Below are 72089 nucleotides of genomic sequence, written 5' to 3' on the forward strand. Positions count from 1 at the left end.
GCACCCTTTGCAAACAAAAATCCTTCTTTTTCTTCTATGTGCCTTCGGACTTTATGTTTTGAACTGTAGTTTCACTTTCCATATTCGGTATTCATTCTAATGTAAGCTCCACGTGGCAAATATCACGTGATGCAGGAATGTAGTATCTTGGAGTTAGACTATTTCTTTCTATTCGGGCGGGGACTCCAAGCAGACAACATGCATTTATATAACGGCACTGTAGATTTTCTTATTAAATAAAGAAAGTTCCCGGTCCGGTACATGAATAGATTGGTTAGAAAGCAAGATTTTAATTTTAATTAGATTGGAAAGCCTTATTTGGGGGTTGAAATTGGAGAGCACCAAAAAAAGAAAGGGGGGGGGGGGGGGTGTTCCACAGGGAATATTTTTATCTTATGAACTCAACATTCGAAAGTTTTTTTTTTTATTTAATTAAAAGAGAGAAAAACAAATGTAAGACAAATTGTGAATGATCTTTCTTCCTTTATCACGTGAGGGAATCTCGCATATATCTGGTTTACCGTCAAACTGAGCACATGTCTTTTGGTTATTTCTGTCACTAGGTGGCTGTCTCATTGACGTTTACCCCATATTTTTTCATTGAAGCACAGTGCACACGTATATGTTTTAGAACATGAAGTTAAGGTTAAAACTTTCATGTCATCAATAATAAAGTGGAAAAAAAGCAAAAAAAGAGACCCAAAGAACTAAATAGAAAAAGACGAAATGATCTGATTTTCAAAAATGACCTGTTTGGTCGCTCGTAATCGATTGTCTACAAACATAGTTCCTGTCATTTGTAATGAATGTAAACTTTAATATCTGTGGGTTTTTTTTCATATAAAATTTTATGTTTAAAATTATTAGTTATGTTATTTCTTTTATAGTGGATTTTTTTTAAGATATTTTTTATTATGCTTTAGAACATTAGGGCATTGTGGGACTATGTGTCAAAGGTGTATGATTGAGGGGCAACTCGTTCTATAAAAGCCGTGACTGGTCGCATGTGTCTTGTGACATCATTTCATGTCTAAGCAGTCCCAAATAAGTACATTTTTGAGTATACGCCAAGACGAGCATCATATTTTCAACTTTTGTTTCATTTTGTAGACTGTGTACCTCAAATTTTTTAACTGAAAAAAAAAAAATGTCTTCATCGGGAACTCTCCAGCTGAAACCTACACTCTTCAGTTTAGCAGGGACAATACTCTGTTTTTTTAATTTTGTCATTTTTGCGCATGGGATCGTTAAAGACACTGTCAGTGGTTCAAAGTATTGCCTGTCAAAGACATGTCTACTAAGTTAGCGAATGCTGCATTCGAATAGGGACTGTTCTATTCATTCTCAGAAATTTTGCAATCTTTTGACATAGAAATTACCCTTTTCTGTTTAAAATAGATATTCTACATTATAAGGTGTCGACATTAAGTTAGTAATGGAACTTGAATAACTTTTAAAAGTTTAATTTGTATTAAGCCTTTAACAAAAGGTTGCCACATATGTAATATGATGGACACACCAACCTTTAAAGACAGGTCCCTTTAATGTTGCCTTATCCTCGGAAATCTTAACTATCTGCTCAATACTTATTGCTTTCCCCTAAAATAGCTGACAAATATTTAAAATAGTTCTGCTTTAAAATTCATCTATTCTCCTAGTTATTCAAAATTATAAGAGGTTAAGCTTTTTCATGTCCAACGGCACATATAACAGTGTTATCCGGATTCACCATTATACGATGCGGGAAAATTGCTATTGTCAAATTCAATTTAAAAAAAATAGATTCGTGTTTAAAAAAACTACGAGATGTGTTTAAAACGTCTAAGATATACAATGATTGATGTATTCATTGTTGGTCTTTAACGCCACTTTTATCATTATTTTCTATTTCATGGTGACCAGCTTTTTTTGTGTGTAGAAAGCTGGGACGCCCGGAGAGAACCACTGACCTTCGGCAAGGAAACTGTCAATCCTAGTCAATTAAGATTGGAGTCGAACCAAGCTACCACGTGTAGGGTTCGAACTCTGAGATAAGCAATGAAGCAGTAATTTTCACTAATGAAAGAAACTTGTTTCTCACTTTATCCAGTTTTCGTTTGATATATAGTTTTATTTTCTATTATTCAAGTTGAAGAAGCCAAGACGTTTTAAAACGAATTGAAGAAAAAAAGGTAGCCAAGTGCATAGTTCTTTCAAACATATTCTTTTATCGCTGAGATGCTGTCTCGTCATGCCAAGAAATTGCCTCCGTTGAAATTTTGCAAACATCCCATAGAGCAAATTACATGGATGATTAATATTGACCATTTGGTATATGGCCGTGTTCTAAGCGACACGTACTTGCAGGTCATAAATTAATTTGTTGAATGAAATCAAATCTTTAACTACTAATAGGTGCCGTAAGAGGTCCACCGGAATTTTTAGCGAGGATTTCTTGGCATGTAACAGATAGAAAACTCAGGATTACAATTTATAGAACAGACAAGTGGCAGTGGCAAATATTTCGTGTATATTATGAACACAGAGAAGATTACCCCGGCACCCTTTGCAAAAAAAAATCCTTCTTTTTCTTCTATGTGCCTTCGGACTTTATGTTTTGAACTGTAGTTTCACTTTCCATATTCGGTATTCATTCTAATGTAAGCTCCACGTGGCAAAAATCACGTGATGCAGGAATGTAGTATCTTGGAGTTAGACTATTTCTTTCTTTTCGGGCGGGGACTCCAAGCAGACAACATGCATTTATATAACGGCACTGTAGATTTTCTTATTAAATAAAGAAAGTTCCCGGTCCGGTACATGAATAGATTGGTTAGAAAGCAAGATTTTAATTTTAATTAGATTGGAAAGCCTTATTTGGGGGTTGAAATTGGAGAGCACCAAAAAAAGAAAAGGGGGGGGGGGGGGGGGGGTTCCACAGGGAATATTTTTATCTTATGAACGCAACATTCGAAAGTTTTTTTTTTATTTAATTAAAAGAGAGAAAAACAAATGTAAGACAAATTGTGAATGATCTTTCTTCCTTTATCACGTGAGGGAATCTCGCATATATCTGGTTTACCGTCAAACCGAGCACATGTCTTTTGGTTATTTCTGTCACTAGGTGGCTGTCTCATTGACGTTTTTACCCCATATTTTTTCATTGAAGCACAATGCACACGTATATGTTTTAGAACATGAAGTTAAGGTTTAAACTTTCATGTTATGAATAATAAAGTGAAAAAAAAAGGAAAAAAGAGACCCAAAGAACTAAATAGAAAAAGACGAAATGATCTGATTTTCAAAAATGACCTGTTTGGTCGCTCGTAATCGATTGTCTACAAATATAGTTCCTGTCATTTGTAATGAATGTAAACTTTAATATCTGTGGGTTTTTTTTCATATAAAATTTTATGTTTAAAATTATTAGTTATGTTATATCTTTTATAGTGGATTTTAAGATATTTTTTATTATGCTTTAGAACATTAGGGCATTGTGGGACTATGTGTCAAAGGTGTATGATTGAGGGGCAACTCGTTCTATAAAAGCCGTGACTGGTCGCATGTGTCTTGTGACATCATTTCATGTCTAAGCAGTCCCAAATAAGTACATTTTTGAGTATACGCCAAGACGAGCATCATATTTTCAACTTTTGTTTCATTTTGTAGACTGTGTACCTCAAATTTTTTAACTGAAAAAAAAAATGTCTTCATCGGGAACTCTCCAGCTGAAACCTACACTCTTCAGTTTAGCAGGGACAATACTCTGTTTTTTTAATTTTGTCATTTTTGCGCATGGGATCGTTAAAGACACTGTCAGTGGTTCAAAGTATTGCTTGTCAAAGACATGTCTACTAAGTTAGCGAATGCGCATGGGATCGTTAAAGACACTGTCAGTGGTTCAAAGTATTGCTTGTCAAAGACATGTCTACTAAGTTAGCGAATGCTGCATTCGAATAGGGACTGTTCTATTCATTCTCAGAAATTTTGCAATCTTTTGACATAGAAATTACCTTTTTCTGTTTAAAATAGATATTCTACATTATAAGGTGTCGATATTAAGTTAGTAATGGAACTTGGATAACTTTTAAAAGTTTAATTTGTTTTAAGCCTTAAACAAAAGGTTGCCACATATGTAAAATGATGGACACACCAACCTTTAAAGACAGGTCCCTTTAATGTTGCCTTATCCTCGGAAATCTTAACTATCTGCTCAATACTTATTGCTTTCCCCTAAAATAGCTGACAAATATTTAAAATAGTTCTGCTTTAAAATTCATCTATTCTCCTACTTATTCAAAATTATAAGAGGTTAAGCTTTTTCATGTCCAACGGCACATATTACAGTGTTATCCGGATTCACCATTATACGATGCGGGAAAATTGCTATTGTCAAATTCAATTTAAAAAAAATAGATTCGTGTTTAAAAAAACTACGAGATGTGTTTGAAACGTCTAAGATATACAATGATTGATGTATTCATTGTTGGTCTTTAACGCCACTTTTATCATTATTTTCTATTTCATGGTGACCAGCTTTTTTTGTGTGTAGAAAGCTGGGACGCCCGGAGAGAACCACTGACCTTCGGCAAGGAAACTGTCAATCCTAGTCAATTAAGATTGGAGTCGAACCAAGCTACCACGTGTAGGGTTCGAACTCTGAGATAAGCAATGAAGCAGTAATTTTCACTAATGAAAGAAACTTGTTTTTCACTTTATCCAGTTTTCGTTTGATATATAGTTTTATTTTCTATTATTCAAGTTGAAGAAGCCAAGACGTTTTAAAAACGAATTGAAGAAAAAAAGGTAGCCAAGTGCATAGTTCTTTCAAACATATTCTTTTATCGCTGAGATGCTGTCTCGTCATGCCAAGAAATTGCCTCCGTTGAAATTTTGCAAAGATCCCAAACAGCAAATTAGATGGATGATTAATATTGACCATTTGGTATATGGCCGTGTTCTAAGCGACACGTACTTGCAGGTCATAAATTAATTTGTTGAATGAAATCAAATCTTTAACTACTAATAGGTGCCGTAGGAGGTCCATCGGAATTTTTAGCGAGGATTTCTTGGCATGTAACAGATAGAAAACTCAGGATTACAATTTATAGAACAGACAAGGGGCAGTGGCAAATATTTCGTGTATATTATGAACATAGAGAAGATTACCCCGGCACCCTTTTCAAAAACAAATCCTTCTTTTTCTTCTATGTGCCTTCGGACTTTATGTTTTGAACTGTAGTTTCACTTTCCATATTCGGTATTCATTCTAATGTAAGCTCCACGTGGCAAAAATCACGTGATGCAGGAATGTAGTATCTTGGAGTTAGACTATTTCTTTCTTTTCGGGCGGGGACTCCAAGCAGACAACATGCATTTATATAACGGCACTGTAGATTTTCTTATTAAATAAAAAAGTTCCCGGTCCGGTACATGAATAGATTGGTTAGAAAGCAAGATTTTAATTTTAATTAGATTGGAAAGCCTTATTTGGGGGTTGAAATTGGAGAGCACCAAAAAAAGAAAAGGGGGGGGGGGGGGGGGGGGGGGGGTTTCCACAGGGAATATTTTTATCTTATGAACTCAACATTCGAAAGGTTTTTTTTTATTTAATTAAAAGAGAGAAAAACAAATGTAAGACAAATTGTGAATGATCTTTCTGCCTTTATCACGTGAGGGAATCTCGCATATATCTGGTTTACCGTCAAACCGAGCACATGTCTTTTGGTTATTTCTGTCACTAGGTGGCTGTCTCATTGACGTTTACCCCATATTTTTTCATTGAAGCACAATGCACACGTATATGTTTTAGAACATGAAGTTAAGGTTAAAACTTTCATGTCATGAATAATCAAGTGAAAAAAAAGGAAAAAAGAGACCCAAAGAACTAAATAGAAAAAGTCGAAATGATCTGATTTTCAAAAATGACCTGTTTGGTCGCTCGTAATCGATTGTCTACAAATATAGTTCCTGTCATTTGTAATGAATGTAAACTTTAATATCTGTGGGTTTTTTTTCATATAAAATTTTATGTTTAAAATTATTAGTTATGTTATATCTTTATAGTGGATTTTAAGATATTTTTTATTATGCTTTAGAACATTAGGGCATTGTGGGACTATGTGTCAAAGGTGTATGATTGAGGGGCAACTCGTTCTATAAAAGCCGTGACTGGTCGCATGTGTCTTGTGACATCATTTCATGTCTAAGCAGTCCCAAATAAGTACATTTTTGAGTATACGCCAAGACGAGCATCATATTTTCAACTTTTGTTTCATTTTGTAGACTGTGTACCTCAAATTTTTTAACTGAAAAAAAAAATGTCTTCATCGGGAACTCTCCAGCTGAAACCTACACTCTTCAGTTTAGCAGGGACAATACTCTGTTTTTTTAATTTTGTCATTTTTGCGCATGGGATCGTTAAAGACACTGTCAGTGGTTCAAAGTATTGCTTGTCAAAGACATGTCTACTAAGTTAGCGAATGCTGCATTCGAATAGGGACTGTTCTATTCATTCTCAGAAATTTTGCAATCTTTTGACATAGAAATTACCCTTTTCTGTTTAAAATAGATATTCTACATTATAAGATGTCGACATTAAGTTAGTAATGGAACTTGGATAACTTTTAAAAGTTTAATTTGTTTTAAGCCTTAAACAAAAGGTTGCCACATATGTAAAATGATGGACACACCAACCTTTAAAGACAGGTCCCTTTAATGTTGCCTTATCCTCGGAAATCTTAACTATCTGCTCAATACTTATTGCTTTCCCCTAAAATAGCTGACAAATATTTAAAATAGTTCTGCTTTAAAATTCATCTATTCTCCTACTTATTCAAAATTATAAGAGGTTAAGCTTTTTCATGTCCAACGGCACATATTACAGTGTTATCCGGATTCACCATTATACGATGCGGGAAAACTGCTATTGTCAAATTCAATTTAAAAAAAATAGATTCGTGTTTAAAAAAACTACGAGATGTGTTTGAAACGTCTAAGATATACAATGATTGATGTATTCATTGTTGGTCTTTAACGCCACTTTTATCATTATTTTTCTATTTCATGGTGACCAGCTTTTTTTGTGTGTAGAAAGCTGGGACGCCCGGAGAGAACCACTGACCTTCGGCAAGGAAACTGTCAATCCTAGTCAATTAAGATTGGAGTCGAACCAAGCTACCACGTGTAGGGTTCGAACTCTGAGATAAGCAATGAAGCAGTAATTTTCACTAATGAAAGAAACTTGTTTCTCACTTTATCTAGTTTTCGTTTGATATATAGTTTTATTTTCTATTATTCAAGTTGAAGAAGCCAAGACTTTTTAAAAAAGAATTGAAGAAAAAAAGGTAGCCAAGTGCATAGTTCTTTCAAACATATTCTTTTATCGCTGAGATGCTGTCTCGTCATGCCAAGAAATTGCCTCCGTTGAAATTTTGCAAACATCCCAAACAGCAAATTACATGGATGATTAATAATGACCATTTGCTATATGGCCGTGTTCTAAGCGACACGTACTTGCAGGTCATAAATTAATTTGTTGAATGAAATCAAATCTTTAACTACTAATAGGTGCCGTAGGAGGTCCACCGGAATTTTTAGCGAGGATTTCTTGGCATGAATAATTATATCTGTGACTGTATCTGGCGATTTGGTGCCACGATATCTCAGTAGCATGAGTTCGAATCCCGGCAGTGAAAAACAAAAAATTTGCTTCCGCAAATTAACAGATCTAACAATGTTGGCCTGTTATTTAGACGAATTATATAATATAACAGAATATTTCTTCCATTCAGGGAATAAAGGAACTTTTGTTTCAACTGTCAACGTATATTTGATGCCTAACACACATTCCCCTGGAAACCTTGTTATAAACCAAGACCTACCGCTAGTGACCCTCGTGGGTTGTCAATGTCTGCCATGCTTTAGGTGAAAAGTTTTTTCTTAACATCACACCATTGAACTATACTAAACTGTAGTAGTATATCTTGCTGAAGAACATCAAAACAATTAATACTTATTATAATAATAATAACGTTGGCCTCAGTGAATATCAGTTTTTCAAACGTCAATAAAACCACACATTTACCTCATCAAAAGACAGTAACTGTTTTATTCCATGTTCCGAGAGAGAGAAATATGTAATCAATTACAGTTTTTTTACCAAAACCAAATTGTACGTCAAACATTTTACCGTTATTATACACGTAAAAGCACGCGACGTTTTGCACCGTGAATATACTTTTTCAGCAGGTGAACATGCTTTTGTTATTCAAAATCCATATAGAAAACCCTACTTTAATTCTATCAATATGCAATAATGCATGGTTATTTTTAGAATATCTAAAAACCGATATACTGTGTGACCGTGTATCCGTTACACAGTCGGTCAGTCTGAATACTGCATATAATGAACTTACAATCTGGCGCACATATTGTAACATATTCTAAAAATTAAGGATTTATTTACGCACTCTAGGGCTTCGACTATGCAATAGTGAAGTCACCATATAATATAAGAATCTGTTATGAATAACGTTATTATTTGATCGATCTTCCTCCATCTTGGATTCACAAAAAGCAGATAACAATCGGCCGAGATCTTTAATGAAATGTGCAAATTTCGAGAGTAGTATCTAATTCATGTGCAAGACTTTTTGTATTAATAGAAAAATTAATGTGTTTATCATATTTACGGCTGTATTTTACAAAATAATAGAACATTTTTGTTTTATTCATTTTTTAAACTTTGACATATAAGAGTAGATAACTCAGATATAAGGAGAGATAACTCAAATAAAGTAATTTTATAATAGAATATTATATGTGTTGTGAATTCACCTATTCTATTATGTAGCAAGAAAACGAGTCTGGTGACCCCACTATTTCTTGTTCTTATCATAAAGCATATTATAAGAGCTATCTTCTCATATTTTATCTTAATTATAGTTTGCCTCCATATTCGACGTTTGAAACTGTTGGCGGTAGGTCTTGAATACCGGCTCATACGCCCTTTGAATGGTGCCGAAGGACAGCGATGTGTTTAAGTATGCATTTGATAAAAGGTGAATTAATGAGAAATTGCATACTTATCTTGAAGGAAATTATATTAGCTAGTAACTATCCGTTACACCGGTCCGTCTAAAAACTGCATATATATATATATATAAGGTACGTAAAAGCTGGCGCACACTTTGTAAAATATTCTAAAGATTAAGGTTTATTCACGCGGCTTCGATTATGCAGTTAACCATCTAGGAATGTGTTATATATAACGTTATTTCCAAATTCGATTGAAAATTAACCACATAAAACTTCATAGCAAGTCTTGGTGAGTGTTTAATTCTTCATTGCTTTATTTTAAGGCTGGCTGCTTTACTTTTTTGCCCAATATATGTTACTTTGTATGAATGCAGGTCACTACGTCCCTGCTGCAAAGACACAAAAAGAATCAAAACGCGCAAGTGCAAGTTACTCGGAACGTCAAGCTATATATCGGTGCCCCGATTGTGGCAATTATATACATATCCTTCCGTTTCTGGTTTCTGTGGTCATTTGAACAAAGCACAGCCTAAGCAAGATAAAAGGTATGTATTATAAAAACTTGTTTTTTGTTCATTCTCAATATATGCATGTCCATGATATACTCATGGACAAAAGACACGTCACATTAAAAATAAAGCGCAAATATAAAAATAAGAAGATGTGGTATAATTGCCAATGAGACATCTCTCCACCAGATACCCGATATATGCATGAATTTGTGAATAAGTGGCACGTTCTTGTGCGTGTAGATATTTTTTAGGGGTGCGTGTGTATATTTGTATATCCTATGTAGTAGTGCGTCGATATAGAACGGCGATTCATACCTGTAGAAAGAAAAAGTTTTGCTCAAATCTTTTGTTTAAATGAGCACATTTACAACGAAATGGTTACAAGACTTATTGCCTCAAACCAAAGCAACCTTTGTGAATTAAAATCCAGTTTGAAGAATCACTTTTTCATTTGTTCAATGAAAAAGTTCATTGGTGAAGACTTATCAAGTTTTCAATTTCGAATACCTCAGAATAGATTACCTAAGCAAAACTTTTAAGAATGTCCGGTCCTCAATGCTCTTCACCTCCGTACTTTATTTGGCCTTTTAAACTTTTTTCGATTCAAGCGACACTGATGAGTCTTTTTTAGATAAAACACGGGCCTGGCGTACACAATTTCAATCATGGTATTCATGATGAGTTCATTTTCCAGCCAAAAAAATGTCACGTGAATGAAAACAAAATTCCATTTTAAACGGCTTGATGTTAGAAATCTGAGGTTTCTGACCACACCCGTTTTATAGTTGTTATGCCTCAACATGCAGTTGTCTGTCAACTAACAAACAAAAGGGTTCATTGGAAAATATGAAAAATAAATAAATGGGGTTTCAACATGCTGAATGCTTATATAAGCATTTATAGATTACCAAACACTGCGAATCAAAAACTCACATATTTTATTATAAAAAGTCTGCATGCTCGCGATCGACTGTCTGGCCGCATTGCCTCCCTATATTATAACCTTCAGATTTTGCTCATTTCCCTGGTCTTTGTATAGTCTATAGTCGCCATTTTTCTAACATTTCTTTGTTATTTCCCTAAATTTTGAAAGTTTAATCTCGATGATGTCTGACAGAACCGAAATGATGTTTTTTCGAGAAATTAATATACATGTCATTCTTATTCAATACAAGTTATTATAAAAATATCAATCAATTAAAAATACTTTATAAAGTTGAAGTGATAAAACACTAAGTCCGAGCAGGAATTTAACATATATACTGTTCCCAGGTCCGACAGAATAAACATATAATAGTACAGTATGGCCCAATACCGAATCAAGAGAGCGTCAGTGGCAAATATTTCTAGCATCTGTTACATTGTAAAACAAGAGTGCACACGCTGAAATGTCTCGCCTTCTTTACTAATCACTGATATTATGTTGATAGTCCTAAATATAAAGCTTTATTACAACTGTCACATAAACTTAACATTAACCCAGAAAACTAAACATTGACCAATGAACCATGAAAATGAGGTCAAGGTCAGATGAACCATGCCAGGCAGGCATGTACAGCTAACAATTATTCCATACAACAAATATAGTTGACCTATTGCTTATAGTTTAAGAAAAGCAGACCAAAACACAAAAACTTAACACTGAGCAATGAACTGTGAAAATGAGGTCAAGGTCAAATAAAACCTGCGCGACTGACATATAGATCATAAAATATTTCCATACACCAAATATAGTTGACCTATTGCATATAGTATTAGAAAAAAGACCAAAAATCAAAATCTTAACTTTGACCACTGAACCATGAATATGAGGTCAAGGTCAAATGACACCTGCCAGCTAGACATGTACACCTTACAATCATTCCATACACCAAATATAGTTGACCTATTGCTGATAGTATTAGAAAAACAGACCAAAACACAAAAACTTAACATTGACCAATGAACCATGAAAATAGGTCAAGGACAAATGACACCTGCCAGACAGACATGTACACCTTACAATCATTCCATAGACCAAATATAGTTGACCAATGGCTTATAGTATTAGAAAAACAGACCAAAACACAAAAACTTAACATTGACCAATGAACCGTGAAAATGAGGTCAAGGTCAGATGAAACCTGCCAGACTGACATGTATCCCTTATAATCATTCCATACACCACATATAGCTGACCTACTGCTTGTAGTATCTGAGAACCGGACCTAATCACGTAACTTTAACCTTGATCACTGATCCATGAAATGAGGCTGAGGTCAGGTGAACCCTGTCTGATGGACATGTAGACGTTGCAAGGAACCCATATACCAAATATAGTTATCCTATTACTCATAATAAGTGAGAAATTTACATAACAAAAAAACTAAACTTTTTTTTCAAGCAGTCCCTGAACCATGAAAATAAGGTCAAGGACATTGGACATATGACAGACGGAAAGTTCGTAACATAAGGTATCTGCATACAAAGTATGAAGCATCCAGGTCTTCTACCTTCTGAAATATAAAGCTTTATACAAATAGTTTACGCCGCCGTCGCAGCCGCCGCCGCCGGATAGTAATACATATGTCTCACTTTCTGCGACTTTCATCGCAGGCGAGACAAAAATGTAGCCAAATATTCAGTACCGTAACGTCGGGTCGAGTTTGTTGCGTTTTTACAGGATTTATATGACGTACACCTTTCTATATAGATACTAATGGTTGAAACTACATCTCATGAAACTCAATTTAATATTTGAATAATATATATGCCTATAACATAATGGGGTCTAAAATGGTAGTCAACAGAGAATTGTTCTTAGACTAAATAGTCAACAATTTACTCATTTGGCAACTCCTCTAGATCTTGATGAGAAAATATTGTTACTAATCCCCCTCTGTTACACTTTTGTTTAAAGACAATTACTACCAAACAATAATGTATTGGTACATTTTAAAATAAAAAAAATTAAATAAATGGGGAATGTGTCCATTGGACACAGATGATGACCCCACTTGCATATCACATAAAGCTGTACATGGACATAACTAAAGATGGTAAAATTGATGCTACCCAAATTTGTACTTTATCTGAGTTACGTAGTAATAAGTATTGTGTATATGTTTCATAACACTTGGTTGAGGCAGACTTAAATTAAAAATGGAAACGAAAAAATCAGCAATTTTTCCATTTGTAAAGGGGCATAACTCTAGAACAGTAAAAGTGACACCACCAAAATTCAAACTTGACCTCTATTTTGTGGTAATAAGCATTGTTTATAAGTTTCATGACATTTGGTTGAGACTAACTCAAATTATAAAAATCTTAATTTAGAGAACAGAAACGAAAAATTAAGCCATTTTTCCATTTGTAAAGGGGCATAACTCTTGAACAGTTAAAGTGGCGCCACCAAAATTTAAACTTGATCTGTGTTTAGTGATAATAAGCTTTGTGTATAAGTTTTATAACATTTAGTTGAGGAAACAGAAACGAAAAACTCCTCAATTTTCCATTTTTAAAGGGGCATAACTCTAAACGGTTTAAGTGACTCTACCAAAATTTAAACTCGATATATGTTTTGTGGTAAAACGTCTTGTGTATAAGTTTCATAACATTTGGTTGAGGCAAACTGAAGTTAGAGAACTGAAACCAACTTTGGGACATACGTGCGTACAAAGGTAAAACTTAATGCCCCTCCACTACGGGGGGGGGGGGGGGGGGGGGGGGGGGGGCATGAAAACAAACTCAAAACAGATATTAAGATGATCTTTGCTTTAAAAACAGTAAAGGGCACATTTATAAGATTTCTTCAAATGGAAATTTTCTTATAAATACAAAATAATGTAATTACTACACACATCTTTTATGGCATTTTTTTCTACTGCAGTTAGTGAGTGTAGAATTAATAAGACAAGAGCATCAAATTCCATTTAGGTCTTCTTTAATTCTTATATCATCACGAAGGATACCTACATACTGCTGCCTCTCCTAAGAAAGGTTGTTCTGTTAAATCTTGGACCTTCTCGGTTGCTAATGCCTCCATAATATGTTAATTCTAACCTTCTCCTGACTTAATAACCTGACTGTAGTCATATAACAATCTGTCATTTAGTAAGTGGATGAAGCCTGAGTGTAGCAAAGCCTGAAGTTGAAGACGACTTGCTCTTTAGATAAAGACACCATTATATCATCATTGGCTGCCATCTCATAGCTTTTTGTCTATAACAATCAGGTTTGTTTCATTTGCTGCTCCAAGAAAAGTTGCTGGTAGCTACTGCCATCTGGGAACTGCCTTTCTATTTCTTAGTTTAGTTTTTCATCAATGCTGACTAGGCCTTATTATCTGAATCCTTACTTCATTTACTTGTAAATTCTTCTCTATTTCATTTACTTGTAATTTCTTCTCTGTTTCATTTACTTGTAATTTCTTCTCTGTTTCATTTACTTGTAACTTCTTCTCTGTTTCATTTACTTGTAATTTCTTCTCTGTTGCATTTACTTGTAATTTCTTCTCTGTTTCATTAACTTGTAATTTCTTCTCTATTTCATTTACTTGTAATTTCTTCTCTGTTTCATTTACTTTTAATTTCTTCTCTGTTTCATTAACTTGTAATTTCTTCTCTATTTCATTTACTTGTAATTTTTTCTCTTTTTCTTTTACTTGTAACTTCTTCTCTAAGTTTTTATTCTTTGTCTTCAGATCAGTTAAAAGAGCTGTAAGTTGTTTCAATTTGGTAACTTTTTCACTTTCTGTCATAACTGTATTTCCCTTGGTATATGACAACCAATTTATTTCTTCAGGTGGAACTTTTGTCTTAAGACGACTTTTTCTTTTGTTAAGAGACCTACGGTAGACTTGGCAACTTTTACATCTTTCTACTTTTGACAGCAAAGAGCAGTAAGATGACCTTATGGAGCTCTTGTAGTGGAAGTCTTTATTATATGCACCCAAATCCTCTTCTCTATATCCTGCACAGGTTGAAGAAGGCTTATTACTATAGCAACCCAGGGGCAAATTGTTGTTGAAATCAGGATCTGGGTTTCCAATGCAAACTTGGTAGCATGATGCGGTTTCGAGCAGCTCCTGTACATGTTGTGTACTTAGAAACTTGATTGGTAGGCCAGGTGTGTCCCATATGGCATGACTCTTTGGTAACAGTACTCCATGAACAATTATTTCAGCTTGAAAATTGGCATAAATGGTGATGCATGTTTTGACTGTTGGATTATCTGTATCATACAAATTAACATACCTTACATACTTTGAACTTTTCACCAATTCAAAAGGGCCATGTTCATTTAAATTTTTCTGACAGTCTTTTTTAAGCATATCGAACATATCTTTAGATTTTTCAAGTACAAATTCAATCAAATTAATGTTTGGCTGATAAAGGTAACTATGGTCCAAAGCAATATAAAACTGATGCCCATCACTATCAACCATATCTATTCTGTCATCTCCACTGCTCACACTTGTAACTGTACCATGATGAACATCTGGAATATCCCTGAACTTTTTGTATTTGTCATCTCTACTGCTCAAACATGTAACTGTACCATGATGAACATTTGGAATTTCCCAGAAATTTTTGTATTGGCCTAAAAAAGAAATTATAAATGTTATAACAAGTACATGTATAAATGATTATTCTTTTTATATATATAAGCAAGTAAGTAAGTGATTAGTTTGTTATAGTGACTTGTGAACATGTATCAATAAATATAACACAATTACAGAGTTTGTATAGTCAATGTTATACCCAGTAAAAACAAATGTTTAAAGTGACTTATAGGTCCAAAGGGACGGGTGTTGATACATGTAATTACAACTGCTTATTGAAATAATGTTTAATATCTTAAAACACATGTCACTATAATAAACAATTTGGTATGGTTTTGTATACAATTGCTGATGAATAAATTTAGAGTGTGTCCACAGAACATGATGCAATGCTTTCACTATCATTTACCATGTTTATTTGACATACAATTTTCAAAGTTCAATTCATAATGACATGAGATGAAGTGTATCAAATTTTAAGTTGATGTGACTGTGAACCTTTACCATAAACTAACTTGACCAAATTCTGATCATGGATAAACAAACAGACAGACCAGAAACCAGTGGCATTCCAGAACTTTTCATAAGGGGGGGCCGCTGACTGACCTAAGGGGAGGGGCCCGCTCTAGTCATGCTTCAGTGATTCCCTATATAATCAACCAAATTTTTCCCATGAAAGGGGGGGCCCGGGCCCCCCAGGGCTCCCCCTGGATCCGCCTATGGAAACAGAATGCTCATGTTCAAAGTGAGCCTCCTCATGGGGATTTACCATATGCGATTACTTGGCTGTTTTTATAGTGAATTTTTTATTACAAGACACAATTTCATGGTTATGTAAATATTTGATAATTAAGGACTGTACATTTGATAACTTTATTATCCTGTTTAAAAAACAAGTTATGATTATGTGATTATATTGACAAAAAATTGTGATTATGTGATTACTTGGGACACCCCCATGAGGGGCCTGCTAAGTAGGCTGTAGCCATATTGTCAATAAATGTGAATTATGTAATCTTGATTTTTTTCATGTACCACTTAAGCTAGAAATTGAAAGGGACAGGATGCCAGTACTACTAGTGGAAGGCATGGCACTTTTTGGTTTAGGAGAGGGCACTGCTCATTTTATTTTGTCTATATTTCTGTGTGTATCTTGGCTTTTTATCACATGCTCACAATGTATTTATCTGTATATCTTGACAAGAAAGATGCATAAGTTGCTGATTTGATTATTTACTCTATTATACAATTCACATTAGATAGGTCATTCATACCAGGGGTGGATCCAGCCATTTTCAAAAGGGGGGAGTTCCCAATCCAGGATAAAGGCGGGGGGGGTTTCAACCATATGTCCCCATTCAAATGCATTGATCGTCACAAAAAAAGGGGGGGTTCCAGACATGGTATTTTTTTCCATAGGAGTGAAATTCTATATATGTCTTATGCGAATAGTATTTACCAGTATACATTTTCCTTTCCATATTTCACAGAACCTTGTGAAATAGACTCCCATTATCTACTATGAAAGGTACTCGCAATCAATATGTACCTGACCATAATTATACATGTTTCACCAAGGTAAAACATATTTGCATAATTTATCAATCAAAGGGAGGTAATTATGAGCCATTTATATTTTACAAATATTATATTCCGTAATCTATTTCATATTGAAATTATTCCTTTATTCTTCATTTTTTATATTAATATATATAAAAAGATGACTTAAAACATGATTAAATAAGACAGAAAATATTTCACAGGTAAATACTATCCAGCTGTTGAAATTGTTTTTGTTCCTATATCTTGTTATGCTATGATTCATGTTTCTAATTTTTCTTTTTGAATTGTCACTTGCTACAATGTGATACTCTTGTGTATTTAGATAGTTAAAAATATCATCATACTCAGATTCCTCCATTACTGTTTACTGTTAACTGTAGTAATGCAACTATATTAATTTTCTACCTTTACTTTTTTTTATTTGTACTGAGATCTGAAAACAAATCACTTTTACCTGTATTTCACTTACCTTATTTTATATATTAAACTGATCATGATATTATTTCACAATTAAGATCTGAGAAATTACTTCTGATTTTGTTTCATATGTTTCATGATAATTGTCTTTTAAAAGAATGATATTTACTTTAATATATTTTTGATTATAATCTGTGAAATTATTTCCCATTATAATACATTTTTTTGATTTTTTATTAACTAGTTTAGCTTATATTAAAATACACTATTATTAGTCCATAGTATTTGCAAAGATTAAGGTTTTTTTTTTAACTATTCAATATTTTAACTTCCCAGATAGAATTTCATGGCAATGGAAAATATATCACAGTGAAATATTTTCCTCTGGATAAAAAAATAACAACTTCTGTAACATTTTTTTCGCTCGATGGGATTTCATCCGGATAGAATTTTGCTTTACACATACTTTGTCATAATGCATGACAATACAAATCCATACATCACATCATTAACATAGATGATGGATCTAAATCAAAATCCATAGAATTTGTCAAAATGTAGTTTATATCATGGTTTTTTTCAAAAATATAATAAAAAGTATGGGCAACTGAGCTTTTTTTCACGATACAGGTTGTACAAAACTGTCAGATTTTGTATAGATTATGCATGGAAAACTATGTTTTTTGGTGATAAAATGAAAATTAAACATTAGAATTTTAAGATTAAATATGAGAAATTAGCTCATTAGAAATTAGCTCTTATAATATGCTTTCAGATAAGTGAAAGAAAAAATGGGAACAGCTGAATTGTTTTCTTGCTACATAATTAAATAGGTAAATTCACAACAAATTCTATTATAAAAGGTACTCTATCTGATTTATCTCCCCTTATAAGACAAAGTTGAAAAATGAATCTCACAAAAATGTTGTGTTTTTTGTAAAATACAGCCTTAAAATATTATAGAACACATAATTTACTCTATAAAAATGAAAAGTCTTACACATGGTTAAAAAACTACGCTTGAACTTTACACATTTCATGAAAGATCTAGACCAATTGTTATCTTATGAGACAACTCTCCACAAGAAAACAAATGACATAGAAATTAAACAACTATAGGTCACCTTACAGCCTTCAACAATGAGCAAAACCCATACCACATATTGAGCTGTAAAAGGCAGAGAAATGACAAATTCGAAAGAATTCAAACGATATAATAAAATGGCATACTTCAGCATAGGCAATACTCTAGCTTTCTTAACATATAAAAACTGCATGCAAAAGTCATATGTTTTGTTGATGGGAGTAAAAATTGAACTGCAAGCTACTGCTCACTGATGATACCCCTGCCCTAATATATATATATACATATATAAACAGGAAGTTGTTGAGTGATGAATCTGAAAACACATCACATGGTATAGCTGACTTATATAAACCCTGAAACCAAATTTCAGAAATCCTTGCATTGTAGTTCCTGAGAAAAATGTGACAAAAATTTTCAACTTGGCTATCACTTGTAAAATTATACAAGTGTTCAGGAAACAGGAAGTTGTTGAGTGATGAATCTGAAAACGCATCATACGGTATAATTGAATCATATAAATCCTGAAACCAAATTTCAGAAATCCTTGTATTGTAGTTCCTGAGAAAAATGTGATGATAATTTTCAACTTGGCTATCATGTCAAATGATACAAGTGTTCAGTAAACAGGAAGTTGTTGAGTGATGAATCTGAAAACACATCATACCATATAGCTGACTTATTTGAAACCCTGAAACCATATTACAGAAATGCTTGTAATGTAGTTCATAAGAGATATGATATGAAAATATTCATGGGATGTACGGAGAGACATAGGTAAAACAGTACACACCCACTTTTTTAAAGCGGGAGGTATAATTATCAATCAATCAAAGGCTGACAAAATTATCAAATTTAAAGAAAGCAACTTTCCATCTAAGCAAAGTCTTTCTCAAATAATTTTAATTATAAGTATATGATATATTAACCTTCAACATGTGCAACTTTAATGTTCTCAGCAACCAACTGATGATTCTCATGCAGACAGACTTCATCAGTAACAGTATCTCCAACAATATCATTGTCAAGAAAATCTGAAAACAATTCAAATATTTTGATATAACTATTAAGGTGGTACCCAACACCTTGACTAATATTAATTTGGCTCGTTTAATTTTCATAAAATTTTGACAAAATGTTGACTTTAACCCTTTGACAAAAATATAAAAATTTCAAAAAATTTGAACCAACCACTTTATCAGAAAAAATTCATTGGTTATATAGCAGTTTGACAAACACTAATTTTGATCATTGAGAAGCTTAATATTTCCTTAACAATACAACGTAATTAAAACGTTTAGCTGATTTTTACAGAGTTATCTTCCTGTAGTGTTAGGTACCACCTTAAGGTTCATATACCTAATAAATTGTATAATGCATGTAGATTACAAATTTTATTAAGATTTTAGACATTCAAATACCTATATCAAACGCTGAATGCTTGTTTTTATAGACTGAATAGTCAATACAGATGCATTTAATCTATACTCTATTTATTAATATACAAAATGTATTAACATTACAAAATTGTAATCACAAACATATAATGCTTCATACATCAAACAGGCATTTACAGGTAGACATTCAGTATTGAGTTTTGCTCATTGTTGAACATTCTTAGGTGACCTTTTGTTTTCAATAATTTTAGGCTTTCCTAGCAATCAATCAATCTCATATATTTCAAAATAGTTCTATGAAAAAACACTATAATGACCATAATAATAGTAAAAGGATAGAGTTCCAATGTCCCCGGCATTCCACATATTTTATCTATCCAAGGTAAAAGGGCAACAACTTGAAAAAAACACTTTGAAACAATTTACAAATCACCTAGAGAAATGAAGGCTTCAGAGAAAATGCAATGCGATTTCATTATTATGAATATTTTGAAGAGAAGTAAGTTGTTAAAAATATTCGATCAGTACTAATTTTCTGAAGTGTCAAAGACATTGCTGATTTAAACCTATGATACATATGTACATTTGAGGGCGCTAACAAGACCAGACGAATGCCAGGTATATTTATGTCCCCTTCAACGCGTTGTACAGTAACCAACAAGTACATGTATTATGTTGGACCAAGAATTCATAAAAATTTTCTGCTGTAAATTTTACCATCAGTATCATGGATTTCATTATCTGGACACTCTAGTTTAACTGAACTGTCTGAAGAGGCCGTAATCCATGTGTCTTTGGATCTCTCACTAACCATGTGTACTAAAATAGACATGAACACATATCTTTAAATAATTCATTAATTCAACATTTCTGTATAAGCAATAAACATGATAAACATATTAAATAAGTATTTAGTTTTAATAACATAAACAGTACCAATTTGTCTGCACCAGATGGGCATTACGACAATCAATGTCTCTTCAGTGAAGCTCGAGGCCAAAATATTTGAAAACCAAAGCTTATTAAAAAGATGAAGAGCTATAAAACAATCAAAGAGCTGATTGCTCTGAGGTGGCAGAAGATGCATAAAAGGTAACTTAAATTACCATAAAAGCAGTCCCACCAACCCAGCCTGCTCTGTCCCATTATTACTTTCGACTTATTTTTTTCTTCCAAAAATAATAATCTTTAATAATACTCTTAACTCAACCAAACTCACTATACCAAACATAAAAATCTACAAATACTGTTGATTCAAATTAAATTTTCTATAACTAAATTCAAAACATTCGTATCAGCATGGTCAACTTGATGCAATGCAAATTCGCCAAGTAATTATAACAGTAATTAATTTGGTTTCACTTGAAAGTTTTCTGTCAAAGGTAGATAGTTAACTTTAAAAAAAAAACTGACCACCAAGATTTTAGTAAAGTTTGCTTAAACTAGGGTTTTCATTATAAACATATATTGTAGAATTCTAAATATATCCATTGAATGCAGATATGTGTCAAGACAGGGATTGGGTTTTGGGCACTTGTTAGCATTTCCAACCCGTTCATTTTCTGTAAGTGCTCGACCCAAATCATATTTGTTTTTCATCTAATATTTTTACACAAAAGTAAGAGGGCAGGAATGCCTTTTTTTCCGCCAGAAGTCACACAGCCCTTTCCTGAAATTTTTCATGAAAATAAAACTGACAGCAACGAATTACTGGTTCCGTACTCAAGCCTCGATAATGGGTGTACCTTTATGACGAATAACAGTAAAGAGCTGGACTATTTAGTTGTTAAACGTTTTTGATCACTAATAAAACTTTGAAACGTAAGCCAATAAAGGCAATCATTGGGGACATTCCGACAATGACCGACATGAAAACTATGTACTTTCGAAATGGAATCTGTCAACTGACATTAGTTTGTTCATTGATATTAATGTCAACTGACGGTGCATTGTTTGATGTGTAAAACACCAGCAGATTCATGTGTGCGCTTGACTCTTTATTATCGCTATAGCATACTAAAATATTTAACTTTCGTATTATAAAAAAAACATATATGTTGTCTAAAACCGGAATATGACTTGATTGCATTAAAGATCTGAACACAGATGGAACAACTAAATCCCTGTATTTTTTCAAGCATCATTCATTTGAAGTCGTACTCTCCATGTAGATACTTGACTTTAACACAAGATGGAATGTATGAATATATGACAACTCGGTCATTATTTTGAAACTTTCGGATGCACAATTAGGTTCCTATATGTGCACATGTGCAGATACGTAACCAATGTGGTCATACAACTGGGAAGTTTAGCAAGCTATAAAACCAGGTTCAATCCACCATTTTCTACATAAGAAAATGCCTGTACAATGTCAGGAATATGACAGTTGTTATCCATTCGTTTGATGTGTTTTAGCTTTTGATTTTGCCATTTGATTAGGGACTTTCCTTTTTGAATTTTCCTCGGAGTTCAGTATTTTCGTGATTTTACTTTTTAGATTAACCTGAATAATCCACTTGTTTTATTCAGATTATTCCAATTATTAATCTATCAAAGACAATTATCACAATAATCAGTGTGAATTATTATAATGACCTATTAATGCTCCAAAAACAGGCCATCAACTTTTAATCATTTCAATTTGTTTTCATGAATTTCGCGAATTCATACCATATAAATATCTGAATAAGTTTATTAAACTTTAACAACCATAATATTAAATTTTTTTAATAAAAGCAAGGACGTATAATACGTCCTTGATTAAAGTATGGAGAAGGAACCAAGGGCGAACAGACTCTATGGGCGAAAGGACTCAGGGTGAACATGTAATCAGGGCGAACCGACCCAATACCAAATTCATGCATGCATACTACCAAATCTACTTAAAAACATCTGGTTACAAGTAAACAAATAACGAGATGAAATCTTATAATTTACATAAATAAAAGGATAGATATTAATACATTAAAACATGAGAAATTATAACACTTACGATAGTGATTGTTTTTCAAGCCTAACAAATAAATTAAATGATGCAGATGCTTAGATCATGTGTAAACATCAGTGTCAAGATATGGCACAGAAGTTGATATGAAATTGTAAAGCACAGAAAAGGATACGGCAACACTCCTGGTAACGGTTCAATGATTTTACAGCCGACAGTAAAGGCTTTCAGAAGACTTGAAGTCTTCTTCCACCAAAAAGGACAAAAAAGTATAGACAAAGCAGGGCAAGGAATCAGAGCTTTGCCTGAGGAAGATACACTCTTTAATTTTAAACAATTTTTTCCAAAATTTTGTAACAGGAAATTTTAAGAACTCAAAATCCGTATTTTCATTCCAGTACTAAAGTACTGGCTACTGGGCCTGAGTAGCACAAACTAGCATATATAAGCTTTTTGACAGTGTCCAATATTAATCTAGTGTGTGTTCAGAAATCTCCATAGTTAAAGTTAAGAGCTTACTTTTCAAATTAAAGGCAAAATATCTTGCTTAAAAGTTAGTTGCTTGGCAAAAATTTCTTCATTATAAGGTTGGATAGAGCAAAATCATTCATTAAATAAATTATATAAACTTTTGCATGTTCCATTTTCAGGATAAAAGTCTAAATTTAGGGAATTATCCAATCATAAAATTTGGCTGCTGTAAATTTTACCATCAATATCATGGATTTCATTATCTGGACATTCTAGTTTAACCGAACTGGCTGAAGAGGTAATCAACCTTTCTCCGGATCTCTCACTAACCATGTCTGCTAAAAATAGAGATGAACACATATTTTTAAATACTTTATTTACTAAATATTAATATATATATTATTACAATAAATAAATATTTAGTTCAACTAGCATAAGTTTATGTGACAGTGTCCAATATTTATCTAGTGTGTGCATGTTCAGAAATCTTCATAATTAAAGTAAAGTAGTTATTTTTTAAATAAAGGCAAAATATCTTGCTTAAACATGTTAAAAGTGAGTTTGTTGGCTGATAATTTCTTAATCATGGGTCTAAGATAATAAAAATCTTTTATTAAATAAATTTTTATTTAATGCACAATTTTTCAGTCCCAATTGTTAATTTTTCCTTTTTTGGATGGGGATGTTCCTTTGGCACCATCTTCCAGCATTTATATATCACAACTCATTCGCTATGCCCATGTCTGTTGTGATGTTTTGGATTTAAATCAACGTAATCTGTGAAATAACTTGTAAATTATTAAGTATGGGATTTCGCTACCACAAATTACTTTTAAAAACCTTTACTAAATTCTTCCATATATATATATATATAGATATAAGGATTTGATTTTGAAGTTTGGTTGTACCTGTAGAAAACTTATTTCAAATGGGATAGCTCACCCTCATTTTTATGGAGATGTTGTTTTATACCGTGCCCAGAAATTTATAAACGATCCTGGAAAACATGGTTAACTTATTAATCCTTTACATAAACTTATTCTAAAAGGTTACTAGTTCAACACTGTAATTAGATCTTTGAACATTGTTTTTATCGGTATGAATATATTTGTTTTCGTTATATGTATTTCTATTTGTATTCATCTGATGAGTTAAGCCTTTTTCAACTGATTTTTATAGTTTGTTTTTATGTTGTTGTACTGTTACAACCCTGTCCATGGTTAGGGGAGGGTTGAATTCCCACTAACATGCTTAACCCTGTCCATGGTTAGGGGAGGGTTGAATTCCCACTAACATGCTTAACCCTGTCCATGGTTAGGGGAGGGTTGAATTCCCACTAACATGCTTAACCCTGTCCATGGTTAGGGGAGGGTTGAATTCCCACTAACATGCTTAACCCTGTCCATGGTTAGGGGAGGGTTGAATTCCCACTAACATGCTTAACCCTGTCCATGGTTAGGGGAGGGTTGAATTCCCACTAACATGCTTAACCCTGTCCATGGTTAGGGGAGGGTTGAATTCCCACTAACATGCTTAACCCTGTCCATGGTTAAGGGAGGGTTGAATTCCCACTAACATGCTTAACCCTGCCCATGGTTAGGGGAGGGTTGAATTCCCACTAACATGCTTAACCCTGTCCATGGTTAGGGGAGGGTTGAATTCCCACTAACATGCTTAACCCTGTCCATGGTTAGGGGAGGGTTGAATTCCCACTAACATGCTTAACCCTGTCCATGGTTAAGGGAGGGTTGAATTCCCACTAACATGCTTAACCCTGCCCATGGTTAGGGGAGGGTTGAATTCCCACTAACATGCTTAACCCTGTCCATGGTTAGGGGAGGGTTGAATACCCACTAACATGCTTAACCCTGCCCATGGTTAGGGGAGGGTTGAATACCCACTAACATGCTTAACCCTGCCCATGGTTAGGGGAGGGTTGAATTCCCACTAACATGCTTAACCCTGTCCATGGTTAGGGGAGGGTTGAATTCCCACTAACATGCTTAACCCTGTCCATGGTTAGGGGAGGGTTGAATTCCCACTAACATGCTTAACCCTGTCCATGGTTAGGGGAGGGTTGAATTCCCACTAACATGCTTAACCCTGTCCATGGTTAGGGGAGGGTTGAATTCCCACTAACATGCTTAACCCTGCCACATTCTGTGTGTATGTGTCTAACCCAAGTTAGGAGCCTGTAATTTAGAGGTTGTCGTTTGTTGCCGTGTTACATATTTGTTTTTCATTCATTTTTTTGTATATAAATTAGGCAGTAAGTTTTCTCGTTTGAATTGTTTTAAATTCGTCATTTCAGGGCCTTTTATAGCTGACTATGAGGTATGGGCTTTAGGCCATACCGTGATCTATAGTTGTTGATTTCTGTGTCATTTGGTCTCGTGTCATACTAGTGAAGAGTTGTCTCATTGGCAATCATACCATACCTTCTTTTTTTTATTCTTGCTTGTTTCTTTTAAAAGGATAAATGTCTAAATTTAGGGATTTATCCAATCATAAAATTTTGCTGCTGTAAATTTTACCATCAATATCGTAGACTTCATTATCTGAACACTCTAGTTTAATTTGACTGTTTGTAGAGGTAATCAAATTGTCTTTGGATCTGTCACTAACCATGCATACTAAAATAGAGATGGACACATATATTGTTTAATAATTTATTTACCCAACATGTTTAACCCCAGCACATTCTGTATGTATGTGCCTGTCCCAAGTCAGGAGCATCTAATTCAGTGGTTGTCGTTTGTAACTGTGTTACATAATTGTTTTTCTTGTTTACTTTTCTGGTTAATTGTTTTACATTGGTCATTTTGAGGCCTTTTATAGCTGACTATGCGGTATGGGCTTTGCTCATTGGTGTACATGGTGTAGCCCGTACAGTGACATATAGCTGTTAATTTCTGTGTCATTTGGTCTCTTGTGGAGAGTTGTCTCATTGGTAATCATACCACATCTCCTTTTTTATACATACAACTCTGTATAAGTAATTAATATATACATGATATATATATTATTTAAATGAATATTCTAGCATAAGCTTATGTGACAGTGACCAATATTTATCGAGTGTTGTGTTTAGAAATCTTCATAATTAAAGTTAACATGGTTAAGAAGTAATTGTCAAAATGTCTTGCTTAAAGTAAGTTGCTTGGCTGAAATTTTTTTTTTATCATGGCCTTTTAAGGCCAGGTCATGTAGGATAAGGAAAATCATTCATTAAATACATGAAAACATTTGCTTTTACCATTTTAAGGATTAATATTTAAATTTAGGTATTTATCTAAAATAAATTATCATTCAACTTAACATATGTACATGATATACCGGTATCATTGTAAATGTTGTTTTCAAATATTTCTACCCATGTACATGATCATGATGATTTTCTATACATGTAGTTACACAGTTTACTAGTGACTTATACGATATACATGTAAATTCCATATGGAGTGAGAGCAGAAAGAGGATTCATTTACATGTTTACAAATGATCATGCATGCACATAATCAATTGGCATGATTAGACACTGTAATTACTAATATGGTAAGTTTGGGGGAATGACATCTCACTAACCCACAGTGTAGATGAGATAGTAGACAACATTGTTCAGCTTTTTCATGAGATTTTATCAACTGGAGTCAGGAAAATCATCATAGGGCCGTCAATTCAAAGGTTCAGAACTAAGTTTATGTCAATATCACAATACAACAACCACTGACAACAGAAGAAAAGTTATCAACTAAAAACTATCAGAAATGTTGAAAGAGGATGACAAAATCAAGTTTTGGTCACACAAATGCTTTGGCCAAAGCCATTACAGAGATGGGATCCACATGACAGACAGAGGAAATGAGGCCTTCTTTTTCAGCATTGGACATGCTCTGAACATTCGTAAAGACTACACATGTTAAGTGATAAATTATGCAGTTAATACAAATATATTTTAAATAAACTTTATATGACATTGATATTTTTCATTTATTTATTTTACTTACATATAATATAAAAAATAAATACCTTTATGCTTTAATCGAAAATGACCCTTTCTTCTTTGGCTAACCCGACACTTCTTCCGAGTCATCTCCCTGGAAATAAAAATAATTTATTGAGAATTCACATTACCACGAATTCAATACATACAGGGTAAAAAATCTAATTAAATGTAAAACCAGGTCATGCTACTTTAAAACAAACAAGATTATTATCGAGAAAAGGAAAAATCAATTATTAAAAAAACACACTATATGTACAAGGGAGTTAGAGTGAAGTGACATGTAAAGTACATGCATATATGCTATGCATGATTCCTTAATAGACTATTTTCATATTACCGACTTTTGACTCCAAATTATATAATTTGTCGACTGGTTACCTTGGACATCATGGTACTCGGTCAAGTAAGAGCAACCAAAATAAGTAAAATCAAACATATAATCGGTGTAATTTGAGGGGAAAGTTTACTGTTTTCCGATGATTTTGTAGTGAAAAAAAAATATTAACCAGGTAATTTTCCCCCAAAATTGTACCGATTGAAAGCTTGGTTTTACTTCTTTAGCTTGCTCTTACCTGACTTGGTACCATGATGTCCAAGGTAACCAGTCGACAAATTATATAATCCGGAGTCGGTAATATGAAAACAGTCTATTATTACACAAATGATGAAGACAGCCCTTTTCAAAGGCAATATATTGTCAACTTGTTGAAAAAATATTGTCACAATAACATTGAATCAACATTTTGCAGAATACTTAGAAAAATTAACATGAATATATGTACATACATTACAAAAACAGTGATTTCTTTTTAAAAAAGTATTTGGTGAAAATGGGGGTACATACTTAACAAGATGACAGCCACTTTAATTTCATAACAGAAATAACACCAAATTCATGGGTCCATATTTCTTAAAAAATCTGAGAAAACTTTTTAAAAATAGAATATTACAATGACAAAATGTATTAAGTTTTATAAAAATGTTACTTCATTAAGCTAGGACATATAGTTTGGAAGAACACTTCGTGAAATGGGGGTACATACTTAACAAGATGACAGCCACTATAATTTCATAACAGAAATCACACCAAATTCATGGGTCTATATTTCTTAAATAAATTGCTTCGCTGAGCGCAGCTGGATACGACCGCAGAGGTCCATACCTGAACAGTTGGGGCAAAAATGGACACAATATTCGCACTTGATACAGGTCTGAATTTGGATTGTAATTAAATATTTGACACATAATAGGTTTCTGACACAGAATAACTGTAGTCAAAGAACTTGAATTGGTTATGTGATTTGAATTTATATTCATTTTTTGCTTTTGTGCAATACACTATGCTGTTGCGAATTGACCCCCCTCCTCCCCCCCCCCCAAAAAAAAAATGTTTACCCCCCCCCCCCCCCCCCCCCCCCCTTTTTTTTGCAAAAAAAAAATATTTAAAGTAATTTTCTTTTTAATTTCTGAATTCTTGAGAACAAATTGTCCCCACCCCCATCCCCCAAAGTTTTTTAACCTCCCCCCCTTTTGCCAAAAAAAAAATCTTTACCTCAAGATATGGTCATAATCTCAATTCAAATTTCCAATGGAGTTTGCAACCATAATAACCCATTTAAATACATCATAAAATCATCAAAACATAAATTGTGTTTGGATTACCTCCCTTACACTGCTTTTAAATTATGTTTTGTACTTAAGTAATTGTCCATTAACCAGGACACCCTTGTTTTTCCCCCTTTTTTGCCCCTAATTCCTAAATGGTTTGAGCCCTGACCCCCAAAGCTAATTTTTACCATCCCTTTGTGGTTTGGAAACTTGTGGTATAATTTCAGAGAGATCCATACACCATATTCCACAAGTTATTATCTGGAAACTAGAAAAATGTTTATTTGGGCCCCTTTTTGGCCCCTAATTCCTAAACTGTTGGGACCATAGCCCCCAAAATCAGTCCCAACCTTCCTTTTGTGGTCATAAACCTTGTGTTTAAATTTCATAGATTTCTATTTACTTATACTAAAGTTATTGTGTGAAAACCAAATGTCTTCGGACTACGACGACGACATGATACCAATATACGACCGCAAAATTTTTTGCGGTCATATAAAAATCTGAGAAAACTTTTTAAAAATAGAATATTACAATGACAAAATGTTTTAGGTTCATGAAAATGTTACTTCATTAAGCTAGGACATATAGTTTTGAAGAACACTTCGTGAAAATGGGGGTACATACTTAAAAAGATGACAGCCACTATTAATTTCATAACAGAAATAACACCAAATTCATGGGTCCATATTTCTTCAAAAATCTGAGAAAACTTTTTAAAAACAGAATTTTACAATGACAAAATGTATAAAGTTTCATAAAAATGTGACTTCATTAAGCTAGGACATATAATTTTGAAAAACACTTTGTGAAAATGGGGGTACATACTTAAAACAAGATGGCGGCCACACGAAATTTACAAATTAAATACCACCAAGTTCAGGGTCTATATCTTTTTTAAAATAAGAAAAATCTTTTCAAAAGTAGCATTTTACAATGACAAAATGTATATTATTTGATAAAAAAGTCACACTATGGAACTTGAACTGAAGGTATCAATGAACACTCAACGCAAAGTATGGGTCACACACAATAAAAAAAAGTCACACGCAAAATATGATAAACAAAATAAAACCATCAGAATTTCGCATTATCCTCCCAACATGCCCAACTGAGTGATGTTTTGTAAATTTTTAAAACAAGGGAGGTGAAGGCGTTGTTTTTGCATTTGCTGTTTACCTTTTTTCGGTTTAGAACATTGCTTTAAATCACAAATACTTACTCTTGAAATGCAACCGACAATATCAAAAGTAAAGTCACGTGACTTCAGCGACGGCACAGTTCTGTATGCAAAATTGTATAGACAGTGTTACAGAGTCAGAGACGAGTCCCATTAGTATAGAAAGTCCCTGGGTTTGGTCAGTAAATTAAGTCTATAACTGCACATACTTAATTTATAGTGCCTCTGAATAGTGCCTATAAACAAACATTTAAATTATAAAGTTTCACATCTTATTTTCATACTTACTGAAATATAGCTCTCTTCAATCAGATCAAATCAGTCAGATATTGTTAATTTATCATTATCATCATCAACCTTCCCTGACTGTCTTAAGGAAGCTCAAGTTGCACCTATTCACAAAAAGAAGTAAAAGTCACGTGACTTCAGCGACGGCACAGTTCTGTATGCAAAATTGTATAGACAGTGTTACAGAGTCAGAGACGAGTCCCATTAGTATAGAAAGTCCCTGGGTTTGGTCAGTAAATTAAGTCTATAACTGCACATACTTAATTTATAGTGCCTCTGAGTAGTGCCTATAAACAAACATTTAAATTATGAAGTTTCACATCTTATTTTCATACTTACTGAAATATAGCTCTCTTCAATCAGATCAAATCAGTCAGATATTGTTAATTTATCATTATCATCATCAACCTTCCCTGACCGTCTTAAGGAAGCTCAAGTTGCACCTATTCACAAAAAGAATAGTGTATTAGAAAAAGGAAATTATAGACCGGTAAGTGTATTACCGGCAATTTCTAAAAACATTTAAAATGCCATTGAAGTACAATTTGTTCATTACCGTGATAATATCTTCAATCCATTTTTGGCAGCTTTTAGATTAGGTTTTGGATGTCAGTCAACTTTATTAAGAGTGATTGAAGATTGGAAATTAGCCTTAGATCAAAATAAATTCCTTGCAGCTATCCTTATGGACCTGTCAAAAGCATTTGACTGTCTCCCCCATGACTTACTGCTACTGAAACTAAAAGCTTACGGTCTTTCCAAATCCTCACTTGATATGTTATATAGTTATTCAACAAAAAGAAAACAGTGTGTGAAAGTATACCAAAATTTAAGTGGTATGCTTGACATATTTAAAGGGTACCACAAGGTTCCATCCTTGGACCCATCCTATTTAATATTTTTATAAATGATTTGTTCTTTTTTGTAAAAAATTGTTCTTTATATAATTATGCTGATGACAATACTTTGTCAAAGTCTGGAAATTCCTTACAAGATGTAAATTCTGCTCTTGAGGAAGACAGCAATTATTTAACATGTTTAATACAGTGGTTTTCTTCAAACAAAATGCAGGCCAACCCAGAGAAATTTCAAGCTATCTCTCTTTGCAAAAAAACACATGATAAAAAGATTGTTTGATTTGAATGGTATTTCTATATCATGTGAGGATGAGATAAAACTACTTGGAGTTACAATGTACAATTGATTTTAAACTAAACTTCAGCTTGCATATTTCAAATATTTGTAAAAAGGCTGCAAGGCAATTAAATATTTTGAAAAGAATTGGGAAACACCTAAACAAACTGAGTACACTTACAATTTATTACTCTTTTATTATGTCAAACTTTAGTTACTGCCCTTTGACCTGGCATTTCCATGATTTCTGTGGGGAACAAAATACCAGAAAAATAGAAAAAATACAAGAACGAGCGCTTCGCTTTATTTATGAAGACTATCAGAACTCATACAAAACACTCCTGCAGATTTCAAACCTTCCATCACTAAAAACTCTTAGGATGCGCTCAATTGCCTTGGAGTCCTTTAAAATAATTAATAAAAAATGTCCATTATCATGATTATTTCTAGTTGTTATAAAAAAACAATTCATATAATTTCAGGTATGTGAACACTGCTGAGGGACCTAGAACCTCAAGTTATGGTAAAAGATCCTTTAGATTTGAGCATAGATGTATAAACCCATAGATGAAGTTCAACACTGACTTCAAAGGTTCTATGTGCGTTGTAATGGCTTTCACACTTATCTGATAATGACATGAACCAGTAGGTCATTGAGATGCTGATTGACAATCTAGACAATAGAAAACTGACAATCAAAAGCTACTTAGCAGTTAAACATGCTAGAAATTAGAAATAAATAAAATCAAAATATATATTTTAGAATGACTTGGTTATGAAAAAATAATGTTCTTGTAGGTAAAACAATATAACAAATTATCTCGAAAAGAAATTAATAAATACAGATATCTTTTTCTTTTTAGCCAGAACTAATTTTTTCATCATACTTACATATTTACATTTTTAATTTTATATCTTTTATCACAATTTAACTTTATTTAAAACAATGTATGTTAACTATTATAAACAAGTCTATTGAAAATATGATTAATAGAAAACATGGGAAAAGTTGAATATATGCTCAATAATATTTATTTACCATGCTTTACATGGAATGTTTTGGTACTACACTAAAACTCTTTACTTAAACTAATTTAATATTATATATAAAATATCAAATTATTATAATTTAGCCATAGATGTATAAAATACATCTATGATTTAGTAACTAACTTATTCATAAAAATATAAAAATGATTTAAAAAGACAATTTCTCTTCTAAAAATGTAGAAAATCTGATGAAATAAAGAAAAGAATGTACTTTCTTATTATTTTTTTCCCAAATTCGACGCAGTTCGACACCTTAATGAAGCATATCAAAGAGAAGGTGTATTTTAGAAGTTCAACAACGTGCTATTCCCATTTTCAGGAACTAACAGGAACATAGTTTTTATAAAATATAAAGATACAAGCCTTAAAAAAACATTTTTTTAATTTAGTTCAATATTTTCCTTGTAAAATGCTCAATTTCTGACCGATTTCATCCATTTTTTCACCATTTTATTTGTCTGTCTAGTGCGCTAAAAATAGACATACTCTCACAACAGAAGGGACATAACTCGAGAAGAAAATTAAGAAAATTTATTCTGCTGTACTGGTCAATACAGATCAACAGATAAGAGATGTAGCTAGAGTTACTTGATTGAGGACAACACACATGAAACATCAAAGACAGTCAATTTGGTCATGGTTCTTTTCATCTAACAATAGAGAACAGTAGGGAACTTTTGACGAGCTTTATCTATGGGTTTATACATCTATGATTTGAGGCAGCACAAGTATGGAACTCCCTTCCCAATGAGGCTAGATTATTATGACCTATTTTGACCAATTTAGGAATTATATAAATTCCTGGTGTTGGGGTCAAAAATGCAACTGCAGTTCATGCTGTTTCCATCCAGTGCTGTTTCAAAGCTCAAATTTCTTTCTTTGTTTTTATTTTTTATTATGACCTTTTGCTCTGCTTTTTATGCATTTATTATATATATACCTGCTATTAAATGCCAGTGCTTAATTAATAATTTATTTATTCATTGATTTTATGCTTTTTAGTTTGTTAGTATTTTATAATATTAAAGTGTTTGCTGGTTCCCCCATTCAATGCACATAGAGGTGCTTGCCGCATGAGCTTTGACTCTGGAGGCTCAGAAATCAATATCATTATATTTGCATGCTTTTTCATTTTTATTCACTAGTATGTGCATGATGCTGCATGACTTTTATGTGATAGTCGGTTAAAGAGCTCATGTTTTGTCTGTTATTATGTATATATATGCCGACTCTAAATAAAATTTACTTACTTACTTACTTTGTATTATTTTCACTTTCAACAATGGCGGATCCAGATCTCTTTTCCGGAAAAAATACACATTTGAACCTATATCGATGGAAAGGTTAATGTACTTTTCGGGTTTAACCAATCAATGCTAGTGTCACACAGCTTCCAAATGTCACAAAATAGGTCTATTGAATTCGTCAAAAAAGGAGAACAAATCATAAGGTGATTCAATCAATAAGCTTATGTTGTACTACAAAACAACCATTACCTATATAATAAGGGTTACACTAATGTCCTGAAAAAGTCCTGGCCGATATGAAATGCTAAATACTTTTTTGTTATTGAAAGGAATGACTTTAAATTTGGAACAAAGCAAGATGACAACATTTAAAAATAAATACACGAAAAAAAATAAAAAATAGCTTTGCCAGACATCATAATTATTTGGACTAGCCAGGGATATTCTCTCATGCTAGAGCAGAGGTGGATTATTTATTTATTGGTTAAGAGGGTTTTTCACGGGGGTCGGGCCCACCTTTTGTGGGAAAAAAATTAGTTGATTATATAGGGAATCACTGAAGCATGACTGGAGAAGGCCCCCTCTTAGGCAGTCAGTGCCCCATCCCCCCCCTTATGAAAATTTCTGGATCCGCCACTGCAGAGTCATCTCAATCTGTCCCAATTGAGTAGATTCAACCCACATTTAAAGTCGATCTTGTCCCAATTCAAATACAATATTTACAAGGGCTAAAGATTACAACATAAGTGTACCCATGCAAATTGAACCTATTTTGACAGTTTTTTCACATATGGCTATGTTCATTAATGATCCAGACAAAGGTTTCCATTGTGTGTTTATTTTGTAGATGTATCCTTATTCACTATATAGTTCCACCAATTTAATTTTGAATCAATATTGAATCAGAAATAGGGTTTGAACTGACCTCCAAACGAACCATATTTGGAATAATTTGACAACAGTCCATGCTTACTAGTAATTTTAAAGAAATGGATGCCTGTAACATACATGTTGTGCATGACATATTCAGTCAGGGAACTTACTGAAATAAGTGATTTAAAAATCACTTATTTAAGTAGCAAATTTGAAGTACATGTATGATCTAATGAAAACTGTCAACATGGTCAAAGAATTTGAAAATAAACAAAATTAGTTATTCTAAAGATTTCCTGCCTTTTGAAAGACAAAACTGATAACTGCTTTTCGTTACTTCATTATGACCTTTTCCAGTTATCTAGGCATATTATATATACCATTATTCATACCGTATATCGGGTTTTTTTGCGAATTGATGACAAAATGGGCAGGTTAAATTTTCACTGTGTATAATTTTCGCTAAATGGGAAAATACACATGTACATGCCAAATAATCACGTATATATATATATATATATATATATATTTTCATGATACTCTTTGGTAGTCAGACAATATGAATTTGCTGGAAATTGTATGATTTACAACATAGACATGATGGAAGCCTCTGTCACTGTGTCATCAAGGTAATGTGCAAGTGCAATAAGAAGTAATAATTCAAAAGATTTCATTAAGTTACAAGACCCAAAGAACTTTATTTCTCAATGCTTCAGGCTTCAGGAAAAAAAAGAGTCATTAAAAACCTATTGCAAATCTACATTTATCATATTTATAGTGTTTACACTGTGCCATGTTTACAGAATTCTGCACTTTGAGGTTTCTGAGATTATCCTGCACATTAAGCACACACATGCATGTGTACTTTGAGGTTTCTGAGATTTTCCTGCACATTAAGCACACACATGCATGTGTACTTTGAGGTTTCTGAGATTTTCCTGCACATTAAGCACACACATGCATGTGTACCTACATGTTTGTCATCAGTTAAGGAGCAACCATTTAACTTAAAAGGGGGGGGGGGTTATGGTTTTTTTGTCAGAGTCAGAAATTTTTGTAGCGCACATTTTTTTTTTAGGTTTCGTCGCTATCAATCAAATTATTTTTTTTCAAAATTTATCACTCCAAGGTATGGGGGAAATCTGGATTTAGAATATTTTTTTTTGTCACCTGCATGACCACAATATTTTTGTTAATCAAATTAGGGATCAGAATATTTTTTTTTAGGAAAAAAACACACCCCTCCCCCCTCCCCCCCCTTGAAGTTAAATGGTTGTTCCCTTAGACAAAACAATAATTATCACTTTTACACACAAATTGAACCTCAGAAAGAAGCATTTTGCATATATCAAGATTGAAATGTAATCATAGTCAATGTGTGACCTCTGCTTATAATTTTAACAGAAATACATGTATATATTCTAGGACCAGTAACTGACCCTTTGTGAAGCTGTGCCTATTTGGATACAACAGAATGTCACTAGATACTTGGAGTGAAGTTTGTCTTAATATTACCAATGATGTCCAAGATGAAGCAAGCTGTGAAGGTACAAAATATTATGTTGTCATAAAAAATGTTGACAAGATGAGTGAACAGAATCATGGGACTAATGATATGTTATTGATATATATATATGTATATATACATTGCACCAGTAATATGGCAAAAGAAAATGACTATGGTCAAGGAATAAGTCCAGTAAACATGCAGACAATGGTAACCGAAATAAAGAGCATGAGATTTGTCAAAAAAAAAGTTCAGGTGCTCTTTTCACATAAAAAATACTTGTAAATCATGAATATTTCAGTGTAACCATGGTAACTTACCATCAATTTACATCATATAAGATTTTTTTTGTGAAAAAAGTTATTGGTCATGAAAAATCTTAATCATTGTAATCAATACAGATTTAATGATTTAGGTAAAAACATGAGGTGGGAATCAGGCAAAATTACATTAAAATGTATAACTTTGATAACTATGGTAACGACACGCTTGATGTCACAAATCTTTACTTTGATTGGACAAAAAAACGAAATTAAACAAAAAATCAACAAAAAAAGATATATGCTCCAATAAAAGAAAAACATTTATACGGACAAAAAAATCAAACTTAAAAATGAAATTATCCAGATAAATGAAAATAAATTCTGTTGAAGATGGGGTCATTATCACCACTGTCAAATTGTTTGGATTTTGTAGGCTTAGCCTTTTATACAGGAGTACCGGTAGGTAAATATCACTTACAGGTTTAATTATTAGATCTACTAGGTCAATTAGGCTATGAATAGCTCGAGTGCTATAAATATATCTTACTGCCTGAAATTTTCAAGGGGTATCAATAATCTCAAAGAGTAAAATATATTATACTGTCTGTCCATCATGTCCATGTTTCCCTCCTTATGTCCAATGAAATTTTCATCATATTTTGCAAGAACTACGAATCAGAGCTTTCAGAAATTTGGTAGAAAGCTTCGTGTGATTATTCTATACCATGTGATGCATTTTCATTTTCTTCCATGTATAAAATGTTCTCAGGATCTACATGTATGAATCACAGCTTTCTGAAATTGAGTTTCAAGCTGTGATGCATTTTCACATCTATTACTAATAAACTTCCTAATGACAGAATACACTTATTGCGGGGCTACAATTAGAAGTAGCTCACAGTTCAACTTGTAAGTTACCCCTAAAACCAGATACACCATATTTTTTGACACAATAAATAATTGGAAAAAACAATTATTAAAATTTAGTACAGTACTGTAGTTAGATATTCACACTTTTCATTTGTACAGATAATGAGAAAGCAAATAGGGTCCAATCAATGGAAGTTACATGTAATGGACAGAATATAGAAAATGAATCCATTGAAGATACTGGACTTAATGGAAAAGATATAAATGTTAAATCAAGTGGTAACATAACAGATATAAAAAATGAATCTGTCAAAGATATTGGAGAAGATATAGAAGATTTATCTGAAAGAAGAGATGTAAAAGAGAAATCGATTGGCGATAAAGGAATAGAGGAAAAAGATAAATTGATTGAGGATAAACATGATAAAGGAATAGATGAAAAAGATAAATTGACTGAGGATAAAGGAAAAGATGAAAAAGATAAATTGACTGAGGATAAAGGAAAAGATGAAAAAGATGAATCCATTGAAGATAAAGTAGAAGATATAACAGATGAATCCATTGAAGATAAAGTAGAAGATATAACAGATGAATCCATTGAAGATAAAGTAGAAGATATTACAGATGAATCCATTGAAGATAAAGAGAGAAATATAAAAGATAAGTTCATTGAAGATAAAGAAAGAGATGTAAAAGATGAATCATTTCGAGACATAGCTGATAGTTCCTCGGATTCCAGTGAATTTGAAAGTACTATTGATCCCCCTTGTGAAAAGTGTGGGAAAAAATTAGGAAATAGAGTCCTCACTAAAAGTGATCCTAAGGTTGATACAAATAAAGTCCTTTCTAAAACATGTAAAAGGGATTCTAAGGTTGGTACTGGAGATACAAGTAGTATGTGCATAGCTTGCAGGCAGGACATTTTGTACAGAAATTCTGTAACTGACTTCGTTGACTCAGAAACTGAAGATAAAACCTTTATGTGTAAAATATGTCAGAAAATATTTACAACTCAATCTTATATTAGGAGGCATGTTAATAGGCATGCAGGAAAAAGGAAATATACATGTCAAATTTGTGACAAAATATTTACTCAAAACTCAGACCTAAAAAGGCATGCAAGGACACACACAAAGGAAAGACCTTACTTTTGTAGTACATGTGGGAAAAAGTTTAATCAAGTATCAAACTTAAAAACACATTGCCTAATACACGAAGAGCAAAAGCCATTTATCTGTGATCATTGTGGTAAGGGGTATACCCAGTTAGCAAACTTGCAAGCTCATCTTAATGTGCACAAAGGTCATAAAATTCATATTTGTGAATCCTGTGGCAAAGGATTTTCTACAACATCCCAGTTGAAATCTCACGTACGAGTCCATACTGGTGAAAAAGCATTTTGTTGTCATACATGTGACCAACATTTTCCTACCAAGTATCAACTTAAGAGCCATTACCAAATGCATTCTGGGGAGAAACCCTTTAAGTGTCAAATTTGTGACAAAGGATTTTATCAGAGTTGTGACTTAACGAGACATAAAAAAGTACATACAGGTGAAAAACCATATAAATGTAAGAAATGTGGTTATAGCTGCTCACAGAAATCATCACTCAAGATACATGATCGATCACATACTGGTGAAAAGCCACATTGCTGTGATGTTTGTGGTAAAGGTTTCGCTCAGTCTTATTCTCTTGTATGCCATATTCGAACTCATACAAAAGAAAAACCCTATGTTTGTATTTTATGTGGTAGAGGGTTTGCCCAATCTGCAAATCTTAATTCACATTTTGCAACACACAAAAGTCATAAAGACAGTGATGTGGTCCCACCTAAAGTCTAGTACAAGTTTAGATCAGCCAAAGAGTTACATGTACCCGAAACAAGTTTTTTTTAATTACATGTGTATATGGTACATATAAGATGGAGCCATTGTAGTCAAAATATTTGCATTCTTAAGAGTTCTCTCTTTATTTCAGCTGGTCACTTTGAAAATAATTTTATCTCTAAAAGAAAGAAATTTTTAACTGTGAAAATCAGTGAAATCTATGTTAGATTACCATTTACTTATTTGTCTGCATATTTGAATTATTAATTCTAGGACACCTTGTTTTAAGTAATCAGGAAGAATGAACTTGATAAAGACCAATATGAAAAATCCTGAAAATGTTATGTTAAATTTTTATCACTTTGAAAAATCACATGTATTTAAATGTTTTTTTTTTTAATACAAGAAAAAAAAATAAAATGCAGAAAACAGAAACTTGATTTTAGGTCAGGTCAAGGATATAAATGACAAGAACATAGTGATGATAGTTGAATTATATTTGGATATATTTCAATAAACTGTACTAATAAAAATATACATGTACATGCAAATTTAGACATGCCAGGGATAGAAATGAAATCCTGTGAAATTCTGTAATAGGAAAGTATATATGCATGTACATGTATGAAGTATAGAAAATGCATAAATTTTATGTATAGTCGTGATAGTGTTTAACAGTAAATTGATATAAGGAGTTTGACTATTGTTGACTGAAAGCTGCAAACACATGAAACAGTATCTTCTTTTTTTTACAAAAAGAAGTACCTCAACATTTTCTATGTGTCAATAAAGTAAAATTTCTTTGGAAGAATTTGAGTCAAAATGGAGTAAAAAAAAGATATGAAGACATAGATATTTTAAGTAAAATGAGTATAAAAACAATTCATGTATATATTGTCAAAATCTGTAATTTCATTGCACTCTCTGAGAAATAGGAGAGAAATACTCTGTGGGCCTTTTTACTGGTTCAAATAAATTCTATAAATTTTATCTTTTTAATTCCATTATTGTAGTGTATGAGTATTTGTAAATGTATATATATTAAAATATACAAAGTCATTATACATGTTTTAAGAGCGATCATGTCTGCAAAAAGCCTTTTGTTATTTTACCATGGAATAGAGAATGGAAAGGGGGAAATGTCAAGAGACAACAACCTGATCAAAGAGCAGAAAACAGACCTAGGCCACCAATGGGTCTTCAACACATGGAGACAACCCCCTACCCAGAGACGTGCTTCAGCTGGCCCCCTAACATGACATATTCACTTTTAATCGTATATTTTTAGACCCTGGAGATAAGACATACATGTAGATACCTCTTTGTAGGAGCACATTCATCATCGTTTGTATCAACCATAGTTTAACCATGTCAGAAAATTTACTTATGCTGAAACCAAGGTGACTGATTATTTCTTTTACTTCATTTCATACAAATAGACGAACTATTCAAAATTAATTCTGCTCCTTAGTTACCTCCTGTATATTGGACAGGTCAATATTATTAGAATTATAAAGGAGGACAAAAAACGGAAGAGGTATGAAAAGAGCCAGTTATTGGATTTTGAAATTGCAAATTTAGGCAATTTTTTTTTTATGCTAATGTGACTGATGAATGAATAGGATTACATTATCTGGACCCTTTAATGCATAATAGTCACATGTAATTACTATGGTATCATAATTATTTACCTGGAAATTGACCTAAAATTCATAGTTTTTGGCAACATCAATTATGAACCAAGGACTTGAACAAGAAGGATAACATATCCTTATTAAGATCTTTTTCAGGGGAACAGCTTAAACAAGTTATTTTAAGCTCATCTGGTCCTAAAGGCCACACTAGTGAGCCTTTGTCATCGCTTGGTTTCTGTGACAGTCATCTTCTTGTCATTCGTTGCCTGTTGTTAATTTTGATGCCCCCTCTAGCGATTAAGGTTTACCCTTGTCCGTCAGTACGTCTGTACGTCCTGAAATTGGCTTCCATTTCCTTACTTTAGTTTCCCTTGACCAAATATTATGAAATTATACACAAAGCTTATTACCACAAAACACACATCAAGTTGTAATTGGGTTGGCGTCACTTGTACTGTTCCTGAGTTATGCCCCTTTATAAATGGAAAAATTGCAGAATTTTTCGTTTTTGTTCTCTAACTTTAGTTTGCCTTAATCAAATGCTATGAAACTTATACGCAATGCTTATTACCATAAAACACAGATCAAGTTTGAATTTGGGAGGCGTCACTTTTACAGTTCTTTAGTTATGTCCCTTTATAATGTTTTATGCAAGCGGGGGCATCATCTGTGTCCCATGGACACATTCTCAATTTATTTTTGAAATCTTCTCAAAAACTGATGAACTCTTTCAATTGAAATTTTACGTGATTGCTTATAAGGATTTCTAGATTTTCATTTGGTTTTTGAATTATGTCATGGTCCATCAACCAACCTGGACGATGTTACTAAAAATGGAACATACATATAGGGTTGATATGTAAGTAGTTGTCTAATTTCTTGAAAACCATAATAGAGAAAATCTGATAGGATGAAAATGTTCAGAAATGTCAAGGTCGGCCTATATTTCAAGCTCACTTGGCCAAAAGTGCCAGTGTAAGCTTTTGTCATCACTTGCCGTCTGTCATTGTCCTCGTCCGTTAAAATCATAACTTTTACAAAAATCTCCTTTGAAACTCTTTGGCCAAATTGAATCAAACTTTGCCTCAATCATCCTTAGGGTATCTAGTTTTACACATGTGTCTGATAATCCTGCCAGCCAACTAGCATGGCCACCAAGGCTAAAACTAGAACGTAGGGATAAAATGCAAGTACATTGCTGTATTGCCTTTAAAACCATTAAAGAAAGAGAAAATCAGACAGAACAAAAATTTTCAGAATGTCAAACTCTACATACTGTCTCTTTTGACTAAAATGGGCAGAAGACTCTTTATAGGAGTTATCGTCCTTTAATGACGATTTAGTTGACAATGTCAAGCGACTCCTTGTAGAAGTCATTACCCTTACATGACACTTTTTACCAGTTTTATAAGCTCACCTGACATCAGGTAATCGTTTTATATCACTTGTCATCCTTCGTTTTCTGTGACCCGTCGTCATTTAAGGTAGAATTTTAGACTTATACCGCCATCTTGGATTGTAAAATAGCAGTTCACAATCGGTCTTGTTCTTCGCTTATATCTGCAAATTTTCAGACAGATTGGCAATTAATGTGTTAGACTTTTTATTGGAATAGAGAAAAATAAGTGATTTATTGTATTATTTAGACTATTTAACTTATACCAAATATTTGTTTTTGTTCGATTCAAATTTTCAACTTTGCCATTTAAAGGGAGATAACTCAAATAGTAAATTGTTTATAAAGGAATGGTAGAGAAATTTTCATTTTTTTGTTCGGTGACACGATTTTTTATTTTTATTTTCTAAAAGCATATTATCAAACATATCTTCTCATATTTTATTTCAAAATGATTGTACAAAATCTAGTGGCAGTACATTATTTCCACTTTCTCGGTCAAACTGAGCAAAGGTCTTGAATAGGAGACTTTGTTAGTGCTGATAATCTCAATAATTTGGCTTAAAGCTGCCAAATCAACAGAATAACATCTAAAGCCAATGGAGCGTTGTCTTGTTCCCTTTGAGAAAAATCAACAATGTCGACACACGAACTGATTAATATAGGCCGCCGAAATATAACAATTTCAATATTTAAAGGTAGTTCGAATATTTGTAATTTAAATTATACAATTATTAAGTGCTTGATAAAAACTGGAGACATTGACAACTCCCTAGTAGATAGATTAAGTTTTGGTATTTAACGCCACTTTTAGCATTCTTGATTATATCGTTGCGGCCATTTTTTATTGGTGGAGGAAGCCGTGGTGTCCGGAGAGAAACACAAACCTTCTTAGTCAATTAAGAATGGAGTCAAACACACATGCCACGTGTGATATTCAATCACACAACCTCAGTGTTGACAGACTAGTGATACTGTAGATAAAATACTTAGACCACTCGATCCCCTCCATAAATGATGTTTTGTGCATGGTATATACTACTGTTGTTTATTTTCATCTAAAATAGTTTTGCATTAGTTCCCAATACAATATGGATGATGCAGGGGCGGATCCAGCCATTTTTAAAGGGGGGTCCAACCATATGTACCCATTCAAAAGCATTGATCGTCAAAAAAAAGGTCCCCTTATATGATTCATCTGTAATGTCGTGGGTTAACCTGACCTCGACCTCAATTCATGGATCAGTGATCAAGGTTAAAGTTACGTGATTAGGTCCGTTTCTCAGATACTACAAGCAGCAGGTCAACTATATGTTGTGTATGGAATGATTGTAAGGGGTACATGTCAAACTGTCAGGTTTCATCTGACCTTGACCTCATTTTCATGGTTCATTGGTCATTGTTAATTTTTTGTGTTTTGGATTGTTTTTCAAGTACTGTTAGCAATAGGTCAACTTTATTTGGTGTTTGGAATGATTGTAAGGTGTACATGTCTTTCTAGCTAGTGTCATCTGACCTTGACCTCATTTTAATAGTTTATTGGTCATTGTTAATTGTTATGTGTTTTGATCAGTTTTTCAAGTACTATAAGCAATAGGTTAACTATATTTGGTTTATGGAATGACTGTTAGGTGTACATGTCTGTCTACCCGGTGCCATCTGACCTTGACCTCATTTCCATGGTTCATTGGTCATTGTTAATTGTTTTGTGTTTTGGTCAGTTTTTCAAGTACTGTAAGCAATAGGTCAACTATATTTGGTGTATGGAATGATGGTAAAGTGTACATGTCTGTCTAGCTGCTGTCATCAGACCTTGACCTCATTATCATGGTCCGTTGGTCGATGTTAAATTTTTGTGTTTTGGTCTGTTTTTCGATTACCATAAGCAATGGATCAACTATATTTGGTGTATGGAATAATTGTAAGGTGTGCATGTCTGTGTGACAGTTTTTATCTGACCTTGACCTCATTGTCATGGATCTTTAAGAATGTTAAGTTTATGTGATACTTGTAGTAAAACCTTTATCTTTAAGACTTTCGACATCAAATCAATGGTCAGTAAAACAGGCGAGACATTTCAGCGTGTGCACTCTTGTTGTGATTTATAGTATCTATTTATCTATCATATTTTTTATCATATAAGGCAAAACGCAAAACAAATGGTAAAAATCGTCATAAAAGGGCAATTTGTGAACTTTCCATTTCTAAGTAGCAATTTCCAGCAGCGCCTGCGTATGGAGGATATATCTCCCAGTTGATACGATATTCAAGGGCTTGCGTTTCCTATCATGATTTCCCTGATAGAGGGTTGCTGTTCACAAGGAAACTATTAAACCAAGAGTTCCAAGTAATAAAGTTGAAATCATCTCTTCAAAAATTTTACGGACGCCATTACGAAGTGATTGATCGTTATGGTATGGAATATCTGTTTCACAGATGACGACGGATATGTTCCAATCGTCGTAGCCAAAACTCCTTCCTCCTTTTCTTCGAATGTGCCTACCGAATTAAACATCACCGGGTATGCAATTACATGAACAACACGACGGGTGCCATATGTGGAGCAGGATATGTTTACCCTTCCGGAGCACCTGAGATCAACCCTGGTTTTTGGTTGGGTTCGTGTTGATCAGTCTTTAGTTTTCTGTGTTGTGTTTTGTATACTGTTGTTTGTCTTTTGGTCTTTTTCTTTTTTTGCAATGTCGTTGTCACTCTATTTTTGACTTAATTGTGAGTTTGAATGCCTCTTTGTTATCTTTCGCCTCTCTTTTGTTGCTCTTACAGCATTATTTTTGCATTTTTGGCAATTATCTTGTAAATTATCGAAGGTTGAGAGAAAATGTAAATATAATAAAAAATGAAAACTACACGTTATAAATTTCATGCGTCCGAAGCACTTTTCTGGATTTACCTTCATCAGGAACGCTCAAAGCCGAATATTTGAAAGCCAAGAATGTATATGATCCTAAATAGTTGAAGAGCTAAGCAACAAAAAAGGACCCAAAACAATAGCCAAATCCATCTAAGGTCAACTTTGGCTGAGGGAGTCGAAGCTTAATTTAGTTTCTAATAATTTCAAAATATATTAACGGACAATTTTAGAAAGGTTTGTTATAAATCATGTCAGTACCGAAATACTGACGACTGAGCTGATGATACCCTCGGTAACTGATAGTCCACCAGCAGAGGTATCGACACAGTGCTGTAAAAAATGAAAACAACACGTTATAAATTTCATGCGTCCGAAGCGCTTTTCTGGATTTACCTTTATCAGGAACGCTCAAAGCCGAATATTTGAAAGCCAAGGTTGTAAAAGTACCTAAATAGTTGAAGAGCTATATGACCAAAAAGTACCTACAAAAATAGTCAAATCCATCTAAGGTCAACTTTGCCTGAGGGAGTTGAAACCTTAGTTTCTAATAATTTCAAAATTTATTAACGGACAATTTTAGAAAGGTTTGTTATAAATCATGTCAGTACATAATATCAATAAATGATCAGCAATTCAGATTTTCAAATCAGTCTATTGGCTGACGATGTCTGGCGTCTCCTTTAAGAAGTTTTTATTCCTGAATTACAATTTTTGTCTTTGTTTGCGTTTGTGTCTGTTTCGTTGAAAACCAAAATGATCCGCAAGATAAAATCTAAAAATGAGTCACTCTGGCAAACTTTGTCAATCGAATCCTTATAGAAGTTTGTGCTCTTTGATGACATTTTTCACTCTTTCCTGCGTACTTGGCAATTATCTTGAAACATGTTAAAGAAACTGCAACCAGCATTACTGAAACTGCCTATAGACTCCTAAAAGAACATGAATAAGTGTTTTCCTCTTAGATAACAAGTTTTTTATCAACTTTTTGCGTTGTTAACTTTTTTAAAACCGTACTAGATAAAGTGATGATGTAAACAGGAAAAATGGTCAGAAATATATGTAAAATATACAAATAATATAAATAAGAAGATGTAGTATGATTGCCAATGAGAATCCATCCAAGTCACAATGTGTAAAAAGTAAACAATTATAGGTCAAAATACGGCCTTCAACACAGAGCCTTGGCTTACACCGAACAGCAAGCTATACAGGACACCAAAAAGACTAGTGTAAAACAATTCAAACAGGAAAACCAACGGTCTAATCTATATAAAAAACGAGAAACGAGAAACACTTATGAACCACACCAACAAACGACAACCACTGAACAACAGGCTACTGACTTAGGACAGGTGCATAAAAATGCAGCGGGTTTAAACGTTTTAACAGGCGCCAACCTTCACCCTAACATGAAACAGTGGTATAACATTACAACATAAAAATATCAGTTGAAATGGCTTAACTCGATCAAAAAGACAATACACAAAGACAATAACATGAATAAGTCTACAAACAAGTTAAACATTATCGTAATTGTCAACCGACCCGTTAGTCGATTAGCCCGTCTGTCCATGCGTCAGTCAATTTCATTTTCAAATGCTAACTCAAATATTTTATATCGGATTACAAATAAAAGAACAGATTAACAATGAAAATAATAGTTTATTTCAGATTAAACATTATTTTTGTTCTCATTGCTAAGTCTTAATTCTTAAGAACTACCGGTTCCGCCACAGCAAAAACCGTCGTCATATTTAGGAAGACCGTCACAGGTACACTGTACTTGCCCTTTCATAGTTACAGGACATACCATAGGTATGTTACATCCCAATTCTACAAGTAAACATTCATATTTTCAATAGACGTATCGACCTGATTTATTCCGTATCAACTTCACAAATAATACATGATGGTCTTGAGGTATAGGTTCTAGGTACTGGCGTTGTTAATTATATACAATCATTACATCTCAATTACGTGAATTATAGTGTTCTTTTATTTGTCTTTGTAAATTATTAACCTTTACTGTTTAGTCCGTTTTTGGTAATATCCTTTTGGCGTGGCGCGGTACTTTTACATCCCGCCATTATGTTATTGTGCTATGGCCATTTTGTGTATTCTTGTCTTTCATTTTTGCTTCTGTGCTTTGTCTGTATGTAAATATGGTTGTTTGTTTTAAAGTGATTAAGATTATAACACAATGTTGACTGCTGCACCCTATTTTTGACATTTTACCTATTATGTTTGTTTGTTTTGTTTACATATTGTTGTCAATATAATGGAATTTTATGCGACTGTCATACAAGCGAGAGGTTTAGCAAGCTATAACACCAGGTTTAATCCACCATTTTCTACACAAGGAAATGCCTGTACCAAGTCAGGAATATGACAATTGTTTTCCATTCGTTTGATGTGTTTAAGCTTTTGAATTTGCCATTTGATAACGGACTTTCCATTTTGAATTTTCCTTGGAGTTCGGTATTTTTGTTATTCTACATTTTACTGTACAATAGTCAGACGAATGTCAGTTTCTTCGTAACATAAGTAAATCACAATAAATCATAATTAAAATTTTTCAACCAGTAGATATATATAACACTGTCTTTTCTTACTGATTTATCTCTTACACTTAAAGTTAAAAATTCTGTAAATGCAGTTTCACACAGAACAGTTTCCGACTTGTTCGACAATCATTACAAAAATGTATCAAATCATTTATTGGAGGAACCATCAATAAAAATAAATTGAAGAGCAGACCACTGCTGGTCATAAATGTTATCTCAAAAACATTTGTGTAATAGTTCTATGAAAAGTTTATGTATATGTAAACTCATTGCGTATACAGTTGTTGTTAATTGAATGCAGATATCACAAATGTTAGCCGATACATTACAAGGACTTTTATGTACTACATCACTTGCTTGCTGCTAATCGCTTAAAAGTTACATAATTTGCAGATTTTTCTTGTATAGTTCGGCCGTGACTGGTTTTTCATTTGTTTTGCGGTGTTTAATTTTCCAAACCAATTAGCTAGCCAGTTAGAAATACGCAATCATAAATTTAGGTCATACATATCTTCTTATCTCCGTCCATTAAACATCTACTAGCAAGCGGGCGAAAAAAAAAATATTTAGGCAAATCGATTTTTACCTTTATTTGTATGTTCTGAATGGATTTATGAGGTTTAAACATTCATCGGTAAACTATTATTGCCTATTTAATATAATGGAACTGATGTTGTAAATTTGTTTAGAAATCTAATTTTGACTCAATCAAATTTATACCTTTTCATCTATAATTTAGATAGAAAATATAAAATATTCATTAATATAAAATCCAAACAATCGAATTACTTCTAAATAACACAAATAGATAATACACAATACAAACATGTATCATTTACAAAAAAAGAAAATTAGTTTAGAAAAAATCTAAGTTTGTTCATTTTTTTTCTTACTTTTCGTATATCCTAGACAACATGCCTCTTTCCTAAATTAACATAAATACTATTAAATTTAGAGCAGTAAAACGAAGAAATATAAAAAGGATGATTGTTTAATGATGACTACTACAATGTATTTTATCGAAGTCAGTATTTTGTAAAGACCTACACCTGTTGAACACAACCTGTACTGCGCTGTTTAGCAGCTGTCTCATCGACGTTATTCATTTTAACTGAAAACAAAACGGCAATCTTCACACAACCTCGGAGATGAAATGCAGATAACTCGAAAATAGTTTAAAGTCAGTCTTCATATACAATAGAGTGGTGTGAATAATGTCAATATTGTAAAAATGCAAATTAATATTTTTAACATACCCGGTTTCTTCACTGAAATGTAAATAATATTTTTGTCTCGTTAAAAATCGCTATTCATTGTTTTATCTGTTTAATTAATTTATTATGGACACAGTAAATCTTTATATTTCCTTATATTAAGAAATAAAAAAGGACAAAAAGGTAAAATATTTTTGGACAGTTGGAATTATCATGTACAGACGTCAAATTTGCCGTGTCAGAATTGAATGAATTATGGGTAAAAATTTTAAAAGTGTACATTAAAACGTCGTGATTGATTCAAAACTTCATAAACAATTGAAATTACAGCATTTGATATGACGTTATTTTTCATTTTTGGGTAGGAACAATAAATTATCCATATTCCTTTAGATTCTGAAATGGCCAATTATTAACCGTTTTACAAATGAACGATACATTTTCCCGATATCCATTTCAACATATAGCTCTCTCTGTGTCTGATGTTACATGTGATCTTAGCAGAGTTAAAAAAAATATAACGTGGTTTTTTCCAATACGTTAGAAGGAAATGTAGTGTGGATTTTGTTATATGGAACTTTGGCATTTGATATTCTAAACTTAAAAATATCAAAAATTAATTTTGACATATTTTGAAAACGCGATCGTCACTGAAACAAAACAGATGAATGATCAAGACATTGTTGACTTCGTATATGCACGTTATATAACGCTTGATATCTTTTCCATTTGTTGGAATTTGTTTTGGATAAATTGGTGTTTGGTTGGTTGACTTGTCTGTTGTGCTGTGCAATACTTTCGGTAGTCACTGTAATCCCTTTGTGTAGTATAAGAATTATTCTAAATCATGTATGACTTCATTCATCAAAACATAAACCTCGCCTTAAATGCAGCAGTTTGTACTTATTATCTTCATTCAAAAAGCAAAAATTTACAAAAGAAGATTAATTTCATGTCAGGTTCTTGTCAAAAATATATCAATTACGATCGCATGAACGCGTAAAGACGAAGCAAATATTACAAAACTAACATTCTTCAATTTTCAAGCTTACGGACTTAATCCGTGTAAAGGCCTTTTTGGAAGACTAAATTTATCAATAAGATTTGTTTCAAAATTTTCAATCTTACGGACTTAATCCGTGCAAGTGCCTTATTGGAAGACTAGATTTAATAATAAGATTTGTTTCGAAATTTTCAATCTTACGGACTTAATCCGTGCAAGGGCCTTATTGGAAGACTAGATTTAACAATAAGATTTGTTTCGAAATTTTCAATCTTACGGACTTAATCCGTGCAAGGGCCTTATTGGAAGACTAGATTTAACAATAAGATTTGTTTCGAAATTTTCAATCTTACGGACTTAATCCGTGCAAGGGCCTTTTTGGAAGACTAGATTTAACAATAAGATTTGTTTCGAAATTTTCAATCTTACGGACTTAATCCGTGCAAGGGCCTTACTGGAAGACTGCACTAAGATTCTTTTTGAAATTCTCAAATGTAAAAGGCAAATTCTTTATCTACGCTTGCAAAACATGACAATTTAACGTTTTTGTTCGTTTAAAATAAGTATTTCAGATTTATGCAACTGATTGAGCAAGGCAGATGGTATATAAGGCCATTTTAATCTGGTATAGTGTAAAATCAAAATATCAACTATTCTTTAATCAGAGAAAGATTACTAATGATAATAATGATTGTAATAAATATTCGATTTATCTATTCAAAGAAAAAACTTCATGCAAAACTGCTATTAAAAATGTAAATGTTTGATCATTGGACATTAGTAAAAGCTGAAGTTTGTTTAGATTGAGAAAAAATTAGAGATATAGTGATATCAAAAATTCAAAATTAAAGGACATGTTGAAGTATAATTAAAATTCTATTAATATGTATTGTCTTTCGAATACAAATACATTTTTTCGGATTTAGTGTAGTACATTGTTGAAAAGTTTTCCGATCGATGCATTTTAGAATAGATGCTTCATAGATGTTGGGAAAATTGTTGATAAATTGTTATCAAATTGAATCTAAATCTTTAATATTAAACATTTCCCCCGTTTGTAGAAAATATTGATTCACATACTACAAAATATTATCCAAAGCAGATGGCAAAATATCAATTTACTCACCTATTGCACAATCAACTAAAACAAAATGTGAAGTATATACAATTATGACTTACAATCAGTTGAACAATAGAACTGTGTGCGAAGATTTGATATATACATTACAGATAAACATAAGAATACCCCAAGTGTTGTCTAGGATATAGCAGTACGGTTGTCTCGAGACTTCTTTGTTAAAGAAGGGCGTTCATTTGGCTGTGAGTGTTGTACTGAAATGCATGTACGTCAGGTCGGAATTACGGAATTGGAACCTTTGATCGGACGCCACGTAAAGTGAGAATATTTATAACAATATTGCGTCACTCAAGGGGAATTATTTTTTTTTTATATATTTATAACTACCATTAAGAATAAGGTTTTTTTTTAATTTAGATACAGAATCTGAAAGGAAAACATGTCTACTTTTCAGTGCTTATACCTGTTGCCGATGTTAGAGATGGTGGTGTAAGCGTGATGGTGGGTTAGTGTTTTTTTTTATTAAATCCCGAGTTGGATTGAACTTTCTTGAGTAAGGATTTAATATACAGCTAAACCAAATTACCGCTCTGGATTCTCAATTCCTAAAACCAATGTTCTTTGGTCGGTCCAGAGGTGACCTGTTGCAAGGATAAATTTCTTCTCAATTCTATATAGAATTATACTCTCTCCAGTATCAATCAATTTAACGCCGACCTACAGTTAATTGTTAATGTGTTCTCGTCCTGAATATGCATAAAATAATTGCGACTGAAAATAAAGAATCATTGTCATTACATTGGTGAAGCTAAAAGGAGGTACAATCTCTAAGGTATCACAAACAACAATGCAAAGCATTAATTAATGTAGCAGATAAGAGTAAAAAATTACAACTTACCGACTTTAACATCTACAATTTAAGAATAACATGTCTTTATAAATTATTTTACGTTTTAGCAGTTTGAACAACTGCAAGAATTCTTTGATTCGAGGTTTTCTTGTACAAGAGCATAACTGCTAATATTGAAGTCATATATATGAGGAGATGTTGCTAAAACATTCATAAGACAACACCCAGACGACACAAGAAAACCAAGGAAATAATTATAGTATATATATAGGGTTCAGCATACGGTCTTCAAAAATATACAAGTATCTTTGCAATACGCCATTCGAAATATTGCTCCGAGTTTAAAATAAAATAAATATATTAGGGACTTCCAACAGTCTATAATTAATACATTTATCCCCGAAAAACGATATTTACACAAAATCCAATAGCCACTAGGGATCCCGATGTCAGTTAGGTCCATAACTAAAATATTTGCGTCTATACATCGGATAAGATTGCATACAAGCAACACATGGAATTTGCGGAAGAATTCAGTAAAACATGTAAAAGTAAATCACCAATTTAAGATGTGTTCCTGTAGTTAATTTTTCTCTCTCACAACATTATGCTTTCAGTATTAACTTAAAACTAAGGCTAATATTATGTGAACTGCAATTCAAATGGCGAGTGATAGCAGGTGTTCGTATTAATTTATCTCGCAATTGTTGTTTGTAACGCGTTTCTGTATAACCGTGAGTGTTATCAGGTGTTTTAACCAACGTATCTCACACTGGTTGTTTGTAATATACGTTATTGTAATACCTATTAATGCACGTGTCGTATGGAAGTCAATGCCAATGCACACATCACATAATGTTGGGTAGTTTGGAAACACTCCTGCAAATAATTATAACGTAATAATTGTTAATATTTATGGAAGAATAGTCTGCATATGTAAACACACCTCTATAATATCACGTGAGACATAATGTTCATAATTTGTGTATTTCAATCCCTGTATCAACATTTTGTTTTGTTTTGTAAATATTTTTCAAATGAGTAAGACATTGATAAATTTGGCATTTATAACATGAAGCCAACACCATGAACGTTTATTAACAGTGAGTAATTATCGCTGAAGTTTTTATTGAAACATTATCATTGAATCTAATTTCAAAAGCTCTCCGATAATGAATCATGCTAGATTATTTTCTCTTTGTTTTGCATCATACAATAGAGAATGGAAAACGGGAATGTGTCAAAGAGATTAATAATAGAGCAGAAAACAGTCTAAGCCACCAATAAGTCTTCAACGCAACGAGAACATCCTGCACCCGGAGGCGGACTAAACAAAAATATATACTAGTTCAGTGAAATGGACGCCTCACTAAACATCGATACATACAAATGAACCAAAATTAAAAAAAAAAAAACATACAAGATTAACAATGGCTTGAGCACGGTTCCAGATTTGGGATAGGATATATGACTCACAAAAAATAGAACAGTACCTTTCACATTTGTTTAATATATAAAAAGTAAAATTATTAGCAACATTTTTTAAATATTGTCATTCATTTTAATATACTTACTCAAATGACTGAAATGAAGGACTCGAATAGCGTTGTTTGGATCATAGAAGGTTTCTTTTCTACATGCATATAATGAATGTGTTTCATTACCTGGAATCACCTGTCTAATAACAATAAACTCATCATAGATATCAGGTTTAAAATTTTGTAAGCCAGACGCTCATTTCGTCTTCAAAAGACTCATCAGTGACGCTCGAATAAAAAAAGTTAAAAAGGCCAAATAAAGTAAGAGATTGAAGAGAAGTTAGACCCCAATATTCCGAAAGGTTTTGCCAAATGCAGCTAAGGTTTTTTTTTATTTCCTGGATTAGAAAATCCTAAGTATTTCGAAAAACAGTTAATTTATAATTATGATCATATCAATGATTAGTCATGTCAACACATAAGTGCTGACAACTGGACTGATGATACCCTGGGGATAACAAAAAAGAGAAAACATTGCGGATGATATAAATTTAAACATTTTGGTTGTTTAATAGTTTTTTGTTTTGCTTTCTTTTTGCGCCTTTGATAGTATCGTGGAAACAGGCTCTCTCCCATTGCGATAAACTGTAGGTTTGATCCCCGTCCGACTAAATCCAAAACTTAAAATGTCAATACGTATTATACTGCTTCTTGAGTGAGAGAGACAAAGACATCAAATACTTACCTCACTGCAACAAAATGTCCTTGTCTAATATAACATTCGTTCATTCTTTTAAATGTCCCATTATTGGTTGTCCCTATATATATCGTCGGGTCATTACTGCTGAAATGTGTATAATCTCCACCTTCTTTACCTTCTCTTAGGTATGATCTGTCTTGCTTATTACACTCGAAAGCACACATACCTTTATAGTTTACCGGCGAATCTTGAAATGAGTGGAAATAAAAGTGCACCAGATAAATGTTTGAATTGATTTGCTATATATAACATTAAAAATTTATACAATCCATAATGTTTTGATAATATTTTCGCTTACTTTGATTTTTGATAAATTAAGGACCTATTAAGTGTTGTGTTTAAAATTCAACGAATAATATGCTGATTTTTTTTCATTTATCGGAAGCTGTTTGTTTTAGTCATTGCTGTGAAAAGAAACATTTCATTTTAGAGAAGAAAAAAACATTTCTATCTATTTGTTTAAAAGTTATTTGACATACTGATTTTTTACTCCCTTCAGTTAGATATTTTGCATGGAGATTTTTGTTCATCTATTTTCACTGGTATTTTTTTATTTATTGGAGTGAGACCCGGAATTCACGCAAAATCAGATAACACATTTTAAAAATTCCAGTAGTATAAAAAATCATCATATAGTAAGACTCATCACAGTTAGACTCATAATAGTAAACTTATCATAGTAAGACTCATCATAGTAAACTCATCAGAGTAAAACTCATCAGAGGAAAACTCACAGAGTAAAACTCATCAGAGTAAAACTCAGAGTAAAACTCATCAGAGTAAAAGTCATCAAAGTATTAAAAGATAAAGGAAAGAGAAAGACAAAACTGTTAGCAGTATAAAGCTAGAATATGCGATCAAAGACCATGTATTACCTAAACATAAATGTGTGCTTATATGATATTGGAATAACATTGCAGGCACAAAAAGCATAACTGGAAATGATAAAATGTCAATATTTTTGTCAGTTGAAGCTTTAAAATTTCAAAATCAATACTTTATTCAATTTTTTTTATAAGATCTTTTATCTTCAATACGTATACATAGTAATCTAAAAAAAATAAAGATTTGAAATTATAGCAGTGGATAGAGTCAACAAGCTAGACAGAAAATCATAGAAGAAGACTAAGTATTCTGGTACAGCACAATGTGTAAGCGTAATAATAACGAAGGTAATATTGTCAAAGTACCTTGTTTTATTTTGATTTATATTCAGCAAAGACGTAATGAAATGGCGAACGAGTTTTTTTTCACAAGGCTGCAAACACATATGAGGAATTGACGAGGGGCATGGAGTAACCGGAACATATTCTCTTCGGAATGGTGTTTCAAGCTTTGAATTGGAAAATTAGTGACCAGTCACATTTGCAAATTCCGCAAGATCAACGCTAGAAAATGGAAGCTGTCAAACTAAATATGTAGGATTACGGTGTGTCAATCGCTAAATTTGCTGACCATGATAAAGAACATTAATACTTCACTAATAGCGATGGGTAGAGGGCAACAACATCAGCAACACAAAAGTTACAGGAACAACAGCGGTTATGGCAACAACAGAGTCAACAAACGTGACAGAAAATAATGGAAGATGATTAAGTATTTTGGTAACTTACGATGTGTAAATGTAGTAATAATTGCACAGCACATGACAGAACAATCTATAAATGGTAGAGTTTGCAAAAAAATTAGAAGCCAAGAAAGATATGGCAACAATACAGATAATTCTACTAGATAGTTTTCAAAACCATAGACACAATGGATTCGCGTCTATCCGTATAGAATAAAGACATACGTTATGCAGAGGTCAATTTTGCAGCATATCTGCATACAAATACAACTGCTACCTTTAAAGTATAGAAAGCTTTGTATCTCTGAGTATTTTAGGACAACAGGGTTGAAGAACTCGTTCACGCGTTTTAGGCAGAAGTGTGTTGTCATTTCATTGAAAGGTACTGTATTTTACCTCCAGTTTGTTCAGCATTCCTTAATATTTAAAAAAATAAACAGATTTCATGCTATCTCATGAAAATAAGGGAGATTTCTACACTTTAACATTGTACAAAAAATCTGCACTCTTAAAAGCAATACTGGACTTACAGGGTCATTGCAACTGTCGTAAACATTGAAATAAAACAATACAAGTGTTACAATGTGTTAAATGCTGCAAGATTTAAACAAATGTCAACCATCGTTACTGATAATAACACAAAAATAATCAGACATTGCTTTTGATTTAAATAACCATGATATAACACAAATTCAGAAACGCAGACTTATAAGATTTTTGAATAATAATAGGGAGGCTTTCGAAGCAAGTTTTTCATAGTAAAGCCATTCTATAATATGCAAACATAAGAAAGTGACACATTTATAGATATCACACGAGAATAATTATCATCACTTAACTTTGTAGTTGCTTTCATCAGATTGAGTTGGATCATGTAACAGGTCATAAATTTCCATTAATTACAAGAATTGGTGTTTATGAATGGCTTCATTTACCTATATTTCAAAGAAACTCTCTTCTCAGTTTTTAGATAATCATGACTCAAATGCTCAGATTGTTAGATTTGAATTTTGATTCGATTTATTTCGACAACAATTCATTCTTAGTCGAACTTTTGAGTAACATCTTAGACATCTAGAACACGAAGTAAACAGACTTTAAGACGCAAATTCTTACCGTAAAACCTTTTAGATGTGAGTTGGCAGTCAAAGAGGTCAGATACTAAGGTCGTTCCCTAACAAATAATTTCTCAGTTCCAATTTGGAAGTGAAAATTTTAACTTTAAACTGAGAAATATCAAGTTGGTACTGAGAAATGGCAATTTGTAGGCGGGAAATGTCAACATGGTAGAGAGAAAGGTCACTTTAGATCTGAGAAATATCAGCTTTAAAATGAGAAATGTTAACTTAGACATAATACTCGAATTTAAGGTTTCCTGATGAAGGTTAATCCAAAAAAGCGCTTCTGACGCATGAAATTTATGAGTGTTTTCTTTACATTACTTGGTCGATGCCTCTGCTGGTGAACTCTATGTAAACTCATCATAGATACTAGGATATAAATTCTGTACGCCAGACGAGTGTTTCGTCTACAATAAACCAAAAACGATAAAAAAAAAGCATAATAAAGTACGAAGTTGAAGACCATAGAGGACCAAAAATTCCGAAAGGTTTTGCAAAATACAACTACGATAATCTATTCCTTGGGAAGAAAATCCTAAGCATTTTGGAAAATTCCCGAGGGAATCTCAGCTAAGTAGTCAGTACAGTCAAATCTGCCTTTACGGTCACCTAGTTTCAGCGGTCACCTGCCTCTAACGGTCACTTTCAGACTCTCTAAAACGTGTTTCTCGAAACAATTTAACTCATTTTAGTGGTCATCTTATTTTTGCACGAAATCGTCACTTCAACTTTTAACTACGGTCATCAAAATGATTTTCATGCTTTTAAGAACCAAAATATAATCATGACGAAAAATATATGTGTTCAATATCGTGTAATTTAGGATAAATGTAATTTTAGCCACGTGTATTATTTCCCGTGGTTAGCTAGCCTTGAGACGATCCCTCACTCTGAATGAAGCACAATAATTGTGCTATTTGTATGTCAAGCAGTCATTCTGATATCTCAGATCACGGACAAAGAAGTGCCACTCAAACTATTAATGAAGTCGCAAAAAACCCGTATGCGCCTCAGAATTAGGATTAAATTATGCAGCAAAAAACTTAAATTGTTTACGTTTTGAGGCGTGGCACCGATTGCTGCCTGCTTCTGTGGAAGCCAGAGATTTTTTATTTTAAATGGTGTAACAGATGGTTTTAAGCTTAGTGTTGTTTATGGACCGCATCTGCTTGTAGATAGAAACACATTACTCGTCCGCTTTTCGCTTTCTGTGTACTGTTGAAAAACAAATTAAACTAGAGATTGATCTTGGAAATTATGTAGTTACAAAAACAAAACTGATTATAATCAGCTCATTAGGTGCGATAGAAAAATCAAATGGTGATGTGCGTATCATTCATGATGCTAGCCTACCGACAGGCATTTCTCTTAATTCTTATACGGATACTAGTTGTTCTTACATGGATTTACGACATGCGTTGCAGATAATTATTGGTAATGATTATCTCGGGAAAATAGATTTGAAGAGTGCTTATAGATCCGTAAAGTGTCATAATTCTGATTATCCTTTGACGGGCCTCCAGTGGACATTTACTGGAGACGATTCTCCAACATATATGTATGATGCTAAACTGCCGTTTAGTCACGCGCGAAGCCGTAAAATTCATCAGCAATTAAGTGCTTCTGTCTGTGAAATAAGAAATGTACATATAATGTTAATTGCATTGCTTATTTCGATGATTTTTTAGTGATTGAAGATTCGTTTTATCAGTGTCAAACAGGAATTCGTTTACTAATCGATACTTTACGTAGGTTAGTTTTCAACATCAACTGGAATAAAATTGATGGCCCATCTCAAAGTTTACCTTTTTTAGGGATTGTCATAAACACATTCCATGATGTCATTTTTATCTTTCTAAAACCGCAAACGAACCAGTGTGAAACAACTACAATCTTTGTGTGGCAAACTTTTGACTTTTGTTAGGCGATTTATTGATAACGTATTAAATGTAAATACAAACAATAGGAATGCAAAAATACTTTTGTCTACAGATTTCTTTTCTGATATTGCATGGTGGGTTAATTTCATGAATATGTTCAATGGAACAGTAACTTTTTAGCTCACCTGGCCCGAAGGGCCAAGTGAGCTTTTCTCATCACTTGGCGTCCGTCGTCCGGTGTCGTCCGGCGTCGTCCGTCGTCGGCGTTAACTTTTTACATTTTGAACTTCTTCTAGAGAACCACTGAATGGAATGAAACCAAATATGGCATGAATGTTCCTTATGAGGTGCTGACCAAGTGTTGTTACTTTGTAGCGGATCCATTATCCAAGATGGCCGCCAGCGGGGGACTTAGTTTAACATAGGACCCTATGGGTTATACATACAAATGTCTTCTTTTAGAGAACCACTGAATGGAATGAAACCAAACATGGTATGAATGTCCCTTATGAGGTGCTGACCAAGTGTTGTTACTTTGAAGCCGATCCATAATCCAAGATGGCCGCCAGCGGAGGACTTAGTTTAACATTGGACCCTATGGGAAATACATACAAATGTCTTCTTTTAGAGAACCACTGAATGGAATGAAACCAAACATGGCATGAATGTTCCTTATGAGGTGCTGACCAAGTGTTGTTACTATGAAGCCAATTCATAATCCAAGATGGCCGCCAGCAGGGGACTTAGTTTAACATTGGACCCAATGGGAAATACATACAAATGTCTTCTTTTAGAGAACCACTGAATGGAATAAAACCAAACATGGCATTAATGTTTCTTATGAGGTGCTGACCGAGTGTTGTTACTTTGAAGACGATCCATAATCCAAGATGGCCGCCAGCAGGGGACTTAGTTTAACATGGGACCCTATGAGAAATACATACAAATGTCTTCTTTTAGAGAACCACTGAATGGAATGAAACCAAACATGGCATGAATGTTCCTTATGAGGTGCTGACCGAGTGTTGTTACTTTGAAGCGGATCCATCATCCAAGATGGCCGCCAGCGGGGGACTTAGTTTAACATAGGACCTTATGGGAAATACATACAAATGTCTTCTTTTAGAGAACCACTGAATGGAATGAAACCAGACATGGCATGAATGTTCCTTATGAGGTGCTGACTAAGTGTTGTTACTATGAAGCCGATCCATAATCCAAGATGGCCGCCAGCAGGGGACTTAGTTTAACATTGGACCCTATGGGAAATACATACAAATGTCTTCTTTTAGAGAACCACTGAATGGAATGAAACCAAACATGGCATTAATGTTTCTTATGAGGTGCTGACCGAGTGATGTTACTTTGAAGCCGATCCATAATCCAAGATGGCCGCCAGCAGGGGACTTAGTTTAACATGGGACCCTATGGGAAATACATACAAATGTCTTCTGTTAGAGAACCACTGAATGGAATGAAACCAAACATGGCATGAATGTTCCTTATGAGGTGCTGACCGAGTGTTGTTACTTTGAAGCCGATCCATAATCCAAGATGGCCGCCAGCGGGGGACTTAATTTAACATAGGACCCTTTGGGAAATACATACAAACGTCTTCTTTTAAAGAACCACTGAATGGAATGAAACCAAACATGGCATGAATGTTCCTTATGAGGTGCTGACAAAGTGTTGTTACTTTGAAGCTGATCCATCATCCAAGATGGCCGCCAGCGGGAGACTTAGTTTAACATAGGAGCCTATGAGAAATACATACAAATGTCTTCTTTTAGAGAACCACTGAATGGAATGAAACCAAACATGGCATTAATGTTTCTTATGAGGTGCTGACCGAGTGATGTTACTTTGAAGCCGATCCATAATCCAAGATGGCCGCCAGCAGGGGACTTAGTTTAACATGGGACCCTATGGGAAATACATACAAATGTCTTCTTTTAGAGAACCACTGAATGGAATGAAACCAAACATGGCATGAATGTTCCTTATGAGGTGCTGACCGAGTGTTGTTACTTTGAAGCCGATCCATAATCCAAGATGGCCGCCAGCGGGGGACTTAATTTAACATAGGACCCTTTGGGAAATACATACAAACGTCTTCTTTTAAAGAACCACTGAATGGAATGAAACCAAACATGGCATGAATGTTCCTTATGAGGTGCTGACAAAGTGTTGTTACTTTGAAGCTGATCCATCATCCAAGATGGCCGCCAGCGGGAGACTTAGTTTAACATAGGAGCCTATGAGAAATACATACAAATGTCTTCTTTTAGAGAACCACTGAATGCAATGGAACCACACATGGCATGAATGTTCCTTGTGAGGTGCTGACCAAGTGTTGTTACTATGAAGCCGATCCATAATCTAAGATGGCCGCCAGCGGAGGACTTAGTTTAACATAGGACCCTATGAGAAATACATAGAAATGTCTTCTTTTAGAGAACCACTGAATGCAATGAAACCAAACATAGCATGAATGTTCCTTATGAGGTGCTGACCAAGTGTTGTTACTATGAAGCCGATCCATAATCTAAGATGGCCGCCAGCGGAGGACTTAGTTTAACATAGGACCCTATGAGAAATACATACAAATGTTTTCTTTTAGAGAACCATTGAATGGAATGAAACCAAACATGGCATGCATATTCCTTTTGAGGTGCTGACCAAGTGTTGTTACTTTGAAGCTGATCCTTCATCCATGATGGCCGCCAGATTGGGACAATGTTTAACAAAGGACCCTATGGACAATACATACAAATGACTTCTTTTAGAGAACCACATACTGAATGGATTGAAACCAAACATGGCAAGAATGTTCCTTATGAGGTGCTGACTAAGTTTTGTTACTTTGAAGCTGATCCTTCATCCATGATGGCCGCCAATGGGGGACTTCCTTTAACATAAGACCCTATGGGAAATACATACAAATGCTTCTTCTAGAGGTGCACTGAATGGAATGAAACCAAAACATGGCATAAATGTTTCTTATGAGGTGCTGATGAAGTGTTGCTACTTTGTTGCCGATTTACTGTTCAAGATGGCCACCAGGATTTTTTATTAAATTACAGGACCAATATTAAACCAAATTTGGCCTCACTCATTATTAGGGTATCTGTTATGATTTTAATCTATTTTTACATGATTTCCAAAACCAAAGTAGAATCAGGTGAGCGACACAGGCTCTTGAGAGCCTCTAGTTTAGACTCTAAAACAGTTACTTGCTTGTAAACTGATGCTTGGTTACATGGTGGTGCTGGATATTATGAAGGAGACCTTTTCTATGTGAATTGGGACACAGATTTACCGAACTTCACATAAATATTAAAGAGACTATGGCTATTGTGTTGTCCGCGATGAGATGGGGACATTTGTGGGTTAATAAACGTGTTGTCGTATCTACAGACAACATGACTACAAAATGCATCATTAATAAAGGTAGTTCTAGAAACAAAACTTTAATGACGCAGTTGAGAGAACTTTTCTGGTTGTCGGCTACACACAATTTCGACATCAAAGCCATATTTATCAGTGGTCGTAATAATGTTATTGTTGACGCCGCGTCAAGACTTCATGAATCAGGACAATTATCTAGGCTTTATGATAAACTTGTGATCCACTTATTTTATATACCGTTTACGACTATCGAGCTACTTAATCACATATCTTTTGACTTTTTTAATTCCAGATGGAGAAACAATGGAAACGCAAATGTTGGAGAACACCGTGTTTCGCTTGAAAAGCAAGGGGTTGGCTAGTTCAACTTCAGGAGCTTACCGTACCCATCTCAAGACTTATCTGGAGTTCTGTGAAAATTATGACCTAAAACCAGTGCCATGCAAACCAAAACTGTAGAACTTTACATTCCTTTTTTTTTTGTGGATGTGAAAACTTTGCGTTATCGTATTTGAACATTATATCTGTGCTGCATAAATCGCACGACAAACCGGACCCTATTGCTGTCGGAGTGTCCTACATTTACTGACTGGTGTCAAACAGGAACTTGGTACCAGTCAAAATTGTAAGGCACCTGTTACACCAGAACTATTGTTAAGATTTAAGTCAATTTCAAATCTTGAATGTCATAATAATATTTTTTGGGGCTGCTTGTCTTACAGATTTGTATGGTTTTTTGCGACCAAACAACTTTTTAATCAAAGGTTCTTTTGATCCAAAAATCAATTTTCGAAGGATAGGTGTGCTGCCTTGCAGCTGGGGTATGCTTGTTACACTCAAACTTACTTAGACGCTGCAGTTTCGTTCTAAGCCTATTGAAGTAATTCTTCCTTTGTTACACGGTCACCAGCTTTGTCCGTATGAAGCCTTATCCCGTGTGCTTGCCCTACCTGGAGATCCCTTAGATCCTTTATTTAGGTTGTCTGACAAAAATTGTTTGTCTTATACTGTTTTTCTCCGGTGCCTTCGTATTTTTGTTGCAACACCTTGGCTGTAATCCTCAGAGTTATGGGGGACACTCTTTTCGTAGGGATGCTGCCACTTGGGCAGGATCTGTAGGTCTTTCGGACAGTGACATAAGATTACTAGGTTATTGGCCAAGTGATTGTTTTTTACGCTATATTGATTCTGATAGAGACCAGCGTCTTAAAGCCATGACTTCATTCTGTTCTTTATTACCACCTTTTTAACAAACTACCCCCCTTCTTGTTTGGGTTTGGGGTTATATTTTTTATTATGTCATATATCATGTACAAGGGGGGTTTTATGCTTGGGGTTACCAAGCTAATAATAAAATTGCCATTATTATTATTGTTGTTATCTTAAACAACCCTGTCTCACATCTGTTTTATCAATTAACTAGTGAGGTGAAGTGTAATTTAGGATTAATGTAATTTTAGCCACGTGTATAAATACCCCGGGGTTAGCTAGCATTGAGACGACCCCTCACTCATGCGCAGCCTCGCTGCCTCGCAGAGATTGTTACCACATGGCATTGTGATAGGCTTCGTAAGCATGCAAGCACGTTTTTTCTTAGGTCCCGCCCTCCCTCCCAGTAGCATTACTAAGGGTGATGTGGTTTTTGCTTTGCTTTTATTTTGAATATTTGTTTGTAGTTAAGTATTTGTAATACTTATTGTTTTCTTGTATGGGATTATATTTTTATTATGTCATATATCATGTACAAGGGGGTTTTAGGCTTGGACAAATATTGGGGTTACTAAGCTAATAATAAAACTGCCATTATTATTATTGTTGTTATCTTAGACAGCCCTGTCTCACATTTGTTTTGTCAATTAACTAGTGAGGTAAAGAGGTAAACATGAGACTCGGAACCCGTTTGTAACCGAAATCGCGCATTAGAAATGAATTTGTGAATTTCTCGTGTTCCACTCCTTTTAGTTTCCAGTGAAAACCGTATCATAGACTTATTTCTTTTCGAATATTTACTATTTCGAATGTTTTCTTCAAATTGAGAGCGCCGGAATCTGCCCTTTTTATATTTGTCTGCTCGCACGAACGATAATTCTACCGCTTGAAAACACTAAAACAATTTGCCCCGATCCCGGCCACGTGCGATGTCGGAATCGGATTTTTTTCCGATCCTCATTTAAAAGGTCACATCTCTTGAGCGGTCACTTTTGATACTTCCAATGAGTGTCTGCTGAATACAGGTTTGACTGTACTTTGGTACTGATATGATTTATAACAAACCATTATTCAACTGTCCGTTGATGAATTTAGAAAATATTTAGAATGGCGTTCCTGGTTAAAAGCTCTTTGGACGTATAAAATGTATAAAGTGTTGTTTTCATTTTTTTTTTAATGTATGAATTTTGAAATGAGATTTTTTAACAACAGAATGGGACATCAAAATGTCAGTCTATTTGTGCTAGGATAGTCAAATGTAAATATGCATACCTGCTTTAATTAGTGACCACCAACTCAGCAAAAATACAACTTTCAGTGGAAGACACATCATCTTGGCCAGTAACGATTGAAATAAATCTACTATTACTCAATACATCTAGGAAAATTACATACTGATGTATACATTTGTGCATTTGAGCATGTCCTACAACAGATGTAGACAAATAAAAAAGTTCGTGTGTCAGGTGCAAATGTTTGAAACTTATCTTATTGATTCGACAATTATTTGATTAGATATGCATATCTTTACGAGTAATCAAGAGTGTATAATAGAATAGCTATCGGAAAATTGTAAAAATATAATCAAGTTATTATATTAATAAGGATTCAAAATTTTGACTTCAAAATTATAGTCAATTTAGCAGTGATTAGCTTTAATTTTAAAGTACGTCTTTGACATGGACGATGGTCATTATCATAACATGAAGAGGGTAGAAGTCAGATGCATGAATATCCTAGTCGCAGGTTATAATATTTGACAACTCAACAGTTCCTGTAGCTTCAAAACTATTCCATTTAGATAGTAGGTAAAACTTTGTTTCCATGACAATATACAAGAAAAAGAATTAACAAAATACAGAACAAAAAAGTAACACAATCAAACGTTAGAATTTATCAACCAACGGAACGAATGGAAAATATCTGTCATATTCCTGACTTGGAACAGGCAGTTTCCAAAGAAAATGGTGAGTTAAACCTGGTTTATAGCTATCTATACCTCCCACCTGTATGACAGTTGTTTACAGTTCCGTTATATTGACCGAATGGATGCGTAACAAAAACAGGCATAATAGGTAAATGTGACGATAATTGGGATCAAGCAGTAAAACTTGTGTAAAAATACATCATAGACATCATACAACACAACTGACTAAAGAATTCAAACAAACATACAAAGACGCCAACAAAAAATGTGATTGTAAGTGATAGCGAATCTGTCAAAAACGTCAACCAAAAAATGTTTTTGTAGTTTATAGTGTATACAGTATAAAGTATATTTTAAACGATTGCTTCTATCGTCTATGGTCTATGTTAAATCCTAATGATTAAGTCAAAAAAATATTTTTTAAATTATTTTAGAATTAAATTCTAGAATTACAATTGAACACGGATTATATCCCTTGTTGAAGAGTATACTGGTACAAAAACTATTTCGCAGTAGTGCAGATCAATGTGAAGTGCGAAGTTAATAAAAAAAAACTATGTGTTACTTTAATGCATAAACATTTCCAGATTTATATCTTTAATCTAAATAGAAGACAATATAACTATTATTTATGCTCCTTACCTCTGTTATTGGTCCAAATGAAATGTTTAACTTTGGCGCAAATGAAATATGATTTGTAGCGCAAATGAAAGAGTTTTTAGCTGCGATGAATACTAATTGGCGCAATTGCAAAAAAGGCGGAAGATACCAAAGGGACATGTTTCAAAACTGACAAATCGAAGAAAAACTTAAAACGTCATGGCAAAACACACACAACGATGACAAGACAAACAAGTCCACAAAACACTACTTAGAAAACTGAAAACTGAGCAACACGAACCCAACCAAAAGGTGGATTGAAATCTGGAAGGGAAGCAGTTCTTGCTGTACATGTGGCACCCATAGTATTGGTTATGTAATAACAAATCCGGTAATAAATCTCATTCGGCGAAATCACAATCGAAGAAAGAAATTAAGGGATTGTGGTAACGACAATTTGAATTTATCTGTCGTCATCTGTGACACAGACGTGTCATAACGGTCAACCATCTCATGAGCTTTCTTGTAAGCAGCAATCCTTGACAATGATGGTAGGAAACGCACGCTCTATAATATCATATCAACTGAAATATGTACTCCATATGCAGAGGCTGATGCAATTTTGATACATAGAAATGAAAGTTCACAAATGGGAAGCGAAAATCATCCATTGTGTCGTAAAAAATTTTTCTCAACCAACCCTTTTTGTCAATTTCTAAATGTAAGTGAAGATAAAAAAATGAATTATTCAGTGGGAAGACATCACCTATATGGCAGAATGTGAAGTTAAATGATAATGCTAGCTTGTTTTTATTCTTACTGAAAACTCCTCAATGAAGTCTGCCTAATTTGAATAAAAGAAGAAGTCGGCAAGAAGAGGAGCACAGTTGATTCCAATAAGATAGATTCCAATTGTTTGTTATAAAAACGTAACATATATGCTGTCAATAAAAATATCAAGCATCTTAATGATGTCACTTTTACAGATTTTTGTATAAGATATGATAGATAAACTAATGATTTTCCCATTCTAAAACAAGATGTTTGTATCTACGTTGGCCATCCTTTTTTAGCGTCAACGTCTTAATATGAACTAACTGTAAACTTGTCCTTTATTTTGACCACTATGGTAATACCATTGCTGATTGAATCAAATACTACAAAAGCAAAAGTTCAAGGTAAAACAATTCTTAATGAGACTGTATCAAAGATTAATTCTTATGCAGTTTTTAAATAACAACTTTTTTTTCATTGGCTAAAAGTAACCTTCAAATGCAAAGTTGACATATCGTAACTAATGAATGACCCGCAATTTTGAATGCTAGGATCAACAAATGTTCGATTATTACAATATTATCAAAAATAAAACAACACCTACCTCAAAAATGCTGCTTTGATGTGATTTTATCCAAATGTGAACCTTAGAACTAACATTGTAACCTGCAGTTTGTAAGTGCTCACTTGTATGACGTCACGTTTAGCCATGACATCTATGTGCCAAAATCATTCATGAAGAATCGTGGAATTTTATTTCATTTCAAATTTATTCATTTTTGCAAGCTCTAACATATTATTTCTTTTTTTTTTATTGTATTAGAATCGGAATAACAGTGCTGTAGCTGAAGAGTTGCCGCCGTAATTTTGGCTACGCGTCGCCAGTAAAACTCCATTTTGACCGTTAAATCGCCAATTGACGGCCCCAACTTCTCAACTACAGTACTATTATTCCTTAAATACAGTAACTAAATGCAAATGAAAAGTACACAATTATGTTGATAAAGTAAATATTCCCCCTTAAACTGTATATATTTGTTGCTGTACTTTCAAGTTTAAAAAAAAAACCAAGTTAAGGAAAATGTAGCAAACCTCTTGTGTAATGTTTTAGGTAATTTGAGCTTTTCGGGTTTCTGACTGTAAACAGTAAAAATGCAATCTATTAACTAAAATGTTGAACAGTTCTTCATGAATCAAGTGGAGGTGGACAAAAGCTCTTCACCAAATAATAATGCGTATATATTGTGTGTCAAGACCTTATCGTACCGACCTTACACAAACTGGTTTTTACTTTTTAAAACTAATTTGTTTTTTATATTCGTTAAATTGTGCCAAACTTACAATAAATCCCCAACTATTAAAGATAGAAGTAACAGACTTGACCAGTTTATGGTGCATGGGTCTTTTAAAATGCATGTTAGTAGTGAAGATATTACATTCATTGAAATGTGATATTTCTCTTTGAATATTTCTCATAACGAGGGCCTTTGGGGACCAAAATGTAACTTACTTACTTACTTAATCCTCTTCGTGTTTTGATGCACATAAGGCCGATACTAGCTCTCTCCATAACACTCTGTCTTGTGCTTTCTTCTCTACTTCTCGCCATGACATCCCAACTCCCAACATATCGCTTTCCACTGTTCTTGTCCATGTTTCTTTTGGTTTTTCCCTTTTCCTCTTGCCAGTTGGAGTCCATCTCAGTGACACTTTAGCGATTTTTGCTAGTTCCTTCCTTAAGACATGGCCTATCCATTTTCATCTTCGTGTTTATATTTCATCTCTTATGTCTCTTTGTGCTGTCAGTTTGAATAGTTCCCGATTGGTTAATTTGTTGGGCCAAAAGATTTTACATATTCTTCTCAAGCAGGTATTGTGAAATGCAGCCAGTTTGTTGAAGTCAGTTTGTATAATTCTCCAACATTCTGAGCCATAAAGCAGTACAGATTGGACATTGCTGTTGTAAATTTTAAGTTTTGTGTTTCTTGCAAGGAATGACGATTTCCAGATTGGTCGGAGTTGACAGAAGGATGTTCTAGCTTTACTCAGTCTTGCTTTGATGTCTTTGGTGGTCCCATTATCATTGCTTATTACACTGCCTAGGTATGTAAAGTCTTCTATTTCCTCGATGTTTAAGGATCCAATCTTTATTGGAATTTTATTTGATTGTTCGTTGATTGACATGACTTTCGTTTTCTCGATGTTTATTTTGAGCCCAAGTTTGTTTGACATAGTATTCAGTCTTGAAGTTTTCTTTTGCATTTGTGTTCTGTTGCTGGATAGTAAGCAAATGTCATCTGCAAAGTCTAGATCTTCAAGAAAGGAGTTGAGTGTCCATCTTATTCCAGTGTTTCCATTTCTTAAGGTTGATCTCATACACCAGTCAACAACTATTAAGAAGAGACGAGGAGATATTACGCATCCTTGTCTGACGCCTGTATCCACTGAGAACCAATCAGAAAGCTGTCAATTGTGTAATACACTACATTAATACTTGTCGTAGAATATCTTTATCAGCTTGACTATTTTTGATGGTACTCCATATGCTCTTAGTATGTCCCAGATATATTCTCTTATTACACTCTCAAATGCTCTTTGGAAGTCAATGACGTTTAGTACTATTTTGTTCTGCCACTCTATGGATTGCTCTATGATGTTTCGGAGGGTAAATATATGGTCAATGCAGCCTCTGTTATTTCTAAAACCTGCCTGTTCTTCACGCAGTTTACTGTTGATGGAATCAGTTATTCTATTCTTGAGGACTCTGAGTAATACTTTACTAGGGATTGAGAGTAGTGATATTCCTCGCCAGTTGTTGCAAAGTTTCAGGTCTCCCTTCTTTTGCAGTTTTATAATAATGTCTTTGTCCCATTCAGTTGGTATTACTTCATCTATCCATATGCTGGTAAATAAATAATGTAGTATCTCGCTTGTTGACTCTATGTCTGATTTTAGTAATTCTGCACTGATGTTATCTATGCCTGCTGCTTTACCATTTTTTAGTTGTCTTATTGCCTTTTGGATATCATTTTTGCATACAGCTTCTGTGTCTTTTTCAAGTCCATCTCAAAACGGTTGAATGTCAGGTATATCATCGTTTGTTTCAGCCCTATTCAGGATATTTTTGAAGTGTTCTGCCCAACGATCTAACTTTTCCTTGTCTTTAGTTAGTAGCTTCCTCTCTTTGGATAGTACTGGTGCATCGTTATTCCTGGACTTTCCACAGAGCTGCCTAGTGATTTTGTATACTACACTGAGCTCTCCACGCTGTGTTGAAGATATATTATATCACAGCTGTAGATGAACAATGCATTTTCGACATATCACGGATTTTTCTCTACGATGTGATTTACAAAATAATTGGGAAGGACACGATTACTTTTGAGGACTTACAGACAGCATTCAACATGAGTTTATCAGCCGAAACTGGGAAAACGGTTAATTTTTTTCTGGGTTGTCGATTAACACAGACATAGAAAATTGTATTTGAGCAAACGAATGTATTGTTTTCTTCACAATAGTACAAGTTAATATCCGAATAATATACATTGTACCAATACCTCCTTTCATATTGTATATTCTGTTCAAAAGAAAATGCAAATCTGAGACGTATGTTCCTGACTTTTTATGAAAGTTTTCAAGATATTTATATTTTCGACAAATTTTAAAATGAATATTGTCATTTCATTCTTTGGATAATATTCTAATAGTTTCATTTGGTACGTAGAAGTCATAAATTTAATGAAAATCAACACAATCTTACATAGATATAAGAAGATATGGTATGGGTGCCATTGAGACAATTCTCCATCCAAGTAACAATTTGTAAAAGTAAACCATTATAGGTCAAAGTACGGTCTTAAACACGGAGCCTTGGCTTACACCGAACAGCAAGCTATAAAGGGCCCCAAAAAGGACTAGTGTAAAACCCTTCAAACAGAAAACTAACTCTCCAATCTATATAAAAAACAAGAAACGAGAAACACTTATGAACCACATTAACACACGACAACCACTAAACATCAGGTTCCTGACTTAGGACAGGTGAAAACAAATGGAGCAGGTTTGAACGTTTTATCTGGCGCCAACCTTTACCCTAACCTGAAACAGTGGTGTAACAATACGACATAAAATGATACACTATAAAACATTAATTGAAAAAAGGATCAACTCATCAAAGTATGAATACTAACAGATTTTAGACAAAAGTTAGACCATGAAAACCAAATTACCAAACCAAATGTACACATGTATATAGAATCGTCACTGACACTTCTGATATTCTCACGGTATACTACATGTTTTACAAGTTCATAAAGAAAAAGTTACATAAACAAATTGATCACTCATAATTCTTTTTGCACTTGATCCAATATTATACATGAAACTGAACAGGGGAAAGGAACATAGCTAACCTCTACCAATTATTTGCTATTCAGCTTTTTCACCTGTTTAAAATGTTACAAAACATCATTAATAAGAACTTGATGATTTCTAAATGTGTTAACAAATAAAATTGAATAACTCTAGACGATATAATATGTCTTTATTTTCAGTTTAATGTTTTGTGTACTCTTGTACAGTAATTGCATATATTTAGGGGAAATGCATAAATATTAAAGACAGGTGTTGTTTATGCAGTCAAGTGGTAGTCGATTTATCCCTCCATCGGGAATATGACACAATCGGTAAAATTACAGATAAGGCGACTATTCTAGTATTTAAGGTCTAAGACCGCAGAAAAATGTCATTATGAAGTAGAACCACAGACACATCATATCGGCCAACCAATTCAATATGGTGACCATAAAACGCATGCAATTTCGATTTCAGTCGTTATTCCTCATAACTCTGTTTTAGCTATCTATTTGTGTAAGCTAAGGGTCACGACCCTGTTGATAAAGTCCGTATAGTGTAAACATGTAGGAGCATAACGAATTGATATATGTAAACGATATACGATGATACAGAGGTTATGTTACTACTCTCCAGCTTCCTCCATCAGCAAAAACTGCCCTCCACGAAATAGAACAATAGTGCGGTAAGTGGCGTTACACACCAATCAAAAAATCAATCAATGTAACTACTGAAACATTGCAAGCTGGCAATGGAAAAGTTGAAATTATCACGTTTGTTAAAGATTTTAGTTTGAAGTCGTCTTTTTCATGTTTATGTGTCAGACCTTCTAGTTTCGATTGTATCCGTAATCTCAAGTTTAGTGCAAATATGAGATACAAGTACTTATTAAAATGTTGGTTATTGAGTGATAGGACATAATCAATATATCTGAAAGTGAATTAAAGAACCTTGCTAGATGTTTTTCCTTTCTGTTTTGAGAAGGTACTGTAAATGTTTGTCTTCATATAAGTCGGCCAGTTGGGGTGCATCATGACATGTAGTATCCATTAGAATACGGACTATTTGTTGAAATATAAATTAACTTTACCATGTAAGATTTGTCATGATCGAAAACAAAAAAATTGTATCAACGCTTCCCAATTTATTGTTAAAAAAGGCTATTTATATTGAGATGATTTAATCGATCTTTTAATTAAGCATGGGAAGTAGCTGTACAAAGCGTATACAGATTAAAAACAAATTATATAACTGTAAAATTGTAAACAACATACGATGGAGCAGGTGGTAAGGTACTGCTGAGAAATTCGAAGTTGATGATTTCAACGTTACAACCATCACGTTTGTCATAGATTTTGTTTAAAGTCTATCTAGAAAAATTTGTAAGGGGTTCCGCGGAACTCAGTGTCTCGCCTACGATTGCTGCTGCCAGTGTAAAAGTGTAATATTGACTTTAAAAAGTGAGTCCAGTTATCAGTGAAATACAGAAATTTAAAATTTATCATGTGAAAAAAATATTTAATTCCAGACTATCTGATAATATTAACTGTAAAAAACTAAGTCTAGCTATCAGAACAAAAAATGAAAAAAAT

The 72089-nt window shown here is 33.5% G+C and overlaps 2 protein-coding genes and 1 long non-coding RNA gene across 8 annotated transcripts; 2 read left to right on the forward strand and 1 right to left on the reverse strand.

Annotated features, from left to right (window-relative positions):
* Nucleotides 1-13264: 13264 nt before the first annotated feature.
* Nucleotides 13265-33519, reverse strand: LOC127704353 (uncharacterized). Of its 6 annotated transcripts, none has more exons than XM_052208377.1 (8): nucleotides 33476-33519; nucleotides 30373-30476; nucleotides 26981-27048; nucleotides 25486-25584; nucleotides 23191-23289; nucleotides 20251-20352; nucleotides 19066-19170; nucleotides 13265-15110 (listed from the first exon to the last, which is right to left on the reverse strand). In XM_052208377.1, exons 3-8 carry the CDS (start codon nucleotides 27042-27044, stop codon nucleotides 13831-13833), a joined length of 1749 nt encoding a protein of 582 aa, XP_052064337.1. In that variant the 5' UTR covers nucleotides 27045-27048; nucleotides 30373-30476; nucleotides 33476-33519; the 3' UTR covers nucleotides 13265-13830. The 6 variants fall into 6 exon arrangements, with proteins under 6 accessions (XP_052064337.1, XP_052064339.1, XP_052064340.1 ...); XM_052208379.1 differs by lacking the exon at nucleotides 30373-30476 and adding an exon at nucleotides 30034-30137 and having other exon boundaries at nucleotides 33476-33514; XM_052208380.1 differs by having other exon boundaries at nucleotides 33472-33514.
* Nucleotides 33520-33573: 54 nt separating this feature from the next.
* LOC127704352 (zinc finger protein 25-like) lies at nucleotides 33574-39868 on the forward strand. Its single transcript, XM_052208376.1, has 3 exons — nucleotides 33574-33667; nucleotides 35763-35884; nucleotides 37137-39868. Exons 2-3 carry the CDS (start codon nucleotides 35812-35814, stop codon nucleotides 38819-38821), a joined length of 1758 nt encoding a protein of 585 aa, XP_052064336.1. The 5' UTR covers nucleotides 33574-33667; nucleotides 35763-35811; the 3' UTR covers nucleotides 38822-39868.
* An 18873-nt stretch (nucleotides 39869-58741) lies between these two features.
* LOC127705550 (uncharacterized) lies at nucleotides 58742-61433 on the forward strand. The gene is made up of 3 exons (XR_007983901.1): nucleotides 58742-59566; nucleotides 59733-60396; nucleotides 60563-61433. It is a non-coding gene; the product is annotated as an uncharacterized LOC127705550 (long non-coding RNA).
* The last annotated feature ends 10656 nt before the right edge of the window (nucleotides 61434-72089 follow it).

Source organism: Mytilus californianus, unplaced genomic scaffold (assembly GCF_021869535.1).
Source record: "Mytilus californianus isolate M0D057914Y unplaced genomic scaffold, xbMytCali1.0.p SCAF_6, whole genome shotgun sequence".
Classification (NCBI taxonomy): Eukaryota; Metazoa; Mollusca; class Bivalvia; order Mytilida; family Mytilidae; genus Mytilus; species Mytilus californianus.

Coding starts and splice junctions, on each gene's coding strand:
- LOC127704353 (XM_052208377.1), bottom strand. CDS start 27,044: ATGACTCGGAAGAAGTGTCGGGTTAGCCAAAGAAGAAAGGGTCATTTT. Junction 23,290..25,485: donor TGAAGTCTACGATATTGATG/GTAAAATTTACA, acceptor CTCTATTTTTAG/CAGACATGGTTAGTGAGAGA. Junction 20,353..23,190: donor TGAAATCCATGATATTGATG/GTAAAATTTACA, acceptor TGTCTATTTTAG/TACACATGGTTAGTGAGAGA.
- LOC127704352 (XM_052208376.1), top strand. CDS start 35,812: ATGTCACTAGATACTTGGAGTGAAGTTTGTCTTAATATTACCAATGAT. Junction 35,885..37,136: donor AGATGAAGCAAGCTGTGAAG/GTACAAAATATT, acceptor TCATTTGTACAG/ATAATGAGAAAGCAAATAGG.